This window comes from Hypanus sabinus, chromosome 4 (assembly GCF_030144855.1).
Source record: "Hypanus sabinus isolate sHypSab1 chromosome 4, sHypSab1.hap1, whole genome shotgun sequence".
Classification (NCBI taxonomy): domain Eukaryota; kingdom Metazoa; phylum Chordata; class Chondrichthyes; order Myliobatiformes; family Dasyatidae; genus Hypanus; species Hypanus sabinus.
In genome coordinates, this window is record NC_082709.1 from 99796445 (window position 1) to 99868533 (window position 72089).

A 72089-nucleotide genomic window follows, 5' to 3' on the forward strand; every position below is an offset into this window, starting at 1 on the left:
TGGAATTACAGTCACAAGGAAGTTTAAAAATCTCTTTCGTGAAAACTTTGCCAATCTTTCATATGCTATAAAACAGAGTCTGGTACAATGGTCACCTCTATCTATGTCTTTGGTAGGTCATATTAACGTTGTTAAAATGTATGTTCTCCCCAAATTTTTATACTTATTTCAATCTATCCCAATTTTTATTTCTAAATCTTTTTTTGATTCCTTAGACTCTATTATTTTGTCATATCTGTAGAAGAATAAGTGCTCTAGAATTAATAAAATCCATCTCCAAAAACCTAAAAAAGAGGGTGGCATGGCTTTACCTAACTTTCGTTTATATTATTGGGCAGCTAATATACGTTGTGCTACCTTTTGGTCTTTCTTCCATGGCCAACCCAAGTGCCCTAAATGGGTGGCGATGGAACTGAGATCCACTAAAGAATTATCTACCTCTGCACTTCTCGGCTCTGCACTCCCTAGCAGTCTGTCCAGATTAATAGCTAATCCTCTTGTTAGACACACTTTGCGTATATGGGCTCAGATCAGGAAATGCTATGGTTTCCATGGTTTTTCCGTTTCCAGTCCTGTCGTAGATAATCACCTTCTTTTACCTACCACGTACAATTCAGCATTCCATGTTTGGTATAGGAAGGGCATTAGATGTTTTGAAGATCTCTTCATTGATAATCGCTTCGCTTCTTTTCAGCAGCTCTCTGTTAAGTTCAATCTGCCCAATGCTCATTTTTTTAGCTATCTCCAAATTAGACACTTTATTGCTCCTTTAATTCCTAACTTTCCTGAAATGCCTGCGAAAAATGCTATGGACTTATTTCTCTCCATTAATCCACTAGGTAAAGGTTTAATATCAATTATCCAAGATAAATTAGCAGCCTTACAACGGGCCCCTGTGGAAAAAATTAAAATGGCATGGGAGCAGGATTTAAATACCTCCTTATCTGATGAGAGCTGGGACTCGATTCTCAAATCGGTTAACTCAACCTCTCTTTGTGCTCGCCATTGCCTTTTACAGTTTAAGATTGTTCATAGAGCCCATATGTCTAAATCTAAACTATCTCGATTCTACCCTGACATTAGTCCGCTCTGTGATAAATGCAAGAGGGGCATGGCCTCTCTCATTCATATGTACTGGTTCTGTCCTAGCTTGGAGAAATTTTGGAAAGATGTCTTCACTACGTTATCATATATTCTGAATCAGCACCTAGAACCAAACCCCTTAATTGCTTTGTTCAGTTTCTGGGGCGAGACAGATTTACGTCTGAGTCCGACCAAATGCCGAATATTATCCTTTGCCTCTCTCCTGGCTAGACGCTTGATCCTCCTTAGATGGAGAGATGTTGCCCCGCCCACCCATGCTCAATGGCTTAACTACATCATGGCCTGCTTGGACCTCGAAAAAATTCATTATTCAGTTCTCAATTCAGACTGAAAGTTCCATAAGGTCTGGGGTCCTTTTATCGAGTACTTTCATAACCTTCCTCTTGACTGGGTTTTTTTTCTTTTCGGTCCCTTGCTTTCAACTCCCTTTTTTTTCTGGTACTAGGCATTACTATCCTCTGTTGCTAAGTGTATTCACAGTCTGGGAGTTTGATTGTCCTGATTTATATTCTCTATATTGTGTTGTGGTTGGTCTGGAGTTTTTTTTTTGTGTTGTGGGGCTTGGGGAGGATACTAAGTTTACTTGTCTTCAATTTAGGTGCTTTTTTAAAAAATTCTCTTTCTCTGTATCATATTGTCATTGTATGCTTAATTTTGCACTGTATTAATGTTCCTCATTGTGATTTGGGGTTTTTTAATCTGTAAAATGTATTAAAAAAACTAATATAAAAAAATAAAACCAGCACTTATTCCTACTGTCAAATCACTATTTTAATTATAACAAAGGGAATTTATAGATAGAAAGTACATAATGTTCTTATTAAAGATAATTCTGATGACATCTATAATCAGTGACTACCATTAGTAAAAGCATCCCAGTGCGATCTATAACCAGTGATTTTCACTGTAAGTGGTACCTGACAATATTTACAATTAATGGTGCTGACAGTCATTGAGTCAGGCAGAATGAAATAGACAATAGGTGCAGAAGTAGACCATTTGGCCCTTCGAGCCTGCACTGTCATTCTGAGATCATGGCTGATCAACTACTATCAATACCCGGTTCCTGCCTTGTCCCCATATCCCTTGATTCTCCTATCCATAAGATACCTATCTAGCTCCTTCTTGAAAGCGTCCAGAGAATTGGCCTCCACTGCCTTCCGAGGTAGTGCATTCCACACCCCCACAACTCTCTGGGAGAAGAAGTTTTTCCTTAACTCTGTCCTAAATGACCTACCCCTTATTCTCAAACCATGCCCTCTGGTACTGGGCTCTTCCAGCATCTGGAACATATTTCCTGCCTCTATCTCGTCCAATCCCTTAATAATCTTATATGCTGCAATCAGATCCCCTCTCAATCTCCTTAATTCCAGCGTGTACAAGCCCAGCCTCTCTAACCTCTCTGCGTAAGACAGTCCGGACATCCCAGGAATTAACCTTGTGAATCTACGCTGCACTTCCTCTATAGCCAGGATGTCCTTCCTTAACCCTGGAGACCAAAACTGTATCAAAAAAACTGTAACCAAAACTGAATTCAGGCCTTTCTGCCCATCTAGTTTCTGTCAGTCATCATACAGTGATCCCAATTCTCACCGACAACCCCAACCATGCCCTCAGTTAATTGGTCAATTAAACACCCAACCCTCACAACTCTGGAATGTGGAATGTCTGAGGGTAACCTACACCATCACAGGGATCATCCATCACCAAAGACCCTCACCATCCAGGACACAGAAACATAGAAAACCTACAGCACAATACAGGCCCTTCGGCTCACAAAGTTGTGCTGAACATGTCCCTACCTCAGAAATTACTAGGCTTACCTATAGCCCTCTATTTTTCTAAGCTCCATGTACCTATCTAAAAGTCTCTTAAAAGACCCTATCATATCCACCTCCACCACCGTTGTTGGCAGCACATTTCACGCACTCACCACTCTCTGAGTAAAAAAACTTACCCCTGACATCTCCTCTGTACCTACTCCCAAGCACCTTAAAACTGTGTCCTCTTGTGGCAACCATTTCAGCCCTGGGAAAAAGCCTCTGATTATCCACACGATCAATGCCTCTCATCATCTATCAAGCCTATACACCTCTATCAGACCACGTCTCATCCTCCATTGCTCCAAGGAGAGAAGGCCAAGTTCACTCAACCTATCCCCATAAGGCATGCTCCCCAATCCAGGCAACATCCTTGTAAATCTCCTCTGCACCCGTTCTATGGTTTCCACATCCTTCCTGTAGTGAGGTGACCAGAACTGATCACACTACTCCAAGTGGTGTCTGACCAGTGTCCTATATAGCTGCAACATTACCTCTCGGCTCCCAAATTCAATTTCATGATTGACAAAGGCTAATACACCGTACGCCTTTTTAACCACAGAGTCAACCTGCACAGCTGTTGTGAGAGTCCTTCTTTTTGACTTTTTGTTACTAGCATCAGGGGCATGAAAACCCTGACTCAATAAATCAGGAATAACTTCTTCTCCTCTGCCATCAGATTTCTGAACAGTACATCAGCACATGAACACTACCTCATAATTTGTCTTCTGCACTAGTTATATTCTGTAATCTACAGCATGTTTCATGTCTTGCGCTGTCCCACTGCCACAAAACAACGGAAATCTCATAACATATGTCAATGATAATAAACCAGGTTCTAATTCTGATTATGCAAACTCCACACAGATAGCACTCAGAGTGAGCCCATTATAATGAGCAATTCTGACCAGTGGTGACTGTGGATAGATAATGCCAAATGGCATTAAACACCAAAAGATAGACTCTACAAGGAGCTACTTATGCTGGATATTCTTTATAAAATGTGATCATTATAGACAAGATACTGCTCAGTAGAACAATGGAACAGTTCCAATACCATTCTCAAATGTGCAGACACCACTGTTGTTGGACAAATCGCAAACACTGAAGGGATGGCTCACTGGAGTGAGGTAAGACCATTAGACATTGGACAGAATTAGGCCATTCGTCCCATCAAGTCTGCTCCACCATTCCATCATAGCTGATCCATTTCCCTCTCAACCCAGATTTCCTACCTTCCATCTATAAACATTCATGACCTGATCAGTCAAAAACTGATCAATCTCCATCTTAAATACACCCAGTGTTCCGGCCTCCACAGCTGCCTGTGGCAATGAATTCCACTGTCTTCAAGGGCAAACTGATTCTGACTCTAAATGGAGAAGTCTTAGTGGATCCCGTGCATCTTAACTTCTGGCTGAGCGTCCCAGGAGGGATCTTCTTTCTGGTTTGAACCGAGGAATAAGGGCTGTAATAGAGGTAGAGGAACTTGTTCGAGGCCTAAATGGTAAAACAAGCACAAGGTACTGGATCACAGGTATCAGGTGGGAGGTGTGAGGCCTTTACCACATCACCAATACTTCTCTGAACTTCTGTGTTCTGTATTTTCAGTTAACTTGCTACCTCACACTGCTTCGATCATAACCAGTAGGGGTGGTTTAAAATTTTCCCTTTGATATCCCAATCAATCTTTCTTGTTATTCAGGAGAGATACAACAATCAATTCCTTGCTCAGATCATTAGCATATCCACTGGAAGCAAACAAGAATCAGAAGATAATTATCCGTCCATCTTTACACAGGTGGTACTTTTTGCTGACTTCTATCGAGGTCTTAATCTTTGCAATCGTTTTCTTTACAAAGTGATTATTTTTCATTTTATCATTAGTAAGGTGAGTCATCAGAGGTTCAGAGAAACGTTAATTTGAAATGTGCAGACTAATAACTTCTGGAATTAAATGTTACTGAAGCTGTTCTGAATTTAAGTAGTTGCCACTTCAGTAAGAAACAGCTGCCAATCAAAACCATAACCAGGGAAATAATTATTAAGTACACAGTTTTAATTACATCCAATTTGCTGAGTGAGACACACACAAATTTTTAGTGCGACTTGTATCATCTGTTAAATTGGTGGTTGTGGTGAAATGTTCTTTGCCCCCACATCCCCGTTACACTGGCACGGATAGCCTGACCCACAGTGACTGGTGGATGCAACGTGCCCACTCCTGGTGGGCTGAAGGAGGACGGAACACTGGACTGAGAGCTCAGAGCATTTCAGCATCTCATACCAGGAGGCTCTCTCTGTACTACAGAGCCTTTGGAAAATGCTGAGCTGACGGAGTGGGCAATGTGGATATTCAAAGGCATCTAGGTGTGCTGCTGCTCACATCTCTGTGTGTACAAGCATTTAAGGGGCAAAGGGTTTACAGGTAGAATCACAATAAAACAAGATTTTGTTGATTACACTGGAGGAAGTGATAGAAAATGGGCTGAGTACAGATGGGCAGACAGCCATCGGCAAGGGTCTGTTTGTATGAGTCGATGAGCCTGTGTAACAAATGGTGCTGCAGGTTTCCATGTGGAAAACACAAGGGAGGGGAGTGTCAATTGAGTACCTGCGTGGTGAGTCTCACCGAGCTCAAGGCGAATCAGTGCAGCTGAGTGAATCTTTAGAGTCCCTGAGGAAGGGTCTCTCTATTGTTCGACCTCTGGACATACAAGGGAGAGTATACTGCGACATGCGATAGTGAGAGCCCCGTGGCCTCGAGCACTGACCGGACTGCACGTGACGTGACAGGGATCCGCTGCATTGTGTGATAGTAACTCTCACTGCAGCTTGTACCGATTCTCACTGGAACAAAGCAGTGCTGCCACATACAGGCACTGATTGACAGATGCTCCACGATCACTGCAGATTTCACTCAGAATGGACGTGCTGTGCTGAAAAGGCTCTTTCCAAGCAGAATAATACTGAATACAGATGCACAAGATGGCTGGGATTAAGAGTAAAACATTCCGATTGATTGGAACTTAACCTGGTATGTGGGAAGTACTCACAAGATCGAAGTAAGCTGAAGAGATTTGTAAAATAAGTCAGCTCTGTCATGGCAACTAGCCTCCATAGCATCCAAGACAACTTCAAGAAGTGGTGCCTCAGAGAGGCAGCATCCATCATTCAGGACCCCCACTACCCAGGGCTTGCCCTCTTCTCACTGTTACCATCAGGTAAGAGGTACAAAAGCCTGAAAGCTCACTCAGTGATTCAGGAACAGCTTCTTCCCCTCTGCCATCCGATTCCTAAATGGACTTCGAGAAGGCCATAAGATATAGGAGCAGAATTAGGCCATTTGGCCCGTCGAGTCTTTCATCATGGCTGATCCAATTTTCCCCCGCAATCCCCAATCTCCTGCCTTCTTCCCTTCATGCTTTGGTGAATCAAGAATCTATCAACATTAAATATGCATAAAGAACCTGTGGCAATGAATATATTATTGAGGGAATGACCATAGGGGAGCTCATCTCCCACAGCAGTGTCCAAAACTGTATATATATTATTAGGGGAATGACCACAGGGGAGCTCATCGCCCACAGCGGTGTCCAAAACGGTATATATATTATTGAGGGGAATGACCACAGGGGAGCTCATCTCCCACAGCAGTGTCCAAAACGGTATATATATTATTAGGGGAATGACCACAGGGGAGCTCATCGCCCACAGCGGTGTCCAAAACGGTATATATATTATTGAGGGGAATGACCACAGGGGAGCTCATCTCCCACAGCAGTGTCCAAAATTGTACATATATTATTGAGGGGAATGACCACATGGGAGCTCATCTCCCACAGCAGTGTCCAAAACGGTATATATATTATTGAGGGGAATGACCACATGGGAGCTCATCTCCCACAGCAGTGTCCAAAACAGTATATATATTATTAGGGGACTGACCACAGGGGAGCTCATCTCCCACAGCAGTATCCAAAACAGTATATATATTATTGAGGGAATGACCACAGGGGAACTCATCTCCCACAGCAGTGTCCAAAACAGAATATATATTATTGAGGGGAATGACCACAGGGGAGCTCATCTCCCACAGCAGTGTCCAAAACTGTATATATATTATTAGGGGAATGACCACAGGGGAGCTCATCTCCCACAGCAGTGTCCAAAACAGAATATATATTATTGAGGGGAATGACCACAGGGGAGCTCATCTCCCACAGCAGTGTCCAAAACTGTATATATATTATTAGGGGAATGACCACAGGGGAGCTCATCGCCCACAGGGGTGTCCAAAACAGTATATATATTATTGAGGGAATGACCACAGGGGAGCTCATCTCTCACAGCAGTGTCCAAAACAGTATATATATTATTGAGGTAATGACCAGATTGGAACTCATCTCCCACAGCATTGTCCAAAACAGTATATATATATTGTTGAGGGGAATGACCACATTGGAACTCATCTCCCACAGCAGTGTCCAAAACAGTATATATATTGTTGAGGGGAATGACCACAGGGGAACTCAGCTCCCACAGCACTGTAAAAAACAATATATATATTATTAGGGGAATGACCACAGGGGAAGTCATCTCACACTGCAGTCTCCAAAACAGTATATATATTATTGAGGGGAATGACCACAGGGGAGCTCATCTCCAACGGCAGTGTCCAAAACTGTATATATATTATTCAGGGAATGACCACTGGGGAGCTCATCACCCACAGCCGTGTCCAAAACAGTATATATATCATTGAGGGGAATGACCACAGGGGAGCTCATCTCCCACAGCACTGTCCAAAACAGTATATATATTATTAGGGGAATGACCACAGGGGATCTCATCTCCCACAGCCGTGTCCAAAACCTTATATTTATTATTGACGGAATGACCACAGTGGAGCTCATCCCCCACAGCAGTGTCCAAAACAGTATATATATTATTCAGAGAATGACCACAGTGGAGCTCATCTCCCACAGCAGTGTACTAAACAGTATATATATTATTAGGGGAATGACCACAGGGTTGCTCATCTCCCACAGCAGTGTCCAAAACAGTATATATATTATTCAGAGAATGACCACAGTGGAGCTCATCTCCCACAGCAGCGTACAAAACAGTATATATATTATTGAGGGGAATGACCACATGGGAGATCATCTCCCACAGCGCTGTCCAAAACAGTATATATATTATTAGGGGAATGACCACAGGGGAGCTCATCTCCCACAGCACTGTCCAATACAGTATATATATTATTGAGGGAATGACCACAGGGGATCTCATCTCCCACAGCATTGTCCAAAACAGTATATCTATTATTGAGGGAATGACCACAGGGGAGCTCATCTTCTACAGCAGTGTCCAAAACAGTATATATATTATTCAGGGGAATGACCACAAGGGAGCTCATCTCCCACAGCAGTGTATAAGACAGTATATATATTATTAGGGGACTGACCACAGGGGAGCTCATCTCCCACAGCAGTATCCAAAACAGTATATATATTATTGAGGGAATGACCACAGGGGAACTCATCTCCCACAGCAGTGTCCAAAACAGAATATATATTATTGAGGGGAATGACCACAGGGGAGCTCATCTCCCACAGCAGTGTCCAAAACTGTATATATATTATTAGGGGAATGACCACAGGGGAGCTCATCGCCCACAGCAGTGTCCAAAACAGTATATATATTATTGAGGTAATGACCACATTGGAACTCATCTCCCACAGCAGTGTCCAAAACAGTATATATATTGTTGAGGGGAATGACCACAGGGGAACTCAGCTCCCACAGCACTGTAAAAAACAATATATATATTATTAGGGGAATGACCACAGGGGAACTCATCTCCCACAGCAGTGTCCAAAACAGAATATATATTATTGAGGGGAATGACCACAGGGGAGCTCATCTCCCACAGCAGTGTCCAAAACTGTATATATATTATTAGGGGAATGACCACAGGGGAGCTCATCGCCCACAGCAGTGTCCAAAACAGTATATATATTATTGAGGTAATGACCACATTGGAACTCATCTCCCACAGCAGTGTCCAAAACAGTATATATATTGTTGAGGGGAATGACCACAGGGGAACTCAGCTCCCACAGCACTGTAAAAAACAATATATATATTATTAGGGGAATGACCACAGGGGAACTCATCTCCCACAGCAGTGTCCAAAACAGAATATATATTATTGAGGGGAATGACCACAGGGGAGCTCATCTCCCACAGCAGTGTCCAAAACTGTATATATATTATTAGGGGAATGACCACAGGGGAGCTCATCGCCCACAGCAGTGTCCAAAACAGTATAAATATTATTGAGGTAATGACCACATTGGAACTCAACTCCCACAGCAGTGTCCAAAACAGTATATATATTGTTGAGTGGAATGACCACATTGGAACTCATCTCCCACAGCAGTGTCCAAAACAGTATATATATTGTTGAGGGGAATGACCACAGGGGAACTCAGCTCCCACAGCACTGTAAAAAACAATATATATATTATTAGGGGAATGACCACAGGGGAAGTCATCTCACACTGCAGTCTCCAAAACAGTATATATATTATTGAGGGGAATGACCACAGGGGAGCTCATCTCCAACGGCAGTGTCCAAAACTCTATATATAATATTCAGGGAATGACCACTGGGGAGCTCATCTCCCACAGCCGTGTCCAAAACAGTATATATATTATTGAGGGGAATGACCACAGGGGAGTTCATCTCCCACAGCACTGTACAATACAGTATATATATTATTGAGGGAATGACCACAGGGGATCTCATCTCCCACAGCATTGTCCAAAACAGTATATATATTATTGAGGGAATGACCACAGGGGAGCTCATCTTCTACAGCAGTGTCCAAAACAGTATATATATTATTGAGGGGAATGACCACAAGGGAGCTCATCTCCCACAGCAGTGTACAAGACAGTATATATATTATTAGGGGACTGACCACAGGGGAGCTCATCTCCCACAGCAGTATCCAAAACAGTATATATATTATTGAGGGAATGACCACAGGGGAACTCATCTCCCACAGCAGTGTCCAAAACAGAATATATATTATTGAGGGGAATGACCACAGGGGAGCTCATCTCCCACAGCAGTGTCCAAAACTGTATATATATTATTAGGGGAATGACCACAGGGGAGCTCATCGCCCACAGCGGTGTCCAAAACAGTATATACATTATTGAGGGAATGACCACAGGGGAGCTCATCTCCCACAGCAGTGTCCAAAACAGTATATATATTGTTGAGGGGAATGACCACATTGGAACTCATCTCCCACAGCAGTGTCCAAAACAGAATATATATTATTGAGGGGAATGACCACAGGGGAGCTCATCTCCCACAGCAGTGTCCAAAACTGTATATATATTATTAGGGGAATGACCACAGGGGAGCTCATCGCCCACAGCAGTGTCCAAAACAGTATATATATTATTGAGGTAATGACCACATTGGAACTCATCCCCCACAGCAGTGTCCAAAACAGTATATATATTGTTGAGTGGAATGACCACATTGGAACTCATCTCCCACAGCAGTGTCCAAAACAGTATATATATTGTTGAGGGGAATGACCACAGGGGAACTCAGCTCCCACAGCACTGTAAAAAACAATATATATATTATTAGGGGAATGACCACAGGGGAAGTCATCTCACACTGCAGTCTCCAAAACAGTATATATATTATTGAGGGGAATGACCACAGGGGAGCTCATCTCCAACGGCAGTGTCCAAAACTCTATATATATTATTCAGGGAATGAGCACTGGGGAGCTCATCTCCCACAGCCGTGTCCAAAACAGTATATATATTATTGAGGGGAATGACAACAGGGGAGTTCATCTCCCACAGCTCTGTCCAATACAGTATATATATTATTGAGGGAATGACCACAGGGGATCTCATCTCCCACAGCATTGTCCAAAACAGTATATATATTATTGAGGGAATGACCACAGGGGAGCTCATCTTCTACAGCAGTGTCCAAAACAGTATATATATTATTGAGGGGAATGACCACAAGGGAGCTCATCTCCCACAGCAGTGTACAAGACAGTATATATATTATTAGGGGACTGACCACAGGGGAGCTCATCTCCCACAGCAGTATCCAAAACAGTATATATATTATTAGGGGACTGACCACAGGGGAGCTCATCTCCCACAGCAGTGTCCAAAACAGTATATATATTGTTGAGGGGAATGACGACATTGGAACTCATCTCCCACAGCAGTGTCCAAAACAGTATATATATTGTTGAGGGGAATGACCACAGGGGAACTCAGCTCCCACAGCACTGTAAAAAACAATATATATATTATTAGGGGAATGACCACAGGGGAAGTCATCTCACACTGTAGTCTCCAAAACAGTATATATATTATTGAGGGGAATGACCACAGGGGAGCTCATCTCCAACGGCAGTGTCCAAAACTGTATATATATTATTCAGGGAATGACCACTGGGGAGCTCATCTCCCACAGCCGTGTCCAAAACAGTATATATATTATTGAGGGGAATGACCACATTGGAACTCATCTCCCACAGCAGTGTCCAAAACAGTATATATATTGTTGAGGGGAATGACCACAGGGGAACTCAGCTCCCACAGCACTGTAAAAAACAATATATATATTATTAGGGGAATGACCACAGGGGAAGTCATCTCACACTGTAGTCTCCAAAACAGTATATATATTATTGAGGGGAATGACCACAGGGGAGTTCATCTCCCACAGCAGTGTCCAAAACAGTATATATATTATTGAGGGGAATGACCACAGGGGAGCTCATCTCCCACAGCACTGTCCAAAACAGTATATATATTATTAGGGGACTGACCACAGGGGAGCTCATCTCCCACAGCAGTGTCCAAAACACTATATATATTGTTGAGGGGAATGACCACATTGGAACTCATCTCCCACAGCAGTGTCCAAAACAGTATATATATTGTTGAGGGGAATGACCACAGGGGAACTCAGCTCCCACAGCACTGTAAAAAACAATATATATATTATTAGGGGAATGACCACAGGGGAAGTCATCTCACACTGTAGTCTCCAAAACAGTATATATATTATTGAGGGGAATGACCACAGGGTAGTTCATCTCCCACAGCAGTGTCCAAAACAGTATATATATTATTGAGGGGAATGACCACAGGGGAGCTCATCTCCCACAGCAGTGTCCAAAACTGTATATATATTATTAGGGGAATGACCACAGGGGAGCTCATCGCCCACAGCGGTGTCCAAAACAGTATATACATTATTGAGGGAATGACCACAGGGGAGCTCATCTCCCACAGCAGTGTCCAAAACAGTATATATATTGTTGAGGGGAATGACCACATTGGAACTCATCTCCCACAGCAGTGTCCAAAACAGAATATATATTATTGAGGGGAATGACCACAGGGGAGCTCATCTCCCACAGCAGTGTCCAAAACTGTATATATATTATTAGGGGAATGACCACAGGGGAGCTCATCGCCCACAGCAGTGTCCAAAACAGTATATATATTATTGAGGTAATGACCACATTGGAACTCATCCCCCACAGCAGTGTCCAAAACAGTATATATATTGTTGAGTGGAATGACCACATTGGAACTCATCTCCCACAGCAGTGTCCAAAACAGTATATATATTGTTGAGGGGAATGACCACAGGGGAACTCAGCTCCCACAGCACTGTAAAAAACAATATATATATTATTAGGGGAATGACCACAGGGGAAGTCATCTCACACTGCAGTCTCCAAAACAGTATATATATTATTGAGGGGAATGACCACAGGGGAGCTCATCTCCAACGGCAGTGTCCAAAACTCTATATATATTATTCAGGGAATGAGCACTGGGGAGCTCATCTCCCACAGCCGTGTCCAAAACAGTATATATATTATTGAGGGGAATGACAACAGGGGAGTTCATCTCCCACAGCAGCGTACAAAACAATATATATATTATTAGGGGACTGACCACAGGGGGACTCATCTCACACTGCAGTATCCAAAACAGTATATATATTATTAAGGGGAATGACCACAGGGGAGCACATCTCCAACGGCAGTGTCCAAAACTGTATATATATTATTGAGGGAATGACCACTGGGGAGCTCATCTCCCACAGCCGTGTACAAAACAGTATATATATTATTGAGGGGAATGACCACAGGGGAGCTCATCTCCCACAGCACTGTCCAAAACAGTATATATATTATTAGGGGAATGACCACATGGGATCTCCTCTCCCACAGCCGTGTACAAAACAGTATATATATTATTGAGGGGAATGACCACAGGGGAGCTCATCTCCCACAGCAGTGTCCAAAACAGTATATATATTATTGAGGGAATGACCACAGGGGAACTCATCTCCCACAGCAGTGTCCAAAACAGAATATATATTATTGAGGGGAATGACCACAGGGGAGCTCATGTCCCACAGCAGTGTCCAAAACTGTATATATATTATTAGGGGAATGACCACAGGGGAGCTCATCGCCCACAGCGGTGTCCAAAACAGTATATACATTATTGAGGGAATGACCACAGGGGAGCTCATCTCCCACAGCAGTGTCCAAAACAGTATATATATTGTTAGGAGAATGACCACAGGGGAACTCATCTCCCACAGCAGTGTCCAAAACAGTATATATATTATTGAGTGGAATGAGCACAGGGGAGCTCATCTCCCACAGCAGCGTCCAAAAGAGAATATATATTATTGAGGGGAATGACCACACGGGAGCTCATCTCCCACAGCAGTGTCCAAAACAATATATATATTATTGAGGGGAATGAACACACGGGAGCTCATCTCCCACAGCAGTGTTCAAAACAGTATATATATTATTGAGGGGAATGACCACAGGGGAGCTCATCTCCCACAGCAGTGTCCAAAACAGTATATATATTATTGAGGGTAATGACCACATGGGAGCTCATCTCCCACAGCAGTGTACAAAACAGTATATATATTATTAGGGGAATGACCACACGGGAGCTCATCGCCCACAGCAGTGTCCAAAACAGTATATATATTATTAGCGGAATGACCACAGGGGAGCTCATCTCCCACAGCAGTGTCCAAAACAGTATATATATTATTAGGGGAATGACCACACGGGAGCTCATCTCCCACAGCAGTGTCCAAAACAGTATATATATTATTAGCGGAATGACCACAGGGGAGCTCATCTCCCACAGCAGTGTCCAAAACAGTATATATATTATTAGGGGAATGACCACACGGGAGCTCATCTCCCGCAGCAGTGTCCAAAACAGAATATATATTATTAGGGGAATGACCATAGGGGAGCTCATCTCACACAGCTGTCTCCAAACAGTATATATATTATTGAGGGGAATGTCCACAGGGGAACTCATCTCCAACGGCAGTGTCCAAAACTGTATATATATTATTGAGGGACTGACCACAGGGGAGCTCATCTCCCACAGCAGTGTCCAAAACAGTATATATATTATTGAGGGGAATGACCACAGGGGAACTCATCTCCAACGGCAGTGTCCAAAACTGTATATATATTATTGAGGGACTAACCACAGGGGAGCTCATCTCCCACAGCAGTGTCCAAAACAGTATATATATATTAGCGGAATGACCACAGGGGGACTCATCTCACACTGCAGTATCCAAAACAGTATATATATTATTGAGGGGAATGACCACAGGGGAGCTCATCTCCAACGGCAGTGTCCAAAACTGTATATATATTATTGAGGGAATGACCACTGGGGAGCTCATCTCCCACAGCCGTGTACAAAACAGTATATATATTATTGAGGGGAATGACCACAGGGGAGCTCACCTCCCACAGCAGTGTCGAAAACAGTATATATATTATTAGGGGAAAGACCACAGGGGAGCTCATCTCCCACAGCCGTGTCCAAAACCTTATATATATTATTGATGGAATGACCACAGGGGAACTCATCTCCCACAGCAGTGTACTAAACAGTATATATATTATTGAGGGGAATGACCACAGGATTGCTCATCTCCCACAGCAGTGTCCAAAACAGTATATATATTATTGAGGGGAATGACCACAGGGGAGCTCATCTCCCACAGCAGTGTACTAAACAGTATATATATTATTAGGGGAATGACCACAGGATTGCTCATCTCCCACAGCAGTGTCCAAAACAGTATATATATTATTGAGGGAATGACCACCGGGGAACTCATCTCCCACAGCAGTGTCCAAAACAGTAGATATATTATTGAGGGGGAAGACCGCAGGGGAGCTCATCTCCCACAGCAGTGTCCAAAACAGTATATATATTATTAGGGGAATGACCACAGGGGAGCTCATCTCCCACAGCAGTGTCCAAATCTGTATATATATTATTAGGGGAATGACCACAGCGGAACTCATCTCCCACAGCAGTGTCCAAAACAGTATATATATTATTGAGGGAATGACCACAGGGGAACTCATCTCCCACAGCAGTGTCCAAAACAGAATATATATTATTAAGGGGAATGACCACAGGGGAGCTCATCTCCCACAGCAGTGTCCAAAACTGTATATATATTATTAGGGGAATGACCACAGGGGAGCTCATCTCCCACAGCAGTGTCCAAAACTGTATATATATTATTAGGGGAATGACCACAGGGGAGCTCATGTCCCACAGCAGTGTCCAAAAAAGTATATATATTATTAGGGGAATGACCACAGGGGAGCTCATCTCCCACAGCAGTGTCCAAAACAGTATATATGTTATTGAGGGAATGACCACAGGGGAGCTCATCTCCCACAGCAGTGTCCAAAACAGCATATATATTATTGAGGGGAATGACCACAAGGGAGCTCATCTCCCACAGCAGTGTACAAGACAGTATATATATTATTACGGGACTGACCACAGGGGAGCTCATCTCCCACAGCAGTGTCAAAAACAGTATATATATTATTGAGGGAATGACCACAGGGGAACTCATCTCCCACAGCAGTGTCCAAAACAGAATATATATTATTGAGGGGAATGACCACAGGGGAGCTCATGTCCCACAGCAGTGTTCAAAACTGTATATATATTATTAGGGGAATGACCACAGGGGAGCTCATCGCCCACAGCGGTGTCCAAAACAGTATATACATTATTAAGGGAATGACCACAGGGGAGCTCATCTCCCACAGCAGTGTCCAAAACAGTATATATATTGTTAGGAGAATGACCACAGGGGAACTCATCTCCCACAGCAGTGTACAAAACAGTATATATATATATTATTAGGGTAATGACCACAGGGGAGCTCATCTCCCACAGCAGTGTCCAAAACAGTATATTTATTATTGAGGGGAATGACCACAGGGGAGGTCATCTCCCACAGCAGTGTCCAAAACAGTATATATATTATTGAGTGGAATGAGCACAGGGGAGCTCATCTCCCAGAGCAGCGTCCAAAAGAGAATATATATTATTGAGGGGAATGACCACACGGGAGCTCATTTCCCACAGCAGTGTCCAAAACAATATATATATTATTGAGGGGAATGAACACACGGGAGCTCATCTCCCACAGCAGTGTTCAAAACAGTATATATATTATTGAGGGGAATGACCACAGGGGAGCTCATCTCCCACAGCAGTGTCCAAAACAATATATATATTATTGAGGGAAATGAACACACGGGAGCTCATCTCCCACAGCAGTGTTCAAAACAGGATATATATTATTGAGGGTAATGACCACATGGGAGCTCATCTCCCACAGCAGTGTCCAAAACAGTATATATATTATTAGGGGAATGACCACACGGGAGCTCATCTCCCGCAGCAGTGTCCAAAACAGAATATATATTATTAGGGGAATGACCATAGGGGAGCTCATCTCACACAGCTGTCTCCAAACAGTATATATATTATTGAGGGGAATGTCCACAGGGGAACTCATCTCCAACGGCAGTGTCCAAAACTGTATATATATTATTGAGGGACTGACCACAGGGGAGCTCATCTCCCACAGCAGTGTCCAAAACAGTATATATATTATTGAGGGGAATGACCACAGGGGAACTCATCTCCAACGGCAGTGTCCAAAACTGTATATATATTATTGAGGGACTAACCACAGGGGAGCTCATCTCCCACAGCAGTGTCCAAAACAGTATATATATATTAGCGGAATGACCACAGGGGGACTCATCTCACACTGCAGTATCCAAAACAGTATATATATTATTGAGGGGAATGACCACAGGGGAGCTCATCTCCAACGGCAGTGTCCAAAACTGTATATATATTATTGAGGGATTGACCACTGGGGAGCTCATCTCCCACAGCCGTGTACAAAACAGTATATATATTATTGAGGGGAATGACCACAGGGGAGCTCACCTCCCACAGCAGTGTCCAAAACAGTATATATATTATTAGGGGAATGACCACAGGGGATCTCCTCTCCCACAGCCGTGTCCAAAACCTTATATATATTATTGATGGAATGACCACAGGGGAACTCATCTCCCACAGCAGTGTACTAAACAGTATATATATTATTAGGGGAATGACCACAGGATTGCTCATCTCCCACAGCAGTGTCCAAAACAGTATATATATTATTGAGGGGAATGACCACAGGGGAGCTCATCTCCCACAGCAGTGTACTAAACAGTATATATATTATTAGGGGAATGACCACAGGATTGCTCATCTCCCACAGCAGTGTCCAAAACAGTATATATATTATTGAGGGAATGACCACCGGGGAACTCATCTCCCACAGCAGTGTCCAAAACAGTAGATATATTATTGAGGGGGAAGACCGCAGGGGAGCTCATCTCCCACAGCAGTGTCCAAAACAGTATATATATTATTAGCGGAATGACCACAGGGGAGCTCATCTCCCACAGCAGTGTCCAAATCTGTATATATATTATTAGGGGAATGACCACAGGGGAACTCATCTCCCACAGCAGTGTCCAAAACAGTATATATATTATTGAGGGAATGACCACAGGGGAGCTCATCTCCCACAGCAGCGTCCAAAAGAGAATATATATTATTGAGGGGAATGACCACACGGGAGCTCATCTCCCACAGCAGTGTCCAAAACAATATATATATTATTGAGGGGAATGAACACACGGGAGCTCATCTCCCACAGCAGTGTTCAAAACAGTATATATATTATTGAGGGGAATGACCACAGGGGAGCTCATCTCCCACAGCAGTGTCCAAAACAGTATATATATTATTGAGGGTAATGACCACATGGGAGCTCATCTCCCACAGCAGTTTACAAAACAGTATATATATTATTAGGGGAATGACCACACGGGAGCTCATCGCCCACAGCAGTGTCCAAAACAGTATATATATTATTAGCGGAATGACCACAGGGGAGCTCATCTCCCACAGCAGTGTCCAAAACAGTATATATATTATTAGGGGAATGACCACACGGGAGCTCATCTCCCACAGCAGTGTCCAAAACAGTATATATATTATTAGCGGAATGACCACAGGGGAGCTCATCTCCCACAGCAGTGTCCAAAACAGTATATATATTATTAGGGGAATGACCACACGGGAGCTCATCTCCCGCAGCAGTGTCCAAAACAGAATATATATTATTAGGGGAATGACCATAGGGGAGCTCATCTCACACAGCTGTCTCCAAACAGTATATATATTATTGAGGGGAATGTCCACAGGGGAACTCATCTCCAACGGCAGTGTCCAAAACTGTATATATATTATTGAGGGACTGACCACAGGGGAGCTCATCTCCCACAGCAGTGTCCAAAACAGTATATATATTATTGAGGGGAATGACCACAGGGGAACTCATCTCCAACGGCAGTGTCCAAAACTGTATATATATTATTGAGGGACTAACCACAGGGGAGCTCATCTCCCACAGCAGTGTCCAAAACAGTATATATATATTAGCGGAATGACCACAGGGGGACTCATCTCACACTGCAGTATCCAAAACAGTATATATATTATTGAGGGGAATGACCACAGGGGAGCTCATCTCCAACGGCAGTGTCCAAAACTGTATATATATTATTGAGGGAATGACCACTGGGGAGCTCATCTCCCACAGCCGTGTACAAAACAGTATATATATTATTGAGGGGAATGACCACAGGGGAGCTCACCTCCCACAGCAGTGTCCAAAACAGTATATATATTATTAGGGGAAAGACCACAGGGGAGCTCATCTCCCACAGCCGTGTCCAAAACCTTATATATATTATTGATGGAATGACCACAGGGGAACTCATCTCCCACAGCAGTGTACTAAACAGTATATATATTATTAGGGGAATGACCACAGGATTGCTCATCTCCCACAGCAGTGTCCAAAACAGTATATATATTATTGAGGGGAATGACCACAGGGGAGCTCATCTCCCACAGCAGTGTACTAAACAGTATATATATTATTAGGGGAATGACCACAGGATTGCTCATCTCCCACAGCAGTGTCCAAAACAGTATATATATTATTGAGGGAATGACCACCGGGGAACTCATCTCCCACAGCAGTGTCCAAAACAGTAGATATATTATTGAGGGGGAAGACCGCAGGGGAGCTCATCTCCCACAGCAGTGTCCAAAACAGTATATATATTATTAGGGGAATGACCACAGGGGAGCTCATCTCCCACAGCAGTGTCCAAATCTGTATATATATTATTAGGGGAATGACCACAGGGGAACTCATCTCCCACAGCAGTGTCCAAAACAGTATATATATTATTGAGGGAATGACCACAGGGGAACTCATCTCCCACAGCAGTGTCCAAAACAGAATATATATTATTAAGGGGAATGACCACAGCGGAGCTCATCTCCCACAGCAGTGTCCAAAACTGTATATATATTATTAGGGGAATGACCACAGTGGAGCTCATCTCCCACAGCAGTGTCCAAAACTGTATATATATTATTAGGGGAATGACCACAGGGGAGCTCATGTCCCACAGCAGTGTCCAAAAAAGTATATATATTATTAGGGGAATGACCACAGGGGAGCTCATCTCCCACAGCAGTGTCCAAAACAGTATATATGTTATTGAGGGAATGACCACAGGGGAGCTCATCTCCCACAGCAGTGTCCAAAACAGCATATATATTATTGAGGGGAATGACCACAAGGGAGCTCATCTCCCACAGCAGTGTACAAGACAGTATATATATTATTACGGGACTGACCACAGGGGAGCTCATCTCCCACAGCAGTGTCCAAAACAGTATATATATTATTGAGGGAATGACCACAGGGGAACTCATCTCCCACAGCAGTGTCCAAAACAGAATATATATTATTGAGGGGAATGACCACAGGGGAGCTCATGTCCCACAGCAGTGTTCAAAACTGTATATATATTATTAGGGGTATGACCACAGGGGAGCTCATCGCCCACAGCGGTGTCCAAAACAGTATATACATTATTAAGGGAATGACCACAGGGGAGCTCATCTCCCACAGCAGTGTCCAAAACAGTATATATATTGTTAGGAGAATGACCACAGGGGAACTCATCTCCCACAGCAGTGTACAAAACAGTATATATATATATTATTAGGGTAATGACCACAGGGGAGCTCATCTCCCACAGCAGTGTCCAAAACAGTATATTTATTATTGAGGGGAATGACCACAGGGGAGGTCATCTCCCACAGCAGTGTCCAAAACAGTATATATATTATTGAGTGGAATGAGCACAGGGGAGCTCATCTCCCAGAGCAGCGTCCAAAAGAGAATATATATTATTGAGGGGAATGACCACACGGGAGCTCATTTCCCACAGCAGTGTCCAAAACAATATATATATTATTGAGGGGAATGAACACACGGGAGCTCATCTCCCACAGCAGTGTTCAAAACAGTATATATATTATTGAGGGGAATGACCACAGGGGAGCTCATCTCCCACAGCAGTGTCCAAAACAATATATATATTATTGAGGGAAATGAACACACGGGAGCTCATCTCCCACAGCAGTGTTCAAAACAGGATATATATTATTGAGGGTAATGACCACATGGGAGCTCATCTCCCACAGCAGTGTCCAAAACAGTATATATATTATTAGGGGAATGACCACACGGGAGCTCATCTCCCGCAGCAGTGTCCAAAACAATATATATATTATTGAGGGGAATGAACACACGGGAGCTCATCTCCCACAGCAGTGTTCAAAACAGTATATATATTATTGAGGGGAATGACCACAGGGGAGCTCATCTCCCACAGCAGTGTCCAAAACAATATATATATTATTGAGGGAAATGAACACACGGGAGCTCATCTCCCACAGCAGTGTTCAAAACAGGATATATATTATTGAGGGTAATGACCACATGGGAGCTCATCTCCCACAGCAGTGTCCAAAACAGTATATATATTATTAGGGGAATGACCACACGGGAGCTCATCTCCCGCAGCAGTGTCCAAAACGGAATATATATTATTAGGGGAATGACCATAGGGGAGCTCATCTCACACAGCTGTCTCCAAACAGTATATATATTATTGAGGGGAATGTCCACAGGGGAACTCATCTCCAACGGCAGTGTCCAAAACTGTATATATATTATTGAGGGACTGACCACAGGGGAGCTCATCTCCCACAGCAGTGTCCAAAACAGTATATATATTATTGAGGGGAATGACCACAGGGGAACTCATCTCCAACGGCAGTGTCCAAAACTGTATATATATTATTGAGGGACTAACCACAGGGGAGCTCATCTCCCACAGCAGTGTCCAAAACAGTATATATATATTAGCGGAATGACCACAGGGGGACTCATCTCACACTGCAGTATCCAAAACAGTATATATATTATTGAGGGGAATGACCACACGGGAGCTCATCTCCAACGGCAGTGTCCAAAACTGTATATATATTATTGAGGGATTGACCACTGGGGAGCTCATCTCCCACAGCCGTGTACAAAACAGTATATATATTATTGAGGGGAATGACCACAGGGGAGCTCACCTCCCACAGCAGTGTCCAAAACAGTATATATATTATTAGGGGAATGACCACAGGGGATCTCCTCTCCCACAGCCGTGTCCAAAACCTTATATATATTATTGATGGAATGACCACAGGGGAACTCATCTCCCACAGCAGTGTACTAAACAGTATATATATTATTAGGGGAATGACCACAGGATTGCTCATCTCCCACAGCAGTGTCCAAAACAGTATATATATTATTGAGGGGAATGACCACAGGGGAGCTCATCTCCCACAGCAGTGTACTAAACAGTATATATATTATTAGGGGAATGACCACAGGATTGCTCATCTCCCACAGCAGTGTCCAAAACAGTATATATATTATTGTGGGAATGACCACCGGGGAACTCATCTCCCACAGCAGTGTCCAAAACAGTAGATATATTATTGAGGGGGAAGACCGCAGGGGAGCTCATCTCCCACAGCAGTGTCCAAAACAGTATATATATTATTAGGGGAATGACCACAGGGGAGCTCATCTCCCACAGCAGTGTCCAAATCTGTATATATATTATTAGGGGAATGACCACAGGGGAACTCATCTCCCACAGCAGTGTCCAAAACAGTATATATATTATTGAGGGAATGACCACAGGGGAACTCATCTCCCACAGCAGTGTCCAAAACAGAATATATATTATTAAGGGGAATGACCACAGGGGAGCTCATCTCCCACAGCAGTGTCCAAAACTGTATATATATTATTAGGGGAATGACCACAGGGGAGCTCATCTCCCACAGCAGTGTCCAAAACTGTATATATATTATTAGGGGAATGACCACAGGGGAGCTCATGTCCCACAGCAGTGTCCAAAACAGTATATATATTATTAGGGGAATGACCACAGGGGAGCTCATCGCCCACAGCAGTGTCCAAAACAGTATATATATTATTAGGGGAATTACCACCGGGGAGCTCATAGCCCACAGCAGTGTCCAAGACAGTATATCTATTATTGAGGTAATGACCACATTGGAACTCATCTCCCACAGCAGTGTCCAAAACAGTATATCTATTATTGAGGTAATGACCACATTGGAACTCATCTCCCACAGCAGTGTCCAAAACAGTATATCTATTATTGAGGTAATGACCACATTCGAACTCATCTCCCACAGCAGTGTCCAAAACAGTATATATATTATTAGGGGAATCACCACAGGGGATCTCCTCTCCCACAGCCGTGTCCAAAACCTTATATATATTATTGATGGAATGAGCACAGGGGAACTCATCTCCCACAGCAGTGTACTAAACAGTATATATATTATTAGGGGAATGACCACAGGATTGCTCATCTCCCACAGCAGTGTCCAAAACAGTATATATATTATTGAGGGAATTACCACCGGGGAACTCATCTCCCACAGCAGTGTCCAAAACAGTAGATATATTATTGTGGGGGAAGACCGCAGGGGAGCTCATCTCCCACAGCAGTGTCCAAAACAGTATATATATTATTAGGGGAATGACCACAGGGGAGCTCATCTCCCACAGCAGTGTCCAAATCTGTATATATATTATTAGGGGAATGACCACAGGGGAACTCATCTCCCACAGCAGTGTCCAAAACAGTATATATATTATTGAGGGAATGACCACAGGGGAACTCATCTCCCACAGCAGTGTCCAAAACAGAGTATTTATTATTAAGGGGAATGACCACAGGGGAGCTCATCTCCCACAGCAGTGTCCAAAACTGTATATATATTATTAGGGGAATGACCACAGGGGAGCTCATCTCCCACAGCAGTGTCCAAAACTGTATATATATTATTAGGGGAATGACCACAGGGGAGCTCATGTCCCACAGCAGTGTCCAAAACAATATATATATTATTAGGGGAATGACCACAGGGGAGCTCATCTCCCACAGCAGTGTCCAAAACAGTATATATATTATTAGGGGAATGACCACAGGGGAGCTCATCGCCCACAGCAGTGTCCAAAACAGTATATATATTATTAGGGGAATTACCACCGGGGAGCTCATAGCCCACAGCAGTGTCCAAGACAGTATATCTATTATTGAGGTAATGACCACATTGGAACTCATCTCCCACAGCAGTGTCCAAAACAGTATATCTATTATTGAGGTAATGACCACATTCGAACTCATCTCCCACAGCAGTGTCCAAAACAGTATATTTATTATTGAGGGGAATGAACACAGGGGAGGTCATCTCCCACAGCCGTGTCCAAAACAGTATATATATTATTGAGTGGATTGAGCACAGGGGAGCTCATCTCCCACAGCAGCGTCCAAAAGAGAATATATATTATTGAGGGGAATGACCACACGGGAGCTCATCTCCCACAGCAGTGTCCAAAACAATATATATATTATTGAGGGGAATGAACACACGGGAGCTCATCTCCCACAGCAGTGTTCAAAACAGTATATATATTATTGAGGGGAATGACCACAGGGGAGCTCATCTCCCACAGCAGTGTCCAAAACAGTATATATATTATTGAGGGAATGACCAAAGGGGAGCTCCTCTCCCACAGCAGTGTCCAAAACACTACATATATTATTGAGGGTAATGACCACATGGGAGCTCATCTCCCACAGCAGTGTCCAAAACAGTATATATATTATTAGGGGAATGACCACACGGGAGCTCATCTCCCTCAGCAGTGTCCAAAACAGAATATATATTATTAGGGGAATGACCATAGGGGAGCTCATCTCACACAGCTGTCTCCAAACAGTATATATATTATTGAGGGGAATGTCCACAGGGGAACTCATCTCCAACGGCAGTGTCCAAAACTGTATATATATTATTGAGGGACTGACCACAGGGGAGCACATCTCCCACAGCAGTGTCCAAATCAGTATATATATTATTGAGGTGAATGACCACAGGGAAGCTCATCTCCCACAGCAGTGTCCAAAACAGTATATATATTATTGAGGGAATGACCAAAGGGGAGCTCATCTCCCACAGCAGTGTCCAAAACAGTACATATATTATTGAGGGGAATGACCACAGTGGAGCTCATCTCCCACAGCAGTATCCAAAACAGTATATATATTATTGAGGGAATGACCACTGGGGAGCTCATCTCCCACAGCCGTGTACAAAACAGTATATATATTATTAGGGGAATGACCACAGGATTGCTCATCTCCCACAGCAGTGTCCAAAACAGTATATATATTATTGAGGGGAATGACCACAGGGGAGCTCATCTCCCACAGCAGTGTACTAAACAGTATATATATTATTAGGGGAATGACCACAGGATTGCTCATCTCCCACAGCAGTGTCCAAAACAGTATATATATTATTGAGGGAATGACCACCGGGGAACTCATCTCCCACAGCAGTGTCCAAAACAGTAGATATATTATTGAGGGGGAAGACCGCAGGGGAGCTCATCTCCCACAGCAGTGTCCAAAACAGTATATATATTATTAGGGGAATGACCACAGGGGAGCTCATCTCCCACAGCAGTGTCCAAATCTGTATATATATTATTAGGGGAATGACCACAGGGGAACTCATCTCCCACAGCAGTGTCCAAAACAGTATATATATTATTGAGGGAATGACCACAGGGGAACTCATCTCCCACAGCAGTGTCCAAAACAGAATATATATTATTAAGGGGAATGACCACAGGGGAGCTCATCTCCCACAGCAGTGTCCAAAACTGTATATATATTATTAGGGGAATGACCACAGGGGAGCTCATCTCCCACAGCAGTGTCCAAATCTGTATATATATTATTAGGGGAATGACCACAGGGGAACTCATCTCCCACAGCAGTGTCCAAAACAGTATATATATTATTGAGGGAATGACCACAGGGGAACTCATCTCCCACAGCAGTGTCCAAAACAGAATATATATTATTAAGGGGAATGACCACAGGGGAGCTCATCTCCCACAGCAGTGTCCAAAACTGTATATATATTATTAGGGGAATGACCACAGGGGAGCTCATCTCCCACAGCAGTGTCCAAAACTGTATATATATTATTAGGGGAATGACCACAGGGGAGCTCATGTCCCACAGCAGTGTCCAAAACAGTATATATATTATTAGGGGAATGACCACAGGGGAGCTCATCGCCCACAGCAGTGTCCAAAACAGTATATATATTATTAGGGGAATTACCACCGGGGAGCTCATAGCCCACAGCAGTGTCCAAGACAGTATATCTATTATTGAGGTAATGACCACATTGGAACTCATCTCCCACAGCAGTGTCCAAAACAGTATATCTATTATTGAGGTAATGACCACATTGGAACTCATCTCCCACAGCAGTGTCCAAAACAGTATATCTATTATTGAGGTAATGACCACATTCGAACTCATCTCCCACAGCAGTGTCCAAAACAGTATATATATTATTAGGGGAATCACCACAGGGGATCTCCTCTCCCACAGCCGTGTCCAAAACCTTATATATATTATTGATGGAATGAGCACAGGGGAACTCATCTCCCACAGCAGTGTACTAAACAGTATATATATTATTAGGGGAATGACCACAGGATTGCTCATCTCCCACAGCAGTGTCCAAAACAGTATATATATTATTGAGGGAATTACCACCGGGGAACTCATCTCCCACAGCAGTGTCCAAAACAGTAGATATATTATTGTGGGGGAAGACCGCAGGGGAGCTCATCTCCCACAGCAGTGTCCAAAACAGTATATATATTATTAGGGGAATGACCACAGGGGAGCTCATCTCCCACAGCAGTGTCCAAATCTGTATATATATTATTAGGGGAATGACCACAGGGGAACTCATCTCCCACAGCAGTGTCCAAAACAGTATATATATTATTGAGGGAATGACCACAGGGGAACTCATCTCCCACAGCAGTGTCCAAAACAGAGTATTTATTATTAAGGGGAATGACCACAGGGGAGCTCATCTCCCACAGCAGTGTCCAAAACTGTATATATATTATTAGGGGAATGACCACAGGGGAGCTCATCTCCCACAGCAGTGTCCAAAACTGTATATATATTATTAGGGGAATGACCACAGGGGAGCTCATGTCCCACAGCAGTGTCCAAAACAATATATATATTATTAGGGGAATGACCACAGGGGAGCTCATCTCCCACAGCAGTGTCCAAAACAGTATATATATTATTAGGGGAATGACCACAGGGGAGCTCATCGCCCACAGCAGTGTCCAAAACAGTATATATATTATTAGGGGAATTACCACCGGGGAGCTCATAGCCCACAGCAGTGTCCAAGACAGTATATCTATTATTGAGGTAATGACCACATTGGAACTCATCTCCCACAGCAGTGTCCAAAACAGTATATCTATTATTGAGGTAATGACCACATTCGAACTCATCTCCCACAGCAGTGTCCAAAACAGTATATTTATTATTGAGGGGAATGAACACAGGGGAGGTCATCTCCCACAGCCGTGTCCAAAACAGTATATATATTATTGAGTGGATTGAGCACAGGGGAGCTCATCTCCCACAGCAGCGTCCAAAAGAGAATATATATTATTGAGGGGAATGACCACACGGGAGCTCATCTCCCACAGCAGTGTCCAAAACAATATATATATTATTGAGGGGAATGAACACACGGGAGCTCATCTCCCACAGCAGTGTTCAAAACAGTATATATATTATTGAGGGGAATGACCACAGGGGAGCTCATCTCCCACAGCAGTGTCCAAAACAGTATATATATTATTGAGGGAATGACCAAAGGGGAGCTCCTCTCCCACAGCAGTGTCCAAAACACTACATATATTATTGAGGGTAATGACCACATGGGAGCTCATCTCCCACAGCAGTGTCCAAAACAGTATATATATTATTAGGGGAATGACCACACGGGAGCTCATCTCCCTCAGCAGTGTCCAAAACAGAATATATATTATTAGGGGAATGACCATAGGGGAGCTCATCTCACACAGCTGTCTCCAAACAGTATATATATTATTGAGGGGAATGTCCACAGGGGAACTCATCTCCAACGGCAGTGTCCAAAACTGTATATATATTATTGAGGGACTGACCACAGGGGAGCACATCTCCCACAGCAGTGTCCAAATCAGTATATATATTATTGAGGTGAATGACCACAGGGAAGCTCATCTCCCACAGCAGTGTCCAAAACAGTATATATATTATTGAGGGAATGACCAAAGGGGAGCTCATCTCCCACAGCAGTGTCCAAAACAGTACATATATTATTGAGGGGAATGACCACAGTGGAGCTCATCTCCCACAGCAGTATCCAAAACAGTATATATATTATTGAGGGAATGACCACTGGGGAGCTCATCTCCCACAGCCGTGTACAAAACAGTATATATATTATTAGGGGAATGACCACAGGATTGCTCATCTCCCACAGCAGTGTCCAAAACAGTATATATATTATTGAGGGGAATGACCACAGGGGAGCTCATCTCCCACAGCAGTGTACTAAACAGTATATATATTATTAGGGGAATGACCACAGGATTGCTCATCTCCCACAGCAGTGTCCAAAACAGTATATATATTATTGAGGGAATGACCACCGGGGAACTCATCTCCCACAGCAGTGTCCAAAACAGTAGATATATTATTGAGGGGGAAGACCGCAGGGGAGCTCATCTCCCACAGCAGTGTCCAAAACAGTATATATATTATTAGGGGAATGACCACAGGGGAGCTCATCTCCCACAGCAGTGTCCAAATCTGTATATATATTATTAGGGGAATGACCACAGGGGAACTCATCTCCCACAGCAGTGTCCAAAACAGTATATATATTATTGAGGGAATGACCACAGGGGAACTCATCTCCCACAGCAGTGTCCAAAACAGAATATATATTATTAAGGGGAATGACCACAGGGGAGCTCATCTCCCACAGCAGTGTCCAAAACTGTATATATATTATTAGGGGAATGACCACAGGGGAGCTCATCTCCCACAGCAGTGTCCAAAACTGTATATATATTATTAGGGGAATGACCACAGGGGAGCTCATGTCCCACAGCAGTGTCCAAAACAGTATATATATTATTAGGGGAATGACCACAGGGGAGCTCATCTCCCACAGCAGTGTCCAAAACAGTATATATATTATTAGGGGAATGACCACAGGGGAGCTCATCGCCCACAGCAGTGTCCAAAACAGTATATATATTATTAGGGGAATTACCACCGGGGAGCTCATAGCCCACAGCAGTGTCCAAGACAGTATATCTATTATTGAGGTAATGACCACATTGGAACTCATCTCCCACAGCAGTGTCCAAAACAGTATATCTATTATTGAGGTAATGACCACATTGGAACTCATCTCCCACAGCAGTGTCCAAAACAGTATATCTATTATTGAGGTAATGACCACATTCGAACTCATCTCCCACAGCAGTGTCCAAAACAGTATATATATTGTTGAGGGGAATGACCACAGGGGAGCATATCTCCCACAGCAGTGTCCAAAACAGTATATATATTGTTAGGGGAATGATCACAGGGGAACTCATCTCCCGCAGCAGTGTACAAAACAGTATATATATATTATTAGGGGAATGACCACAGGGGAGCTCATCTCCCACAGCAGTGTCCAAAACAGTATATTTATTATTGAGGGGAATGAACACAGGGGAGGTCATCTCCCACAGCAGTGTCCAAAACAGTATATATATTATTGAGTGGAATGAGCACAGGGGAGCTCATCTCCCACAGCAGCGTCCAAAAGAGAATATATATTATTGAGGGGAATGACCACACGGGAGCTCATCTCCCACAGCAGTGTCCAAAACAATATATATATTATTGAGGGGAATGAACACACGGGAGCTCATCTCCCACAGCAGTGTTCAAAACAGTATATATATTATTGAGGGGAATGACCACAGGGGAGCTCATCTCCCACAGCAGTGTCCAAAACAGTATATATATTATTGAGGGAATGACCAAAGGGGAGCTCATCTCCGACAGCAGTGTCCAAAACACTACATATATTATTGAGGGTAATGACCACATGGGAGCTCATCTCCCACAGCAGTGTCCAAAACAGTATATATATTATTAGGGGAATGACCACACGGGAGCTCATCTCCCGCAGCAGTGTCCAAAACAGAATATATATTATTAGGGGAATGACCATAGGGGAACTCATCTCACACAGCAGTCTCCAAACAGTATATATATTGTTGAGGGAATGACCACAGGGGAGCACATCTCCCACAGCAGTGTCCAAAACAGTATATATATTATTGAGGGGAATGACCAAAGGGTAGCTCATCTCCCACAGCATTGTCCAAAACAGTATATATATTATTGAGGGAATGACCACAGGGGAGCTCATCTCCCACAGCAGTGTCCAAAACAGTATATATATTATTGAGGGAATGACCACAGGGGAGCTCATCTCCCACAGCAGCGTCCAAAATTGTATATATATTATTGAGGGGAATGACCAAACGGGAGCTCATCTCCCACAGCAGTTTCCAAAACAGTATATATATTATTGAGGGGAATGACCACACGGGAGCTCATCTCCCACAGCAGTGTCCAAAACAGTATATATATTATTGAGGGGAATGACCACAGGGGAGCTCATCTCCCACAGCAGTGTCCAAAACAGTATATATATTATTGGGGGAATGACCAAAGGGGAGCTCATCTCCCACAGCAGTGTCCAAAACACTACATATATTATTGAGGGGAATGACGACATGGGAGCTCATCTCCCACAGCAGTGTCCAAAACAGTATATATATTATTAGGGGAATGACCACACGGGAGCTCATCTCCCGCAGCAGTGTCCAAAACAGAATATATATTATTAGGGGAATGACCACAGGGGAACTCATCTCACACAGCAGTCTCCAAACAGTATATATATTATTGAGGGGAATGACCGCAGTGGAGCTCATCTCCCACAGCAGTACCCAAAACAGCATATATGTTATTGAGGGGAATGACCACAAGGGAGCGCATCTCCCACAGCAGTGTCCGAAACAGTATATATATTACTGAGGGAATGACCACAGGGGAGCTCAACTCCCACAGCAGTGTCCAAAACAGTATATATATTATTGAGGGGAAAGACCACAGGGGATCTCATCTTCCACAGCATTGTCCAAAACAGTATATATATTATTGGGGGAATGACCAAAGGGGAGCTCATCTCCCACAGCAGTGTTCAAAACACTACATATATTATTGAGGTGAATGATCACATGGGAGCTCATCTCCCACAGCAGTGTCCAAAACAGTCTATATATTATTAGGGGAATGACCACACGGGAGCTCATCTCCCGCAGCAGTGTCCAAAACAGAATATATATTATTGAGGGAAATGACCACAGGGGAGCTCATCTCCAACGGCAGTGTCCAAAACTGTATATACAATATTGAGGTAATGACAACAGGGGAGTTCATCTCCCACAGCAGTGTCCAAAACTGTATTTATATTATTAGGGGAATGACCGCAGTGGAGCTCATTTCCCACAGCACTGTCCAAAACAGAATATATATTATTGAGGGAATGACCACAGGGGAGCTCATCTCCCACAGCGATGTCCAAAACAGTATATATATTATTGAGGGGAATGGCCACGGGGAGCTCATCTCCCACAGCAGTGTACAAAACAGTACATATATTATTGAGGGGAATGACAACAGGGGAGCTCATCTCCCACAGCAGTGTCCAAAACAGTATATATATTATTCAGGGAATGTCCAAAGGGGAGCTCATCTCCCACAGCAGTGTCCAAAACAGTATATATATTATTCAGGGAATGACCACAGGGGAGCTCATCTCCCACAGCAGTGTCCAAAACAGTATATATATTATTAGGGGAATGACCACAGGGGAGCTCATCTCCCGCAGCAGTGTCCAAAACTGTATATATATTATTAGGGGAATGACCACAGCGGAGCTCATCTCCAACAGCAGTGTCCAAAACGGTATATTTATTATTGAGGGAATAACCACAGGGGAGCTCATCTTCCACAGCAGTCTCCAAAACAGTATATATATTATTGAGGGGAATAACCACTGGGGAGCTCATCTCCAACGGCAGTGTCCAAAACTGTATATATAATATTGAGGTAATGACCACAGGGGAGCTCATCTTCCACAGCAGTGTCCAAAACAGTATATATATTATTGAGTAGAATGACCACAGGGGAGCTCATCTCCCACAGCAGTGTCCAAAACAGTATATATATTATTAGGGGAATGACCACAGGGGAGCTCATCGCCCACAGCAGTGTCCAAAACAGTATATATATTATTAGGGGAATTACCACCGGGGAGCTCATAGCCCACAGCAGTGTCCAAGACAGTATATCTATTATTGAGGTAATGACCACATTGGAACTCATCTCCCACAGCAGTGTCCAAAACAGTATATCTATTATTGAGGTAATGACCACATTCGAACTCATCTCCCACAGCAGTGTCCAAAACAGTAGATATATTATTGAGGGGGAAGACCGCAGGGGAGCATATCTCCCACAGCAGTGTCCAAAACAGTATATATATTGTTAGGGGAATGATCACAGGGGAACTCATCTCCCACAGCAGTGTACAAAACAGTATATATATATTATTAGGGGAATGACCACAGGGGAGCTCATCTCCCACAGCAGTGTCCAAAACAGTATATTTATTATTGAGGGGAATGAACACAGGGGAGGTCATCTCCCACAGCAGTGTCCAAAACAGTATATATATTATTGAGTGGAATGAGCACAGGGGAGCTCATCTCCCACAGCAGCGTCCAAAAGAGAATATATATTATTGAGGGGAATGACCACACGGGAGCTCATCTCCCACAGCAGTGTCCAAAACAATATATATATTATTGAGGGGAATGAACACACGGGAGCTCATCTCCCACAGCAGTGTTCAAAACAGTATATATATTATTGAGGGGAATGACCACAGGGGAGCTCATCTCCCACAGCAGTGTCCAAAACAGTATATATATTATTGAGGGAATGACCAAAGGGGAGCTCATCTCCCACAGCAGTGTCCAAAACACTACATATATTATTGAGGGTAATGACCACATGGGAGCTCATCTCCCACAGCAGTGTCCAAAACAGTATATATATTATTAGGGGAATGAGCACACGGGAGCTCATCTCCCGCAGCAGTGTCCAAAACAGAATATATATTATTAGGGGAATGACCATAGGGGAGCTCATCTCACACAGCTGTCTCCAAACAGTATATATATTATTGAGGGGAATGTCCACAGGGGAACTCATCTCCAACGGCAGTGTCCAAAACTGTATATATATTATTGAGGGACTGACCACAGGGGAGCACATCTCCCACAGCAGTGTCCAAATCAGTATATATATTATTGAGGTGAATGACCACAGGGAAGCTCATCTCCCACAGCAGTGTCCAAAACAGTATATATATATTAGCGGAATGACCACAGGGGGACACATCTCACACTGCAGTATCCAAAACAGTACATATATTATTGAGGGGAATGACCACAGTGGAGCTCATCTCCCACAGCAGTGTCCAAAACTGTATATATATTATTGAGGGGAATGACCACAGGGGAGCTCATCTCCAACGGCAGTGTCCAAAACGGTATATATATTATTAGGGGAATGACCACAGGGGATCTCCTCTCCCACAGCCGTGTCCAAAACCTTATATATATTATTGATGGAATGAGCACAGGGGAACTCATCTCCCACAGCAGTGTACTAAACAGTATATATATTATTAGGGGAATGACCACAGGATTGCTCATCTCCCACAGCAGTGTCCAAAACAGTATATATATTATTGAGGGGAATGACCACAGGGGAGCTCATCTCCCACAGCAGTGTACTAAACAGTATATATATTATTAGGGGAATGACCACAGGATTGCTCATCTCCCACAGCAGTGTCCAAAACAGTATATATATTATTGAGGGAATGACCACCGGGGAACTCATCTCCCACAGCAGTGTCCAAAACAGTAGATATATTATTGAGGGGGAAGACCGCAGGGGAGCTCATCTCCCACAGCAGTGTCCAAAACAGTATATATATTATTAGGGGAATGACCACAGGGGAGCTCATCGCCCACAGCAGTGTCCAAATCTGTATATATATTATTAGGGGAATGACCACAGGGGAACTCATCTCCCACAGCAGTGTCCAAAACAGTATATATATTATTGAGGGAATGACCACAGGGGAACTCATCTCCCACAGCAGTGTCCAAAACAGAATATATATTATTAAGGGGAATGACCACAGGGGAGCTCATCTCCCACAGCAGTGTCCAAAACTGTATATATATTATTAGGGGAATGACCACAGGGGAGCTCATCTCCCACAGCAGTGTCCAAAACTGTATATATATTATTAGGGGAATGACCACAGGGGAGCTCATGTCCCACAGCAGTGTCCAAAACAGTATATATATTATTAGGGGAATGACCACAGGGGAGCTCATCTCCCACAGCAGTGTCCAAAACAGTATATATATTATTAGGGTAATGACCACAGGGGAGCTCATCGCCCACAGCAGTGTCCAAAACAGTATATATATTATTAGGGGAATTACCACCGGGGAGCTCATAGCCCACAGCCGTGTCCAAGACAGTATATCTATTATTGAGGTAATGACCACATTGGAACTCATCTCCCACAGCAGTGTCCAAAACAGTATATATATTGTTGAGGGGAATGACCACAGGGGAACTCAGCACCCACAGCACTGTAAAAAACAATATATATATTATTAGGGGAATGACCACAGGGGAGCATATCTCCCACAGCAGTGTCCAAAACAGTATATATATTGTTAGGGGAATGATCACAGGGGAACTCATCTCCCGCAGCAGTGTACAAAACAGTATATATATATTATTAGGGGAATGACCACAGGGGAGCTCATCTCCCACAGCAGTGTCCAAAACAGTATATTTATTATTGAGGGGAATGAACACAGGGGAGGTCATCTCCCACAGCAGTGTCCAAAACAGTATATATATTATTGAGTGGAATGAGCACAGGGGAGCTCATCTCCCACAGCAGCGTCCAAAAGAGAATATATATTATTGAGGGGAATGACCACACGGGAGCTCATCTCCCACAGCAGTGTCCAAAACAATATATATATTATTGAGGGGAATGAACACACGGGAGCTCATCTCCCACAGCAGTGTTCAAAACAGTATATATATTATTGAGGGGAATGACCACAGGGGAGCTCATCTCCCACAGCAGTGTACAAAACAGTATATATATTATTGAGGGAATGACCAAAGGGGAGCTCATCTCCCACAGCAGTGTCCAAAACACTACATATATTACTGAGGGTAATGACCACATGGGAGCTCATCTCCCACAGCAGTGTCCAAAACAGTATATATATTATTAGGGGAATGACCACACGGGAGCTCATCTCCCGCAGCAGTGTCCAAAACAGAATATATATTATTAGGGGAATGACCATAGGGGAACTCATCTCACACAGCAGTCTCCAAACAGTATATATATTATTGACGGGAATGACCACAGGGGAGCTCATCTCCAACGGCAGTGTCCAGAACTGTATATATATTGTTGAGGGAATGACCACAGGGGAGCACATCTCCCACAGCAGTGTCCAAAACAGTATATATATTATTGAGGGGAATGACCAAAGGGTAGCTCATCTCCCACAGCAGTGTCCAAAACAGTATATATATTATTAGGGGAATGACCAGAGGGGAGCTCATCTCCCGCAGCAGTGTCCAAAACAGTATATATATTATTGAGGGAATGACCACAGGGGAGCACATCTCCCACAGCAGTGTCCAAAACAGTATATATATTATTGAGGGAATGACCACAGGGGAGCACATCTCCCGCAGCAGTGTCCAAAACAGTATATATATTATTGAGGGAATGACCACAGGGGAGCACATCTCCCGCAGCAGTGTCCAAAACAGTATTTATATTATTAGGGGAATGACCACAGTGGAGCTCATCTCCCACAGCAGTGTCCAAAACAGCATATATAATACTGAGGGAATGAACACAGAGGAGCTCATCTCCCACAGCAGCGTCCAAAATAGTATATATATTATTGAGGGGAATGAACACAGAGGAGCTCATCTCCCACAGCAGCGTCCAAAATAGTATATATATTATTGAGGGGAATGACCAAAGGGGAGCTCATCTCCCACAGCAGTTTCCAAAACAGTATATATATTATTGAGGGGAATGACCACACGGGAGCTCATCTCCCACAGCAGTGTCCAAAACAGTATATATATTATTGAGGGGAATGACCACAGGGGAGCTCATCTCCCACAGCAGTGTCCAAAACAGTATATATATTATTGGGGGAATGACCAAAGGGGAGCTCATCTCCCACAGCAGTGTCCAAAACACTACATATATTATTGAGGGGAATGACGACATGGGAGCTCATCTCCCACAGCAGTGTCCAAAACAGTATATATATTATTAGGGGAATGACCACACGGGAGCTCATCTCCCGCAGCAGTGTCCAAAACAGAATATATATTATTAGGGGAATGACCACAGGGGAACTCATCTCACACAGCAGTCTCCAAACAGTATATATATTATTGAGGGGAATGACCACAGGGGAGCTCATCTACAACGGCAGTGTCCAAAACTGTATATATATTATTGAGAAAATGACCACAGGGGAGCACATCTCCCACAGCAGTGTCCAAAACAGTATATATATTATTGAGGGAAAGACCAAAGGGGAGCTCATCTCCCACAGCAGTGTCCAAAACAGTATATATATTATTGAGGGGAATGACCGCAGTGGAGCTCATCTCCCACAGCAGTACCCAAAACAGCATATATATTATTGAGGGGAATGACCACAAGGGAGCGCATCTCCCACAGCAGTGTCCGAAACAGTATATATATTACTGAGGGAATGACCACAGGGGAGCTCAACTCCCACAGCAGTGTCCAAAACAGTCTATATATTATTAGGGGAATGACTACACGGGAGCTCATCTCCCGCAGCAGTGTCCAAAACAGAATATATATTATTGAGGGAAATGACCACAGGGGAGCTCATCTCCAACGGCAGTGTCCAAAACTGTATATATAATATTGAGGTAATGACAACAGGGGAGTTCATCTCCCACAGCAGTGTCCAAAACTGTATTTATATTATTAGGGGAATGACCGCAGTGGAGCTCATTTCCCACAGCACTGTCCAAAACAGAATATATATTATTGAGGGAATGACCACAGGGGAGCTCATCTCCCACAGCAGTGTCCAAAACAGTATATATATTATTCAGGGAATGTCCAAAGGGGAGCTCATCTCCCACAGCAGTGTCCAAAACAGTATATATATTATTCAGGGAATGACCACAGGGGAGAACATCTCCCACAGCAGTGTCCAAAACAGTATATATATTATTCAGGGAATGTCCAAAGGGGAGCTCATCTCCCACAGCAGTGTCCAAAACAGTATATATATTATTCAGGGAATGACCACAGGGGAGCTCATCTCCCACAGCAGTGTCCAAAACAGTATATATATTATTCAGGGAATGACCACAGGGGAGAACATCTCCCACAGCAGTGTCCAAAACAGTATATATATTATTCAGGGAATGTCCAAAGGGGAGCTCATCGCCCACAGCAGTGTCCAAAACAGCAAATATATTATTCAGGGAATGACCACAGGGGAGAACATCTCCCGCAGCAGTGTCCAAAACAGTATATATATTATTCAGGGAATGACCACAGGGGAGCTCATCTCCCACAGCAGTGTCCAAAACAGTATATATATTATTCAGGGAATGACCACAGGGGAGCTCATCTCCCACAGCAGTGTCCAAAACAGTATATATATTATTCAGGGAATGACCACAGGGGAGAACATCTCCCACAGCAGTGTCCAAAACAGTATATATATTATTCAGGGAATGTCCAAAGGGGAGCTCATCGCCCACAGCAGTGTCCAAAACAGCAAATATATTATTGAGGGGAATGACAACAGGGGAGCTCATCTCCCGCAGCAGTTTCCAAAACTGTATATATATTATTCAGGGAATGACCACAGGGGAGCTCATCTCCAACAGCAGTGTCCAAAACGGTATATTTATTATTGAGGGAATAACCACAGGGGAGCTCATCTTCCACAGCAGTCTCCAAAACAGTATATATATTATTGAGGGGAATGACCACATGGGAGCGCATCTCCAACGGCAGTGTCCAAAACTGTATATATAATATTGAGGTAATGACCACAGGGGAGCTCATCTTCCACAGCAGTGTCCAAAACAGTATATATATTATTGAGTAGAATGACCACAGGGGAGCTCATCTCCCACAGCAGTGTCCAAAACAGTATATATATTATTAGCGGAATGACCACAGGGGAGCTCATCTCACACAGCAGTGTCCAAAACAGTATATATATTATTAGCGGAATGACCACAGGGGAGCTCATCTCACACAGCAGTGTCCAAAACAGTGTATATATTATTGAGGGGAATGACCACAGGGGAGTTCATCTCCCACAGCAGTGTCCAAAACAGTATATATATTATTGAGGGGAATGACCATAGGGGAACTCATCTCACACAGCAGTCTCCAAACAGTATATATATTATTGACGGGAATGACCACAGGGGAGCTCATCTCCAACGGCAGTGTCCAGAACTGTATATATATTGTTGAGGGAATGACCACAGGGGAGCACATCTCCCACAGCAGTGTCCAAAACAGTATATATATTATTGAGGGGAATGACCAAAGGGTAGCTCATCTCCCACAGCAGTGTCCAAAACAGTATATATATTATTAGGGGAATGACCAGAGGGGAGCTCATCTCCCGCAGCAGTGTCCAAAACAGTATATATATTATTGAGGGAATGACCACAGGGGAGCACATCTCCCACAGCAGTGTCCAAAACAGTATATATATTATTGAGGGAATGACCACAGGGGAGCACATCTCCCGCAGCAGTGTCCAAAACAGTATATATATTATTGAGGGAATGACCACAGGGGAGCACATCTCCCGCAGCAGTGTCCAAAACAGTATTTATATTATTAGGGGAATGACCACAGTGGAGCTCATCTCCCACAGCAGTGTCCAAAACAGCATATATAATACTGAGGGAATGAACACAGAGGAGCTCATCTCCCACAGCAGCGTCCAAAATAGTATATATATTATTGAGGGGAATGAACACAGAGGAGCTCATCTCCCACAGCAGCGTCCAAAATAGTATATATATCTTATTGAGGGGAATGACCAAAGGGGAGCTCATCTCCCACAGCAGTTTCCAAAACAGTATATATATTATTGAGGGGAATGACCACACGGGAGCTCATCTCCCACAGCAGTGTCCAAAACAGTATATATATTATTGAGGGGAATGACCACAGGGGAGCTCATCTCCCACAGCAGTGTCCAAAACAGTATATATATTATTGGGGGAATGACCAAAGGGGAGCTCATCTCCCACAGCAGTGTCCAAAACACTACATATATTATTGAGGGGAATGACGACATGGGAGCTCATCTCCCACAGCAGTGTCCAAAACAGTATATATATTTTTAGGGGAATGACCACACGGGAGCTCATCTCCCGCAGCAGTGTCCAAAACAGAATATATATTATTAGGGGAATGACCACAGGGGAACTCATCTCACACAGCAGTCTCCAAACAGTATATATATTATTGAGGGGAATGACCACAGGGGAGCTCATCTACAACGGCAGTGTCCAAAACTGTATATATATTATTGAGAAAATGACCACAGGGGAGCACATCTCCCACAGCAGTGTCCAAAACAGTATATATATTATTGAGGGAAAGACCAAAGGGGAGCTCATCTCCCACAGCAGTGTCCAAAACAGTATATATATTATTGAGGGGAATGACCGCAGTGGAGCTCATCTCCCACAGCAGTACCCAAAACAGCATATATATTATTGAGGGGAATGACCACAAGGGAGCGCATCTCCCACAGCAGTGTCCGAAACAGTATATATATTACTGAGGGAATGACCACAGGGGAGCTCAACTCCCACAGCAGTGTCCAAAACAGTCTATATATTATTAGGGGAATGACCACACGGGAGCTCATCTCCCGCAGCAGTGTCCAAAACAGAATATATATTATTGAGGGAAATGACCACAGGGGAGCTCATCTCCAACGGCAGTGTCCAAAACTGTATATATAATATTGAGGTAATGACAACAGGGGAGTTCATCTCCCACAGCAGTGTCCAAAACTGTATTTATATTATTAGGGGAATGACCGCAGTGGAGCTCATTTCCCACAGCACTGTCCAAAACAGAATATATATTATTGAGGGAATGACCACAGGGGAGCTCATCTCCCACAGCAGTGTCCAAAACAGTATATATATTATTCAGGGAATGTCCAAAGGGGAGCTCATCTCCCACAGCAGTGTCCAAAACAGTATATATATTATTCAGGGAATGACCACAGGGGAGAACATCTCCCACAGCAGTGTCCAAAACAGTATATATATTATTCAGGGAATGTCCAAAGGGGAGCTCATCTCCCACAGCAGTGTCCAAAACAGTATATATATTATTCAGGGAATGACCACAGGGGAGCTCATCTCCCACAGCAGTGTCCAAAACAGTATATATATTATTCAGGGAATGACCACAGGGGAGAACATCTCCCACAGCAGTGTCCAAAACAGTATATATATTATTCAGGGAATGTCCAAAGGGGAGCTCATCGCCCACAGCAGTGTCCAAAACAGCAAATATATTATTGAGGGGAATGACAACAGGGGAGCTCATCTCCCGCAGCAGTGTCCAAAACAGTATATATATTATTCAGGGAATGACCACAGGGGAGCTCATCTCCCACAGCAGTGTCCAAAACAGTATATATATTATTCAGGGAATGACCACAGGGGAGCTCATCTCCCACAGCAGTGTCCAAAACAGTATATATATTATTCAGGGAATGACCACAGGGGAGAACATCTCCCACAGCAGTGTCCAAAACAGTATATATATTATTCAGGGAATGTCCAAAGGGGAGCTCATCGCCCACAGCAGTGTCCAAAACAGCAAATATATTATTGAGGGGAATGACAACAGGGGAGCTCATCTCCCGCAGCAGTGTCCAAAACTGTATATATATTATTCAGGGAATGACCACAGGGGAGCTCATCTCCAACAGCAGTGTCCAAAACGGTATATTTATTATTGAGGGAATAACCACAGGGGAGCTCATCTTCCACAGCAGTCTCCAAAACAGTATATATATTATTGAGGGGAATGACCACATGGGAGCGCATCTCCAACGGCAGTGTCCAAAACTGTATATATAATATTGAGGTAATGACCACAGGGGAGCTCATCTTCCACAGCAGTGTCCAAAACAGTATATATATTATTGAGTAGAATGACCACAGGGGAGCTCATCTCCCACAGCAGTGTCCAAAACAGTATATATATTATTAGCGGAATGACCACAGGGGAGCTCATCTCACACAGCAGTGTCCAAAACAGAATATATATTATTAGCGGAATGACCACAGGGGAGCTCATCTCACACAGCAGTGTCCAAAACAGTGTATATATTATTGAGGGGAATGACCACAGGGGAGTTCATTTCCCACAGCAGTGTCCAAAACAGTATATATATTATTGAGGGGAATGACCACAGGGGAGCACATCCCCGACAGCAGTGTCCAAAACAGTATATATAATTTTGAGGTAATGTCCACAGGGGAACTCATCTCCCACAGCAGTGTCCAAAACAGTATATATATTATTCAGGGAATGACCACTGGGGAGCTCATCTTCCACAACAGTGTCCAAAACAGTATATATATTATTGAGGGGAATGACCACAGGGGAGTTCATCTCCCACAGCAGTGTCCAAAACAGCATATATATTATTCAGGGAATGACCAAAGGGGAGCTCATCTCCCACAGCAGTGTCCAAAACAGTATATATATTATTGAGGGGAATGACCACAGGGGAGTTCATCTCCCACAGCAGTGTCCAAAACAGCATATATATTATTCAGGGAATGACCAAAGGGGAGCTCATCTCCCACAGCCGTGTCCAAAACCTTATATATATTATTGAGGGGAATGACCACAGGGGAGTTCATCTCCCACAGCAATGTCCAAAACAGTATATATATTATTGAGGGAAATGACCACAGGGGAGCTCATCTCCAACGGCAGTGTCCAAAACTGTATATATAATATTGAGGTAATGACAACAGGGGAGTTCATCTCCCACAGCAGTGTCCAAAACTGTATTTATATTATTAGGGGAATGACCGCAGTGGAGCTCATTTCCCACAGCACTGTCCAAAACAGAATATATATTATTGAGGGAATGACCACAGGGGAGCTCATCTCCCACAGCGCTGTCCAAAACAGTATATATATTATTGAGGGGAATGGCCACGGGGAGCTCATCTCCCACAGCAGTGTACAAAACAGTATATATATTATTGAGGGGAATGACAACAGGGGAGCTCATCTCCCACAGCAGTGTCCAAAACAGTATATATATTATTCAGGGAATGTCCAAAGGGGAGCTCATCTCCCACAGCAGTGTCCAAAACAGTATATATATTATTCAGGGAATGACCACAGGGGAGCACATCTCCCACAGCAGTGTCCAAAACAGAATATATATTATTAGGGGAATGACCACAGGGGAGCTCATCTCCCGCAGCAGTGTCCAAAACAGTATATATATTATTAGGGGAATGACCACAACGGAGCTCATCTCCAACAGCAGTGTCCAAAACTGTATTTATATTATTAGGGGAAAGACCACTGGGGAGCTCATCGTCCACAGTAGTGTCCAAAACTGTATATATATTATTGAGGGAATGACCACAGGGGAGCTCATCTCCCTCAGCAGTGTCCAAAACAGTATATATATTATTAATGGTACTGACCACAGGGGAGCTCATCTCGCACAGCAGTAAACAAAACAGTATATATATTATTGAGGGAATGACAACAGGGGAGATCATCTCCCACAGCAGTGTCCAAAACGGTATATATATTATTGAGGGAATGACCACAGGGGAGCTCATCTCCCACAGCACTGTCCAAAACAGCAAATATATTATTGAGGGGAATGACAACAGAGGAGTTCATCTCCCACAGCAGTGTCCAAAACTGTATATATATTATTAGGGGAATGACCGCAGTGGAGCTCATTTCCCACAACAGTGTCCAGAACAGTATATATATTATTAGCGGAATGACCACAGGGGAGCTCAACTGCCACAGCAGTGTCCAAAACAGTATATATATTATTGAGGGAATGACCACAGGGGAGCTCATCTCCCACAGCAGTGTCCAAAACAGTATATATGTTATTCAGGGAATGACCAAAGGGCAGCTCATCTCCCACAGCAGTGTCCAAAACAGCATATATATTATTAGCGGAATGACCACGGGGGAGGTCATCTCTCACAGCAGTGTCCAAAACAGTATATACATTATTGAGGGGAATGACCACAGGGGAGCACATCCCCGACAGCAGTGTCCAAAACTGTATATATATTATTGAGGGAATGACCACAGGGGAGCTCATCTCCCACAGCAGTGTCCAAAACAGTATATAAATTATTAGGGGAATGACCACAGGGGAGCTCATCTCCCACAGCAGTGTCCAAAACAATATATATATTATTAGGGGAATGACCACAGGGTAACTCATCTCCCACAGCAGTGTGCAAAACAGTATGTATATTATTGAGGGGAATGACCACAGGGGAGCTCATCCCCGACAGCAGTGTCCAAAACAGTATATATATTAATAGCGGAATGACCACAGGGGAGCTCATCTCTCACAGCAGTGTCCAAAACAGTATATACATTATTGAGGGGAATGACCACAGGGGAGCACATCCCCGACAGCAGTGTCCAAAACAGTATATATATTATTAGCGGAACGACCACAGGGGAGCTCATCTCTCACAGCAGTGTCCAAAACAGTATATACATTATTGAGGGGAATGACCACAGGGGAACTCATCTCCCACAGCAGTGTCCAAAACAGTATTTATATTATTGAGGGGAATGACCAAAGGAGAGCTCATCTCCCACAGCAGTGTCCAAAACACTACGTATATTATTGACGGGAATGACCGCAAGGGAGCTCATCTCCCACAGCAGTGTCCAAAACAGTATATATATTATTAGGGGAATGACCGCAGGGGAGCTCATTTCCCACAACAGTGTCCAAAACAGTATATATATTATTAGCGGAATGACCACAGGGGAGTTCAACTGCCACAGCAGTGTCCAAAACAGTATATATATTATTGAGGGAATGACCACAGGGGAGCTCATCTCCCACAGCAGTGTCCAAAACAGTATATATATTATTAGGGGAATGACCTCAGGGGAACTCATCTCACACAGCAGTCTCCAAAACAGTTTATATAGTATTGAGGGGAATGACCACAGGGGAGCTCATCTCCAACGGCTGTGTCCAATACTGTATATTTATTATTGAGGGAATGACCACAGGGGAGCTCATCTTCCACAGCAGTGTCCAAAACAGTATATATATTATTGAGGGGAATGACCACAGGGGAGCTCATCTCCAATGGCAGTGTCCAAAACTGTATATATATTATTGAGGGGAATGAGCACAGGGGAGCTCATCTCCAACGGCAGTGTCCAAAACTGTATATATTATATTGAGGTAATGACCACAGGGGAGCTCATCTTCCACAGCAGAGTCCAAAACAGTATATATATTATTGAGGGGAATGGCCACGGGGAGCTCATCTCCCACCGCAGTGTACAAAACAGTATATATATTATTGAGGGGAATGACAACAGGGGAGCTCATCTCCCTCAGCATTGTCCAAAACAGCAAATATATTATTGAGGGGAATGACAACAGGGGAGTTCATCTCCCACAGCAGTGTCCAAAACAGTATATATATTATTAGCGGAATGACCACAGGGGAGCTCAACTCCCACAGCAGTGTCCAAAACAGTATATATATTATTGAGGGAATGACCACAGGGGAGCTCATCTCCCACAGCAGTGTCCAACATAGTATATATATTATTGAGGGAATGACCACAGGGGAGCTCATCTCCCACAGCAGTGTCCAAAACAGTATATATATTATTAGCGGAATGACCACAGGGGAGCTCATCTCCCACAGCAGTGTCCAGAACAGTACATATATTATTGAGGGAATGACGACAGGGGAGCTCATCTCCCACAGCAGTGTCCGAAACAGTATATATATTATTAGCGGAATGACCACAGGGGAGCACAAATCCCACAGCAGTGTCCAAAACAGTATATATATTATTAGCGGAATGACCACAGGGGAGCTCATCTCCCACAGCAGTGTCCAAAACAGTACACATATTATTGAGGGAATGACCACAGGGGAGCTCATCTCCCTCAGCATTGTCCAAAACAGCAAATATATTATTGAGGGGAATGACAACAGGGGAGTTCATCTCCCACAGCAGTGTCCAAAACAGTATATATATTATTAGCGGAATGACCACAGGGGAGCTCAACTCCCACAGCAGTGTCCAAAACAGTATATATATTATTGAGGGAATGACCACAGGGGAGCTCATCTCCCACAGCAGTGTCCAACATAGTATATATATTATTGAGGGAATGACCACAGGGGAGCTCATCTCCCACAGCAGTGTCCAAAACAGTATATATATTATTAGCGGAATGACCACAGGGGAGCTCATCTCCCACAGCAGTGTCCAGAACAGTACATATATTATTGAGGGAATGACGACAGGGGAGCTCATCTCCCACAGCAGTGTCCGAAACAGTATATATATTATTAGCGGAATGACCACAGGGGAGCACAAATCCCACAGCAGTGTCCAAAACAGTATATATATTATTAGCGGAATGACCACAGGGGAGCTCATCTCCCACAGCAGTGTCCAAAACAGTACACATATTATTGAGGGAATGACCACAGGGGAGCTCATCTCCCACAGCAGTGTCCAAAACAGTATATATGTTATTGAGGGGAATGACCACAGGGGAGTTCAACTGCCACAGCAGTGTCCAAAACAGTATATATATTATTGAGGGAATGACCACAGGGGAGCTCATCTCCCACAGCAGTGTCCAAAACAGTATATATATTATTAGGGGAATGACCTCAGGGGAACTCATCTCACACAGCAGTCTCCAAAACAGTTTATATAGTATTGAGGGGAATGACCACAGGGGAGATCATCTCCAACGGCTGTGTCCAATACTGTATATTTATTATTGAGGGAATGACCACAGGGGAGCTCATCTTCCACAGCAGTGTCCAAAACAGTATATATATTATTGAGGGGAATGACCACAGGGGAGCTCATCTCCAATGGCAGTGTCCAAAACTGTATATATATTATTGAGGGGAATGAGCACAGGGGAGCTCATCTCCAACGGCAGTGTCCATAACTGTATATATTATATTGAGGTAATGACCACAGGGGAGCTCATCTTCCACAGCAGTGTCCAAAACAGTATATATATTATTGAGGGGAATGGCCACGGGGAGCTCATCTCCCACCGCAGTGTACAAAACAGTATATATATTATTGAGGGGAATGACAACAGGGGAGCTCATCTCCCTCAGCATTGTCCAAAACAGCAAATATATTATTGAGGGGAATGACAACAGGGGAGTTCATCTCCCACAGCAGTGTCCAAAACAGTATATATATTATTAGCGGAATGACCACAGGGGAGCTCAACTCCCACAGCAGTGTCCAAAACAGTATATATATTATTGAGGGAATGACCACAGGGGAGCTCATCTCCCACAGCAGTGTCCAACATAGTATATATATTATTGAGGGAATGACCACAGGGGAGCTCATCTCCCACAGCAGTGTCCAAAACAGTATATATATTATTAGCGGAATGACCACAGGGGAGCTCATCTCCCACAGCAGTGTCCAGAACAGTACATATATTATTGAGGGAATGACGACAGGGGAGCTCATCTCCCACAGCAGTGTCCAAAACAGTATATATATTATTAGCGGAATGACCACAGGGGAGCACAAATCCCACAGCAGTGTCCAAAACAGTATATATATTATTAGCGGAATGACCACAGGGGAGCTCATCTCCCACAGCAGTGTCCAAAACAGTACACATATTATTGAGGGAATGACCACAGGGGAGCTCATCTCCCACAGCAGTGTCCAAAACAGTATATATGTTATTGAGGGGAATGACCACAGGGGAGCTCATCTCCCACAGCAGTGTCCAAAACAGTATATATATTATTGAGTGAATGACCAAAGGGGAGCTCCTCTCCCACAGCAGTGTCCAAAACTGAATATATATGATTGAGGGGACTGACCACAGGGGAGCTCATCTCCCACAGCAGTGTCCAAAACAGTATATATAATATTGAGGGAATGACCAAAGGGGAGCTCATCTCCCACAGCAGTGTCCAAAACAGTATATATATTATTGAGGGGAATGACCACAGGGGAGCACATCCCCGACAGCAGTGTCCAAAACAGTATATATATTTTTGAGGTAATGTCCACAGGGGAAATCATCTCCCACAGCAGTGTCCAAAACAGTATATATATTGTTAGCGGAATGACCACAGGGGAGCACAACTCCCACAGCAGTGTCCAAAACAGTATATATATTATTAGCGGAATGACCACAGGGGAGCTCATCTCTCACAGCAGTGTCCAAAACAGTATATACATTATTGAGGTGAATGACCACAGGGGAGCACATCCCCGAGAGCAGTGTCCAAAACAGTATATATATTATTGAGGGAATGACCACAGGGGAGCTCATCTCCCACAGCAGTGTCCAAAACAGTATATACATTATTGAGTGAATGACCACAGGGGAGCTCCTCTCCCACAGCAGTGTCCAAAACAGTATATATATTATTGAGGGGAATGACCACAGGGGAGCTCCTCTCCCACAGCAGTGTCCAAAACAGTATATATATTATTGAGGGGAATGACCACAGGGGAGCACATCCCCGACAGCAGTGTCCAAAACAGTATATATATTTTTGAGGTAATGTCCACAGGGGAACTCATCTCCCACAGCAGTGTCCAAAACAGTATATATATTATTAGCGGAATGACCACAGGGGAGCTCATCTCCCACAGCAGTGTCCAAAACAGTATATATGTTATTGAGGGGAATGACCACAGGGGAGCTCATCTCCCACAGCAGTGTCCAAAACAGTATATATATTATTGAGTGAATGACCAAAGGGGAGCTCCTCTCCCACAGCAGTGTCCAAAACTGAATATATATGATTGAGGGGACTGACCACAGGGGAGCTCATCTCCCACAGCAGTGTCCAAAACAGTATATATAATATTGAGGGAATGACCAAAGGGGAGCTCATCTCCCACAGCAGTGTCCAAAACAGTATATATATTATTAGCGGAATGACCACAGGGGAGCTCATCTCCCACAGCAGTGTCCAAAACAGTATATATATTATTAGCGGAATGACCACAGGGGAGCTCAACTCCCACAGCAGTGTCCAAAACAGTATATATATTATTAGCGGAATGACCACAGGGGAGCTCCTCTCCCACAGCAGTGTCCAAAACAGTATATATATTATTGAGGGAATGACCACAGGGGAGCTCATCTCCCACAGCAGTGTCCAAAACAGTATATATATTATTAGCGGAATGACCACAGGGGAGCTCATCTCTCACAGCAGTGTCCAAAACAGTATATACTTTATTAAGGGGAATGACCACAGGGGAGCACATCCCCGAGAGCAGTGTCCAAAACAGTATATATATTATTGAGGGAATGACCACAGGGGAGCTCATCTCCCACAGCAGTGTCCAAAACAGTATATATATTATTGAGTGAATGAGCACAGGGGAGCTCCTCTCCCACAGCAGTGTCCAAAACAGTATATGTATTATTGAGGGGAATGACCACAGGGGAGCTCCTCTCCCACAGCAGTGTCCAACACAGTATATATATTATTGAGGGGAATGACCACAGGGTTGCACATCCCCGACAGCAGTGTCCAAAACAGTATATATATTTTTGAGGTAATGTCCACAGGGGAGCTCAACTCCCACAGCAGTGTCCAAAACAGTATATATATTATTAGCGGAATGACCACAGGGGAGCTCATCTCCCACAGCAGTTTCCAAAACAGTATATATATTATTAGCGGAATGACCACAGGGGAGCTCATCTCCCACAGCAGTGTCCAAAACAGTATATATATTATTAGCGGAATGACCACAGGGGAGCTCATCTCTCACAGCAGTGTCCAAAACAGTATATACATTATTGAGGGGAATGACCACAGGGGAGCACATCCCCGAGAGCAGTGTCCAAAACAGTATATATATTATTGAGGGAATGACCACAGGGGAGCTCATCTCCCACAGCAGTGTCCAAAACAGTATATATATTATTGAGTGAATGACCACAGGGGAGCTCCTCTCCCACAGCAGTGTCCAAAACAGTATATATATTATTGAGGGGAATGACCACAGGGGAGCTCCTCTCCCACAGCAGTGTCCAAAACAGTATATATATTATTGAGGGGAATGACCACAGGGGAGCACATCCCCGACAGCAGTGTCCAAAACAGTATATATATTTTTGAGGTAATGTCCACAGGGGAACTCATCTCCCACAGCAGTGTCCAAAACAGTATATATATAATTAGCGGAATTACCACAGGGGAGCACAACTCCCACAGCAGTGTCCAAAACAGTATATATATTATTAGCGGAATGACCACAGGGGAGCTCATCTCCCACAGCCGTGTCCAAAACAGTACATATATTATTGAGGGAATGACCACAGGGGAGCTCATCTCCCACAGCAGTGTCCAAAACAGTATATATGTTATTGAGGGGAATGACCACAGGGGAGCTCATCTCCCACAGCAGTGTCCAAAACAGTATATATATTATTGAGGGAATGACCACAGGGGAGCTCATCTCCCACAGCAGTGTCCAAAACAGTATATAAATTATTAGCGGAATGACCACAGGGGAGCTCATCTCTCACAGCAGTGTCCAAAACAGTATATACATTATTGAGGGGAATGACCACAGGGGAGCACATCCCCGAGAGCAGTGTCCAAAACAGTATATATATTATTGAGGGAATGACCACAGGGGAGCTCATCTCCCACAGCAGTGTCCAAAACAGTATATATATTATTGAGTGAATGACCACAGGGGAGCTCCTCTCCCACAGCAGTGTCCAAAACAGTATATATATTATTGAGGGGAATGACCACAGGGGAGCTCCTCTCCCACAGCAGTGTCCAAAACAGTATATATATTATTGAGGGGAATGACCACAGGGGAGCACATCCCCGACAGCAGTGTCCAAAACAGTATATATATTTTTGAGGTAATGTCCACAGGGGAACTCATCTCCCACAGCAGTGTCCAAAACAGTATATATATTATTAGCGGAATGACCACAGGGGAGCTCATCTCCCACAGCAGTGTCCAAAACAGTATATATATTATTGAGTGAATGACCAAAGGGGAGCTCCTCTCCCATAGCAGTGTCCAAAACTGAATATATATGATTGAGGGGACTGACCACAGGGGAGCTCATCTCCCACAGCAGTGTCCAAAACAGTATATATATTATTGAGGGAATGACCACAGGGGAGCTCATCTCCCACAGCAGTGTCCAAAACAGTATATAAATTATTAGCGGAATGACCACAGGGGAGCTCATCTCTCACAGCAGTGTCCAAAACAGTATATACATTATTGAGGGGAATGACCACAGGGGAGCACATCCCCGAGAGCAGTGTCCAAAACAGTATATATATTATTGAGGGAATGACCAGAGGGGAGCTCATCTCCCACAGCAGTGTCCAAAACAGTATATATATTTTTGAGGTAATGTCCACAGGGGAACTCATCTCCCACAGCAGTGTCCAAAACAGTATATATATTATTAGCGGAATGACCACAGGGGAGCTCATCTCCCACAGCAGTGTCCAAAACAGTATATATATTATTGAGTGAATGACCAAAGGGGAGCTCCTCTCCCATAGCAGTGTCCAAAACTGAATATATATGATTGAGGGGACTGACCACAGGGGAGCTCATCTCCCACAGCAGTGTCCAAAACAGTATATATAATATTGAGGGAATGACCAAAGGGGAGCTCATCTCCCACAGCAGTGTCCAAAACAGTATATATATTATTAGCGGAATGACCACAGGGGAGCTCAACTCCCACAGCAGTGTCCAAAACAGTATATATATTATTAGCGGAATGACCACAGGGGAGCTCATCTCCCACAGCAGTGTCCAAAACAGTATATATATTATTAGCGGAATGACCACAGGGGAGCTCATCTCTGACAGCAGTGTCCAAAACAGTATATACATTATTGAGGGGAATGACCACAGGGGAGCACATCCCCGAGAGCAGTGTCCAAAACAGTATATACATTATTGAGGGGAATGACCACAGGGGTGCACATCCCCGAGAGCAGTGTCCAAAACAGTATATATATTATTGAGGGAATGACCACAGGGGAGCTCATCTCCCACAGCAGTGTCCAAAACAGTATATATATTATTGAGTGAATGACCACAGGGGAGCTCCTCTCCCACAGCAGTGTCCAAAACAGTATATGTATTATTGAGGGGAATGACCACAGGGGAGCTCCTCTCCCATAGCAGTGTCCAACACAGTATATATATTATTGAGGGGAATGACCACAGGGGAGCACATCCCCGACAGCAGTGTCCAAAACAGTATATATATTTTTGAGGTAATGTCCACAGGGGAACTCATCTCCCACAGCAGTGTCCAAAACAGTATATATGTTATTGAGGGGAATGACCACAGGGGAGCTCATCTCCCTCAGCAGTGTCCAAAGCAGTATATATATTATTAGCGGAATGACCACAGGGGAGCTCAACTCCCACAGCAGTGTCCAAAACAGTATATATATTATTAGCGGAATGACCACAGGGGAGCTCATCTCCCACAGCAGTGTCCAAAACAGTATATATATTATTAGCGGAATGACCACAGGGGAGCTCATCTCTCACAGCAGTGTCCAAAACAGTATATACATTATTGAGGGGAATGACCACAGGGGAGCACATCCCCGAGAGCAGTGTCCAAAACAGTATATATATTATTGAGGGAATGACTACAGGGGAGCTCATATCCCACAGCAGTGTCCAAAACAGTATATATATTATTGAGTGAATGACCACAGGGGAGCTCCTCTCCCACAGCAGTGTCCAAAACAGTATATGTATTATTGAGGGGAATGACCACAGGGGAGCTCCTCTCCCACAGCAGTGTCCAACACAGTATATATATTATTGAGGGGAATGACAACAGGGGAGCACATCCCCGACAGCAGTGTCCAAAACAGTATATATATTTTTGAGGTAATGTCCACAGGGGAACTCATCTCCCACAGCAGTGTCCAAAACAGTATATATGTTATTGAGGGGAATGACCACAGGGGAGCTCATCTCCCACAGCAGTGTCCAAAACAGTATATATATTATTGAGTGAATGACCAAAGGGGAGCTCCTCTCCCACAGCAGTGTCCAAAACTGAATATATATGATTGAGGGGACTGACCACAGGGGATCTCATCTCCCACAGCAGTGTCCAAAACAGTATATATAATATTGAGGGAATGACCAAAGGGGAGCTCATCTCCCACAGCAGTGTCCAAAACAGTATATATATTATTAGCGGAATGACCACAGGGGAGCTCAACTCCCACAGCAGTGTCCAAAACAGTATATATATTATTAGCGGAATGACCACAGGGGAGCTCATCTCCCACAGCGGTGTCCAAAACAATATATATATTATTAGCGGAATGACCACAGGGGAGCTCATCTCTCACAGCAGTGTCCAAAACAGTACATATATTATTGAGGGAATGACCACAGGGGAGCTCATCTCCCACAGCAGTGTCCAAAACAGTATATATATTATTAGCGGAATGACCACAGGGGAGCTCATCTCTCACAGCAGTGTCCAAAACAGTATATACATTATTGAGGGGAATGACCACAGGGGTGCACATCCCCGAGAGCAGTGTCCAAAACAGTATATAAATTATTAGCGGAATGACCACAGGGGAGCTCATCTCTCACAGCAGTGTCCAAAACAGTATATACATTATTGAGGGGAATGACCACAGGGGAGCACATCCCCGAGAGCAGTGTCCAAAACAGTATATATATTATTGAGGGAATGACCACAGGGGAGCTCATCTCCCACAGCAGTGTCCAAAACAGTATATATATTATTGAGTGAATGACCACAGGGGAGCTCCTCTCCCACAGCAGTGTCCAAAACAGTGTATATATTATTGAGGGAATGACCAAAGGGGAGCTCATCTCCCACAGCAGTGTCCAAAACAGTATATATATTATTAGCGGAATGACCACAGGGGAGCTCAACTCCCACAGCAGTGTCCAAAACAGTATATATATTATTAGCGGAATGACCACAGGGGAGCTCATCTCCCACAGCAGTGTCCAAAACAGTATATATATTATTAGCGGAATGACCACAGGGGAGCTCATCTCCCACAGCATTGTCCAAAACAGTATATATATTATTGAGGGAATGACCACAGGGGAGCTCATCTCTGACAGCAGTGTCCAAAACAGTATATATATTATTGAGGGAATGACCACAGGGGAGCTCATCTCCCACAGCAGTGTCCAAAACAGTATATATATTATTGAGTGAATGACCACAGGGGAGCTCCTCTCCCACAGCAGTGTCCAAAACAGTATATGTATTATTGAGGGGAATGACCACAGGGGAGCTCCTCTCCCATAGCAGTGTCCAACACAGTATATATATTATTGAGGGGAATGACCACAGGGGAGCACATCTCCGACAGCAGTGTCCAAAACAGTATATATATTTTTGAGGTAATGTCCACAGGGGAACTCATCTCCCACAGCAGTGTCCAAAACAGTATATATGTTATTGAGGGGAACGACCACAGGGGAGCTCATCTCCCACAGCAGTGTCCAAAACAGTATATATATTATTAGCGGAATGACCACAGGGGAGCTCAACTCCCACAGCAGTGTCCAAAACAGTATATATATTATTAGCGGAATGACCACAGGGGAGCTCATCTCTCACAGCAGTGTCCAAAACAGTATATACATTATTGAGGGGAATGACCACAGGGGAGCACATCCCCGAGAGCAGTGTCCAAAACAGTATATATATTATTGAGGGAATGACCACAGGGGAGCTCATCTCCCACAGCAGTGTCCAAAACAGTATATATATTATTGAGTGAATCACCACAGGGGAGCTCCTCTCCCACAGCAGTGTCCAAAACAGTATATGTATTATTGAGGGGAATGACCACAGGGGAGCTCCTCTCCCACAGCAGTGTCCAACACAGTATATATATTATTGAGGGGAATGACCACAGGGGAGCACATCCCCGACAGCAGTGTCCAAAACAGTATATATATTTTTGAGGTAATGTCCACAGGGGAACTCATCTCCCACAGCAGTGTCCAAAACAGTATATATGTTATTGAGGGGAATGACCACAGGGGAGCTCATCTCCCACAGCAGTGTCCAAAACAGTATATATATTATTGAGTGAATGACCAAAGGGGAGCTCCTCTCCCACAGCAGTGTCCAAAACTGAATATATATGATTGAGGGGACTGACCACAGGGGATCTCATCTCCCACAGCAGTGTCCAAAACAGTATATATAATATTGAGGGAATGACCAAAGGGGAGCTCATCTCCCACAGCAGTGTCCAAAACAGTATATATATTATTAGCGGAATGACCACAGGGGAGCTCAACTCCCACAGCAGTGTCCAAAACAGTATATATATTATTAGCGGAATGACCACAGGGGAGCTCATCTCCCACAGCGGTGTCCAAAACAGTATATATATTATTAGCGGAATGACCACAGGGGAGCTCATCTCTCACAGCAGTGTCCAAAACAGTATATATATTATTGAGTGAATGACCACAGGGGAGCTCCTCTCCCACAGCAGTGTCCAAAACAGTATATACATTATTGAGGGGAATGACCACAGGGGTGCACATCCCCGAGAGCAGTGTCCAAAACAGTATATATATTATTGAGGGAATGACCACAGGGGAGCTCATCTCCCACAGCAGTGTCCAAAACAGTATATATATTATTAGCGGAATGACCACAGGGGAGCTCATCTCTCACAGCAGTGTCCAAAACAGTATATATATTATTGAGTGAATGACCACAGGGGAGCTCCTCTCCCACAGCAGTGTCCAAAACAGTATATACATTATTGAGGGGAATGACCACAGGGGTGCACATCCCCGAGAGCAGTGTCCAAAACAGTATATATATTATTGAGGGAATGACCACAGGGGAGCTCATCTCCCACAGCAGTGTCCAAAACAGTATATATATTATTGAGTGAATGACCACAGGGGAGCTCCTCTCCCACAGCAGTGTCCAAAACAGTATATATATTATTGAGGGGAATGACCACAGGGGAGCTCCTCTCCCACAGCAGTGTCCAAAACAGTATATATATTATTGAGGGGAATGACCACAGGGGAGCACATCCCCGACAGCAGTGTCCAAAACAGTATATATAATATTGAGGGAATGACCAAAGGGGAGCTCATCTCCCACAGCAGTGTCCAAAACAGTATATATATTATTAGCGGAATGACCACAGTGGAGCTCAACTCCCACAGCAGTGTCCAAAACAGTATATATATTATTAGCGGAATGACCACAGGGGAGCTCATCTCCCACAGCGGTGTCCAAAACAGTATATATATTATTAGCGGAATGACCACAGGGGAGCTCATCTCTCACAGCAGTGTCCAAAACAGTATATACATTATTGAGGGGAATGACCACAGGGGTGCACATCCCCGAGAGCAGTGTCCAAAACAGTATATATATTATTGAGGGAATGACCACAGGGGAGCTCATCTCCCACAGCAGTGTCCAAAACAGTATATATATTATTGAGTGAATGACCACAGGGGAGCTCCTCTCCCACAGCAGTGTCCAAAACAGTATATATATTATTGAGGGGAATGACCACAGGGGAGCTCCTCTCCCACAGCAGTGTCCAAAACAGTATATATATTATTGAGGGGAATGACCACAGGGGAGCACATCCCCGACAGCAGTGTCCAAAACAGTATATATATTTTTGAGGTAATGTGCACAGGGGAACTCATCTCCCACAGCAGTGTCCAAAACAGTATATTTATTATTGAGCTAATGACCACAGGGGAGATCATCTCCCACATCAGAGTCCAAAACAGTATATACATTATTAGGTGAATGACCGCAGGGGAGCTCATCGCCCACCGCAGTGTCCAAAACAGAATATATATTATTAAGGGAATCACCACAGGGGAGCACATCCCTGACTGCAGTGTCCAAAACAGTATATATATTATTGAGGGAATGACCACAGGGGAGCTCATCTCCCACAGCAGTGTCCAAAACAGTATATATATTATTCAGGGAATGACCAAAGGGGAGCTCATCTCCCACAGCAGTGTCCAAAACAATATATATATTATTAGGGGAATGACCACAGGGGAACTCATCTCCCACAGCAGTGTCCAAAACAGTATTTATATTATTGAGGGAATGACCACAGGGGAGTTCATCTCCCACAGCAGTGTCCAAAACAGTATATATATTATTGAGGGGAATGACCACATGGGAGCTCATCTCCCACAGCATTGTCCAAAACTGAATATATATGATTGAGGGGACTGACCACAGGGGATCTCATCTCCCACAGCAGTGTCCAAAACAGTAAATATAAATTTGAGGGAATGACCAAAGGGGAGCTCATCTCCCACAGCAGTGTCCAAAACAGTATATATATTATTGAGGGGAATGACCACAGGGGAGCTCATCTCCCACTGCAGTGTGCAAAACAAAATATATATTATTAGGGGAAAGACCACAGGGAAACTCATCTCCCACAGTATTGTCCAAAACTGTATATATATTATTGAGGGAATGACCACAGGGGAGCTCATCTCCCTCAGCAGTGTTCAAAACAGTATATATATTATTGAGGGGAATGACCACAGGGGAGCTCACCTCCCACAGCAGTGTCCAAAACAGTATATATATTATTGAGGGGAATGACCACAGGGGAGCTCATCTCCCACAGCTGTGTCCAAAACAGTATATATATTATTGAAGGAATGACAACAGGGGAGCTCATCTCCCACAGCAGTGCCCAAAACAGTATATATATTATTGAGGGGAATGACAACAGGGGAGTTCATCTCCCACAGCAGTGTCCAAAACAGTATATATATTATTAGGGAAATGACCGCAGGGGAGCTCATTTCCCACAGCAGTGTCCAAAACAGTATATATATTATAAGGGAAATGACCAGAGGGGAGCTCATCTCCCACAGCAGTGTCCAAAACAGAATATATATTATTGAGGGAATGACCACAGGGGAGCTCATCTCCCACAGCAGTGTTCAAAACAGGATATATATTATTAGGGGAATGACCACAGGGGAGCTCATCTCCCACAGCAGTGTCCAAAACAGTATATATATTTTTGAGGTAATGTCCACAGGGGAACTCATCTCCCACAGCAGTGTCCAAAACAGTATATATATTATTAGGGGAATGACCACAGGGGAGCTCATCGCCCACCGCAGTGTCCAAAACAGAATATATATTATTAGGGGAATGACCACAGGGGAGCTCATCTCCCACAGCAGTGTCCAAAACAGTATATATATTATTGAGGGAATGACCACAGGGGAGCTCATCTCCCACAGCAGTGTCCAAAACAGTATATATATTATTGAGGGGAATGACCACAGTGGAGCTCATCTCCCACAGCAGTGTCCAAAACAGTATATATATTATTGAGGGAATGACGAAAGGGGAGCTCATCTCCCACAGCAGTGTCCAAAACAGTATATGTATTATTGAGGGGAATGATCACAGGGGAGCACATCTCCCACAGCAGTGTCCAAAACAGTATATATTTTATTGAGGGGAATGATCACAGGGGAGCACATCTCCCACAGCAGTGTCCAAAACCTTAAATACCCGGTGTTATGCCGACCACTGACCTATAATACCCGGTGTTACAACCATCTCTGACCTATAATTCCTAGTGTTACACCCTCCACTGACCTATAATACCAGGTGTTACCCCCTAAAATGACCTATAATACCCAGTGTTACGCCCACCACTGAACTATAATACCCAGTGTTACACCCTAATCTGACCTATATTACCCAGTTAGACCCTAAACTGACCTATAATTCCCAGTGTTATACCCACCACTGTCCTATAATTCCCAGTGTTACACCCACCACTGACCAATAATACCCACTGTTATACCCACCACTGACCTATAATTCCCAGTGTTACATCCACCACTGACATATAATACCCAGTATTTCAACCTAAACTGACCTATAATACCCAGTGCTATACCCACCACTGACCTATAATTCCCAGTGTTACACCCACCACTGACCTATAAAACCCTGTGTTACACCCACCACTGACCTATAATACCCAGTGTTACACCCACAACTGACCCATAATACCCAGTGTGACGCCTACCACTGACTGATAATACCCAGTGTTGCACCCACCACTGACCTATAATACCCAGTGTAACTCCCCCCACTGACCTATAATACCCAGTGTTACACCTTCCAGTGGCCTTTAATACCCAGTGTTACACCCACCACTGACCTATATTACCCGGTGTTACACCCACCACTGACCTATAATACCCAGTGTTACGCCCACCACTGACCTATAGTACCTGGTGTTACACCCTCTACTGACCAATAATACCCAGTGCTACACCCTAAACTGACCTATAATACCCGGTGCTACACCCACCACTGAACAAAAATACCCAGTGTTACACCCACCACTGGTCTAATATACCCAGTGTTACACAGGCCACTGACCTATAATATCCAATGTTACACCCACCACTGACCTACAATACCCAGAGTTATACCCACCACTGACCTATAATACCCGGTGTTACATCCACCACTGCCCTATATACCCGGTGTTACGCCCACCACTGACATATAATACCCGGTGTTACAACCATCACTGACCTGTAATACCCAGTTTTACACCCTCCACTGAGCTATAATACCCAGTGTTACACCCTCCACTGACCTATAATAGCCAGTGTTAAACCTACCACTGACCTATAATACCCGGTGTTAAACCCAACACTGACCTATAGTACCCGGTGTTACACCCACCACTGACCGTTAACACCCAGTGGTACACTCTCTACTGAACTATAATATCCAGTGTTATACCCACCACTGACCTTAATACCCAGTGTTGTACCCACCACACACCATTAATACCCAGTGTTGCACCCTAAGCTGACCTAAAATACCCGCTGTTACACCCAACACTGACCTATAATACCCTGTGTTACGCCCACCTCTGACCTGTAATACCCTGTGTTACAACCATCACTGACCTATAATACCCACTGTTATGCCCACCACTGACCTATATTACCCGGTGTTCCGCCCAACACTAACCTATAATACCCGGTGTTACAACCATCACTGACCTATAATACCCAGTCTTACACCCGCCACTGACCTATAATATCCGGTGTTACACCCACTACTGACCTATAATACCCAGTGTTACACCCTCCACTGAGCTATAATACCCAGTGTTATACCCACCACTGACCTATAATTCCCAGTGTTACATCCACCACTTACCTATTATACCCGGTGTTACACCCACCACTGACCTAAAATACCCAGTGTTACACCCACCACTGACCTAAAATACCCGGTGTTACACCCACCACTGACCTATAATACCCAGTGCTACACCGTAAACTGACCTATAATACCCAGTGTTATACCCACCACTGAACTATAATACCCGGTCTTACACCACACCACTGACATATAATACCCAGTGTAACACCCCCACTGACCTATAATACCCGGTGTTACACCCACCACTGGCGTTTAATACCCAGTGTTACACCCTACACTGACCTAAAATGCCCTGTGTTAGGACCACCACTGACCTATAATACCCGGTGTTACAACCATCACTGACCTATAATACCCAGTGTTACACCCTCCACTGACCTATAATACCCAGTGTTACACCCTCCTCTGACCTATACTAGCCAGTGTTATACCTACCACTGACCTATAATACCTGGTGTTACACCCACCACTGACCTATAGTACCCGGTGTTACACCCACCACTGACGATAACACCCAGTGGTACACTCTCTACTGAACCATAATATCCAGTGTTACACCCACCACTGACCTATAATACCCAGTGTTGTACCCAACACTGACCATTAATACCCAGTGTTATGCCCACCACTGACCTATATTACCCGGTGTTACGCCCACCACTGACCTATAATACCCGGTGTTACAACCATCACTGACCTATAATACCCAGTGTTATGCCCACCACTGAACTATATTACCCGGTGTTACGCCCACAACTGACCTATAATACCCGGTGTTACAGACATCACTGACCTATAATACCCAGTGTTACACCCTCCACTGACCTATAATAACCAGTGTTACACCCTCCACTGACCTATAATAGACAGTGTTATACCTACCACTGACCTATAATACCCGGTGTTACACCCCCCACTGACCTATAGTACCGGTGTTACACCCACCACTGACCGATAACACCCAGTGGTACACTCTCTACTGAACTATAATATCCAGTGTTATACCCAACACTGACCTATAATACCCAGTGTTGTACCCACCACTGACCATTAATACCCAGGGTTACACCCTAAGCTGACCTATAATACCCGCTGTTACACCCAACACTGACCTATATTACCCTGTGTTACGCCCACTACTGACCTATAATACCCGGTGTTACAACCATCACTGACATATAATACCCAGTGTTACGCCCACCACTGACGTATAATACCCTGTATTATACCCACCACTGACCTATAATACTCGATGTTACGCCCACCACTGACCTATAATACCCAGTGTTACAACCTCCACTGACCTATAATTCCCAGTGTTATAACCACCACTGACCTATAATTCCCAGTGTTACACCCACCACTGACCTATAATACCCAGTGTTATGCCCACCACTGACCTATATTAACCGGTGATACGCACACCACTGACCTATAATACACGGTGTTACAACCATCACTGACCTATAATACCCAGTGTTACACCCTCCACTGACCTATTATACCCAGTGTTACACCCTAAACTGACCTATAATTCCCAGTGTTATACCCACCACTGACCTATAATACCCAGTGCTATACCCACCACTGACCTATAATTCCCAGTGTTACACCAACAACTGACCTATAATACCCGGTGTTACACCCACAACTGACCTATAATACCCAGTGTTACACCCACCACTGACCTATAATACCCAGTGTTACACCCTAAACTGAACCATGATACCCGGTGTTACACCCACCACTGACCTAGAATACCCAGTGTTACACCCACCACTGACCTATAATTCCCTGAGTTACATCCACCACTGACCTATTATACCCGGTGTTACACCCACCACTGACCTATAATACCCAGTGTTACACCCACCACTGACCTATAATACCCGGTGTTACACGCACCACTGACCTATAATACCCTGTATGATACCCACCACTGCCCTATAATACTCAGTGTTACGCCCACCACTGACCTATAATACCCAGTGTTACACCCTCCACTGACCTATTACACCCAGTGTTACACCCAAAACTGACCTATATTACCCAGTGTTACACCCTAAACTGACCTATAATTCCCAGTCTTATACCCACCACTGACCTATAATTCCCAGTGTTACACCCACCACTGACCTATAATACCCAGTGTTATACCCACCACTGACCTATAATTCCCACTGTTACACCAACAACTGACCTATAATACCCGGTGTTACACCCACCTCTGACCTATAATACCCAGTGTTACACCCTAAACTGAACCATGATACTCGTACACCCACCACTGACCTAGAATACCCAGTGTTACACCCACCACTGACCTATATTACCCAGTGTTGCACACTAAACTGACCTATATTTCCCAGTGTTATACCCACCACTGACCTATAATTCCCAGTGTTACACCCAACACTGACCTATAATACCCAGTGTTATACCCACCACTGACCTATAATTCCCAGTGTTACATCCACCACTTACCTATTATACCCTGTGTTACACCCACCACTGACCTATAATACCCAGTGTTACACCCACCACTGACCTATAATACCCAGTGTTACATCCTAAACTGACCTATAATACCCAGTGTTATACCCACCACTGACCTATAATTCCCAGTGTTACAACCACCACTGAACTATAATACCCGGTCTTACACCCACCACTGACATATAATACCCAGTGTAACACCCCCTACTGACCTATAATACCCGGTGTTACACCCACCACTGACCTATAATACCCAGTGTAATGCCCACCACTGACCTATATTACCCGGTGTTACGCCCACAACTGACCTATAATACACGGTGTTACAGCCATTACTGACCTATAATACCCAGTGTTACACCCTCCACTGACCTATAATACCCAGTGTTACACCCTCCACTGAACTATAATAGCCAGTGTTATACCTACCACTGACCTATAATACCCGGTGTTACACCCCACGCTGACCTATAGTACCCGGTGTTACACCCACCACTGACCGATAACACCCAGTGGTACACTCTCTACTGAACTATAATATCCAGTGTTCTACCCAACTCTGACCTATAATAACCAGTGATGTACCCACCACTGACCATTAATACCCAGGGTTACACCCTAAGCTGACCTATAATACCCGCTGTTACACCCAGCACTGCCCTATATTACCCTGTGTTACACCCACCACTGACCTATAATACCCGGTGTTACAACCATCACTGACCTGTAATACCCAGTGTTATGCCCACCACTGACCTATATTACCCGGTGTTACGCCCACTACTGACCTATAATACCCGGTGTTACAACCATCACTGACCTATAATACCCATTGTTACACCCTAAACTGACCTAAAATACCCGGTGTTACGCCCAACACTGCCCTATAATATCCAGTGTTACACCCGCCACTGACCTATAATATCCGGTGTTACACCCACTACTGACCTATAATACCCAGTGTTACACACACCACTGACCTATAATTCCTGGTGTTACACCCAACACTGATCTATAATACCCAGTGTTACGCAAACCTCTGACGTATAATACCCAGTGTTACCCCCTCCACTGACCTATAATACTCGATGTTACGCCCACCACTGACCTATAATACCCAGTGTTACCCCCTCCACTGACCTATAATTCCCAGTGTTATAACCACCACTGACCTATAATTCCCAGTGTTACACCCACCACTGACATATAATACCCAGTGTTATACCCATCACTGAGCTATATTACCCGGTGTTACGCCCACCACTGACCTATAATACCCGGTGTTACAACCATCACTGAACTATAATACCCAGTGTTACACCCTAAACTGACCTAAAATACCCTGTGTTACGCCCACCACTGACCTATAATACCCGGTGATACAACCATCACTGACCTATAATACCCAGTGTTATGCCCACCACTGACCTATATTACCCGGTGATACGCACACCACTGACCTATAATACCTAGTGTTATACCCACCAGTGACCTATAATTCCGAGTGTTACACCAACAACTGACCTATAATACCCGGTGTTACACCCACCACTGACCTATAATACCCAGTGTTACACCCACCACTGACCTACAATACCCAGTGTTACTCCCTAAACTGAACCATGATACCCGGTGTTACACCCACCACTGACCTAGAATACCCATTGTTACACCCACCACTGACCAATATTACCCAGTGTTGCACCCTAAACTGACCTATATTTCCCAGTGTTATACCCACCACTGACCTATAAATCCCAGAGTTACATCCACCACTGACCTATTATACCCGGAGTTACACCCACCACTGACCTATAATACCCAGTGTTACACCCACCACTGACCTATAATACCCGGTGTTACACCCACCACTGATCTATAATACCCTGTATGATACCCACCACTGCCCAATAATACTCAGTGTTACGCCCACCACTGACCTATAATACCCAGTGTTACACCCAAAACTGACCTATATTACCCAGAGTTACACCCTAAACTGGCCTATAATTCCCAGTCTTTTACCCACCACTGACCAATAATTCCCAGTGTTACACCCACCACTGACCTATAATACCCGGTGTTACACCCTAAACTGAACCATGATACCCGGTGTTACACCCACCACTGACCTAGAATACCCAGTGTTACACCCACCACTGACCTATAATTCCCTGAGTTACATCCACCACTGACCTATTATACCCGGTGTTACACCCACCACTGACCTATAATACCCAGTGTTACACCCACCACTGACCTATAATACCCGGTGTTACACGCACCACTGACCTATAATACCCTGTATGATACCCACCACTGCCCTATAATACTCAGTGTTACGCCCACCACTGACCTATAATACCCAGTGTTACACCCTCCACTGACCTATTACACCCAGTGTTACACCCAAAACTGACCTATATTACCCAGTGTTACACCCTAAACTGACCTATAATTCCCAGTCTTATACCCACCACTGACCTATAATTCCCAGTGTTACACCCACCACTGACCTATAATACCCAGTGTTATACCCACCACTGACCTATAATTCCCACTGTTACACCAACAACTGACCTATAATACCCGGTGTTACACCCACCTCTGACCTATAATACCCAGTGTTACACCCTAAACTGAACCATGATACTCGTACACCCACCACTGACCTAGAATACCCAGTGTTACACCCACCACTGACCTATATTACCCAGTGTTGCACACTAAACTGACCTATATTTCCCAGTGTTATACCCACCACTGACCTATAATTCCCAGTGTTACACCCAACACTGACCTATAATACCCAGTGTTATACCCACCACTGACCTATAATTCCCAGTGTTACATCCACCACTTACCTATTATACCCTGTGTTACACCCACCACTGACCTATAATACCCAGTGTTACACCCACCACTGACCTATAATACCCAGTGTTACATCCTAAACTGACCTATAATACCCAGTGTTATACCCACCACTGACCTATAATTCCCAGTGTTACAACCACCACTGAACTATAATACCCGGTCTTACACCCACCACTGACATATAATACCCAGTGTAACACCCCCTACTGACCTATAATACCCGGTGTTACACCCACCACTGACCTATAATACCCAGTGTAATGCCCACCACTGACCTATATTACCCGGTGTTACGCCCACAACTGACCTATAATACACGGTGTTACAGCCATTACTGACCTATAATACCCAGTGTTACACCCTCCACTGACCTATAATACCCAGTGTTACACCCTCCACTGACCTATAATAGCCAGTGTTATACCTACCACTGACCTATAATACCCGGTGTTACACCCCACGCTGACCTATAGTACCCGGTGTTACACCCACCACTGACCGATAACACCCAGTGGTACACTCTCTACTGAACTATAATATCCAGTGTTCTACCCAACACTGACCTATAATAACCAGTGATGTACCCACCACTGACCATTAATACCCAGGGTTACACCCTAAGCTGACCTATAATACCCGCTGTTACACCCAGCACTGCCCTATATTACCCTGTGTTACACCCACCACTGACCTATAATACCCGGTGTTACAACCATCACTGACCTGTAATACCCAGTGTTATGCCCACCACTGACCTATATTACCCGGTGTTACGCCCACTACTGACCTATAATACCCGGTGTTACACCCACCACTGACCTATAATACTCGGTGTTACACGCACCACTGACCTATAATACCCTGTATGATACCCACCACTGCCCTATAATACTCAGTGTTACGCCCACCACTGACCTATAATACCCAGTGTTACATCCTCCACTGACCTATTATACCCAGTGTTACACCCAAAACTGACCTATATTACCCAGTGTTACACCCTAAACTGACCTATAATTCCCAGTCTTATACCCACCACTGACCTATAATTCCCAGTGTTACACCCACCACTGACCTATAATACCAAGTGTTATCCCCACCACTGACCTATAATTCCCAGTGTTACACCAACAACTGACCTATAATACCCGGTGTTACACCCACCTCTGACCTATAATACCCAGTGTTACACCCATCACTGACCTATATTACCCAGTGTTGCACACTAAACTGACCTATATTTCCCAGTGTTATACCCACCACTGACCTATAATTCCCAGTGTTACACCCAACACTTGACCTATAATACCCAGTGTTATACCCACCACTGACCTATAATTCCCAGTGTTACACCCACCACTGAACTATAATACCCGTTCTTACACCCACCACTGACATATAATACCCAGTGTAACACCCCCCACTGACCTATAATACCCGGTGTTACTCCCACCACTGACCTATAATACCCAGTGTTATGCCCACCACTGACCTATATTACCTGGTGTTACGCCCACAACTGACCTATAATACCTGGTGTTTCAGCCATCACTGACCTATAATACCCAGTGTTACACCCTCCACTGAACTATAATAGCCAGTGTTATACCTACCACTGACCTATAATACCCGGTGTTACACCCCCCACTGACCTATAGTACCCGGTGTTACACCCACCACTGACCGATAACACCTAGTGGTACACTCACTACTGAACTATAATATCCAGTGTTATACCCAACACTGACCATTAATACCCAGGGTTACACCCTAAGCTGACCTATAATACCCGCTGTTACACCCAACACTGACCTATATTACCCTGTGTTACGCCCACCACTGACCTATAATACCCGGTGTTACAACCATCACTGACCTGTAATACCCAGTGTTATGCCCACCACTGACCTATATTACCCGGTGTTACGCCCACTACTGACCTATAATACCCGGTGTTACAACCATCACTGACCTATAATACCCATTGTTACACCCTAAACTGACCTAAAATACCCGGTGTTACGCCCAACACTGCCCTATAATATCCAGTGTTACACCCGCCACTGACCTATAATATCCAGTGTTACACCCACTACTGACCTATAATACCCAGTGTTACACACACCACTGACCTATAATTCCTGGTGTTACACCCACAACTGACCCATAATACCCAGTGTGACGCCTACCACTGACTGATAATACCCAGTGTTGCACCCACCACTGACCTATAATACCCAGTGTAACTCCCCCCACTGACCTATAATACCCGGTGTTACACCTTCCAGTGGCCTTTAATACCCAGTGTTACACCCACTACTGACCTATATTACCCGGTGTTACACCCACCACTGACCTATAATACCCAGTGTTACGCCCACCACTGACCTATAGTACCTGGTGTTACACCCTCTACTGACCAATAATACCCAGTGCTACACCCTAAACTGACCTATAATACCCGGTGCTACACCCACCACTGAACAAAAATACCCAGTGTTACACCCACCACTGGTCTAATATACCCAGTGTTACACAGGCCACTGACCTATAATATCCAATGTTACACCCACCACTGACCTACAATACCCAGAGTTATACCCACCACTGACCTATAATACCCGGTGTTACATCCACCACTGCCCTATATACCCGGTGTTACGCCCACCACTGACATATAATACCCGGTGTTACAACCATCACTGACCTATAATACCCAGTTTTACACCCTCCACTGAGCTATAATACCCAGTGTTACACCCTCCACTGACCTATAATAGCCAGTGTTAAACCTACCACTGACCTATAATACCCGGTGTTAAACCCAACACTGACCTATAGTACCCGGTGTTACACCCACCACTGACCGTTAACACCCAGTGGTACACTCTCTACTGAACTATAATATCCAGTGTTATACCCACCACTGACCTTAATACCCAGTGTTGTACCCACCACACACCATTAATACCCAGTGTTACACCCTAAGCTGACCTAAAATACCCGCTGTTACACCCAACACTGACCTATAATACCCTGTGTTACGCCCACCTCTGACCTGTAATACCCTGTGTTACAACCATCACTGACCTATAATACCCACTGTTATGCCCACCACTGACCTATATTACCCGGTGTTCCGCCCAACACTAACCTATAATACCCGGTGTTACAACCATCACTGACCTATAATACCCAGTCTTACACCCGCCACTGACCTATAATATCCGGTGTTACACCCACTACTGACCTATACTACCCAGTGTTACACCCTCCACTGAGCTATAATACCCAGTGTTATACCCACCACTGACCTATAATTCCCAGTGTTACATCCACCACTTACCTATTATACCCGGTGTTACACCCACCACTGACCTAAAATACCCAGTGTTACACCCACCACTGACCTAAAATACCCGGTGTTACACCCACCACTGACCTATAATACCCAGTGCTACACCCTAAACTGACCTATAATACCCAGTGTTATACCCACCACTGAACTATAATACCCGGTCTTACACCACACCACTGACATATAATACCCAGTGTAACACCCCCACTGACCTATAATACCCGGTGTTACACCCACCACTGGCGTTTAATACCCAGTGTTACACCCTACACTGACCTAAAATGCCCTGTGTTAGGACCACCACTGACCTATAATACCCGGTGTTACAACCATCACTGACCTATAATACCCAGTGTTACACCCTCCACTGACCTATAATACCCAGTGTTACACCCTCCTCTGACCTATACTAGCCAGTGTTATACCTACCACTGACCTATAATACCTGGTGTTACACCCACCACTGACCTATAGTACCCGGTGTTACACCCACCACTGACGATAACACCCAGTGGTACACTCTCTACTGAACCATAATATCCAGTGTTACACCCACCACTGACCTATAATACCCAGTGTTGTACCCAACACTGACCATTAATACCCAGTGTTATGCCCACCACTGACCTATATTACCCGGTGTTACGCCCACCACTGACCTATAATACCCGGTGTTACAACCATCACTGACCTATAATACCCAGTGTTATGCCCACCACTGAACTATATTACCCGGTGTTACGCCCACAACTGACCTATAATACCCGGTGTTACAGACATCACTGACCTATAATACCCAGTGTTACACCCTCCACTGACCTATAATAACCAGTGTTACACCCTCCACTGACCTATAATAGACAGTGTTATACCTACCACTGACCTATAATACCCGGTGTTACACCCCCCACTGACCTATAGTACCGGTGTTACACCCACCACTGACCGATAACACCCAGTGGTACACTCTCTACTGAACTATAATATCCAGTGTTATACCCAACACTGACCTATAATACCCAGTGTTGTACCCACCACTGACCATTAATACCCAGGGTTACACCCTAAGCTGACCTATAATACCCGCTGTTACACCCAACACTGACCTATATTACCCTGTGTTACGCCCACTACTGACCTATAATACCCGGTGTTACAACCATCACTGACATATAATACCCATTGTTACACCCTAAACTGACCTAAAATACCCAGTGTTACGCCCACCACTGACGTATAATACCCTGTATTATACCCACCACTGACCTATAATACTCGATGTTACGCCCACCACTGACCTATAATACCCAGTGTTACAACCTCCACTGACCTATAATTCCCAGTGTTATAACCACCACTGACCTATAATTCCCAGTGTTACACCCACCACTGACCTATAATACCCAGTGTTATGCCCACCACTGACCTATATTAACCGGTGATACGCACACCACTGACCTATAATACACGGTGTTACAACCATCACTGACCTATAATACCCAGTGTTACACCCTCCACTGACCTATTATACCCAGTGTTACACCCTAAACTGACCTATAATTCCCAGTGTTATACCCACCACTGACCTATAATACCCAGTGCTATACCCACCACTGACCTATAATTCCCAGTGTTACACCAACAACTGACCTATAATACCCGGTGTTACACCCACAACTGACCTATAATACCCAGTGTTACACCCACCACTGACCTATAATACCCAGTGTTACACCCTAAACTGAACCATGATACCCGGTGTTACACCCACCACTGACCTAGAATACCCAGTGTTACACCCACCACTGACCTATAATTCCCTGAGTTACATCCACCACTGACCTATTATACCCGGTGTTACACCCACCACTGACCTATAATACCCAGTGTTACACCCACCACTGACCTATAATACCCGGTGTTACACGCACCACTGACCTATAATACCCTGTATGATACCCACCACTGCCCTATAATACTCAGTGTTACGCCCACCACTGACCTATAATACCCAGTGTTACACCCTCCACTGACCTATTACACCCAGTGTTACACCCAAAACTGACCTATATTACCCAGTGTTACACCCTAAACTGACCTATAATTCCCAGTCTTATACCCACCACTGACCTATAATTCCCAGTGTTACACCCACCACTGACCTATAATACCCAGTGTTATACCCACCACTGACCTATAATTCCCACTGTTACACCAACAACTGACCTATAATACCCAGTGTTACACCCACCTCTGACCTATAATACCCAGTGTTACACCCTAAACTGAACCATGATACTCGTACACCCACCACTGACCTAGAATACCCAGTGTTACACCCACCACTGACCTATATTACCCAGTGTTGCACACTAAACTGACCTATATTTCCCAGTGTTATACCCACCACTGACCTATAATTCCCAGTGTTACACCCAACACTGACCTATAATACCCAGTGTTATACCCACCACTGACCTATAATTCCCAGTGTTACATCCACCACTTACCTATTATACCCTGTGTTACACCCACCACTGACCTATAATACCCAGTGTTACACCCACCACTGACCTATAATACCCAGTGTTACATCCTAAACTGACCTATAATACCCAGTGTTATACCCACCACTGACCTATAATTCCCAGTGTTACAACCACCACTGAACTATAATACCCGGTCTTACACCCACCACTGACATATAATACCCAGTGTAACACCCCCTACTGACCTATAATACCCGGTGTTACACCCACCACTGACCTATAATACCCAGTGTAATGCCCACCACTGACCTATATTACCCGGTGTTACGCCCACAACTGACCTATAATACACGGTGTTACAGCCATTACTGACCTATAAAACCCAGTGTTACACCCTCCACTGACCTATAATACCCAGTGTTACACCCTCCACTGACCTATAATAGCCAGTGTTATACCTACCACTGACCTATAATACCCGGTGTTACACCCCACGCTGACCTATAGTACCCGGTGTTACACCCACCACTGACCGATAACACCCAGTGGTACACTCTCTACTGAACTATAATATCCAGTGTTCTACCCAACACTGACCTATAATAACCAGTGATGTACCCACCACTGACCATTAATACCCAGGGTTACACCCTAAGCTGACCTATAATACCCGCTGTTACACCCTGCACTGCCCTATATTACCCTGTGTTACACCCACCACTGACCTATAATACCCGGTGTTACAACCATCACTGACCTGTAATACCCAGTGTTATGCCCACCACTGACCTATATTACCCGGTGTTACGCCCACTACTGACCTATAATACCCGGTGTTACAACCATCACTGACATATAATACCCATTGTTACACCCTAAACTGACCTAAAATACCCGGTGTTACGCCCAACACTGCCCTATAATATCCAGTGTTACACCCGCCACTGACCTATAATATCCGGTGTTACACCCACTACTGACCTATAATACCCAGTGTTACACACACCACTGACCTATAATTCCTGGTGTTACACCCAACACTGATCTATAATACCCAGTGTTACGCA